The sequence below is a fragment of the Vicia villosa genome, linkage group LG6 (genome assembly GCF_029867415.1).
Source record: "Vicia villosa cultivar HV-30 ecotype Madison, WI linkage group LG6, Vvil1.0, whole genome shotgun sequence".
NCBI lineage: Eukaryota > Viridiplantae > Streptophyta > Magnoliopsida > Fabales > Fabaceae > Vicia > Vicia villosa.
In genome coordinates this window covers 68,514,535-68,586,623 of record NC_081185.1, presented here as the reverse complement: position 1 = coordinate 68,586,623, position 72,089 = coordinate 68,514,535, and positions in this window count along the sequence as shown.

The window sequence follows — 72,089 nt, the reverse complement described above, 5'->3', positions numbered from 1 at the left end:
ATATACATTCAGATATACTATAACATAATCCATGCCAAAGTAGTCACAAACTGTCACACATACATCCTAAATCTACCCATCAGTACCATTCAAAAGCCCTTCAGATAAAAGTCCCTGCAGAAAAACCATACACACAATTAAAATCCAAACCCCAACCTCACACTTCGATTTACTAACTTCAAGAACCATTCCTTATTGTCAAAACAAATACACATTCAATAGAAAACCAAATCAGTCAATCATAAGGTGCATAGTCTACCGGCGTCTGATTTCAAGTGAGTTAACGCACCGGTTCGGATGTGAAATCTTCAGCCTTGTATTAGTCAATTCCAACGCTGCATATAAGAAGGACCCTGCAGCAGTTCGAAGAAAAAGTCGGTTCAGAACTCAGCACACCTACATAACAGAACTAACCACCATGTTCTTATTTTTCTAACCACCAATCAATTCTCGAAACAATTCCCTGCATCACGAATAAACCAGCCCTGCACAAGTAGATACAAAAAGGAACAAACCTCATTTCAGTTAAACAACCTTTAACTAACTTTTAACAGTTACTAAACTTAACAGAATTCTAGCTACTTGTGACTCCACAGAATCCAAACACTCATCTCTAAACCAACTTGCAACTAACAAAAACAGAACTTCCCTAGCCATTCCCAACCAACATAACAGAACCTTCAACTTCATTCTAACTACTTATAACCACCTTCGACAACCTATAACAAACTTTTTTCAACCTCTAAACAACAACTAACAGTTTTTTAACAAACTTAACCACCTGCATAACAGATTCACAACACCCATAACCAACTTTCAGCTATAACAGAATCCATAACTAACTGAAACAGAAAAAACAGAATTGCAACTAACCAAAAATCAGTCTTAATCCTCACCATTCAATTCTCCAACCAAAACTTCAATCTAACGGCCCTCAATCCTTACTCTCTAACTGATTCTCAGAATCTCAATCTATATATTCTCTTTCCCCCCACAATTCAACTTCTTGAACCATCTTTTTCTTCACACGCCATTTTCACACACTCATCATCACCTTCACCTTTCTCAATCATCTTCTTCATCACCCTCACACTCATCTTCAATCTCACTCCACCTTCTCCACTCTCAGAACTCTCTCTCTCCCTCAATCCTCACCACTATACGCTCAGAACAAGAGACTCCATTGAAGCCTCTCATTGAGCTTCAATGGAGTAGAGCTTAGCCTCCTTCAATCTCGCAACCTTCCTCGGTTTAATCCTCATCCTCACTTTCTCTCAACTCAACGCAACAACAACAACAGAGCGGTACGAAACAAGACTCAGAAAACAGAAGAAAAAGAAGAAATGAATCGAGGGGAACGAACAATAAAAGAATTCGAAGCTATTACCTGATCGGAGTCGCATCTGGTATTTTCTTTTCTCTTTGAGCACCGCCGAGAATCTCCGTCACCGGTAAGCTTCCTTCACCTTCATGTTTGCGCGTTCTTGTTCATTCTTTGAGTCTATAATGTGCATTTCTTGGTGGTGGATAAGAACCCTAGGGTCTCGAGGTTGATGTCGCGTCCGCCGCCATTTATTATCGTTTTGCTAGAGTTAGGGTTTTGTTGTGGTTCAGATTAGGGAGCTTGAGAAGGAATCTGAGGATTTAGGGTTGAGAAAATGAAGAGAGGGAGCAGAGACGAGTGTTTTGGTACGTTTGATTTTGAGTTTGAGTGAGCTCCGCCGCCTCCGGCGCGGCGGAGCGATTTCCGGCCATGAGATAGAAGGAAAGAGGTCTGAGAACGAGAGAACGAGAGGAAGTTGAGGAGTCATTCGGTTTAGTCTAACACACAAAACGCACCGTTTTCCCTTTTCTTTTTCTTTTCTTTAATTGTTTTTTTCTTTTTTAAATCTAATAATAAAGCTAAACAATAAAATCACCAATAAGACCTGTGGGCCACACGAATTGCACCTCCCCTTGGCCCATGAACCTCCCTCATGAAAATCTGTAACAATAACAATGCTATGGGCCGAATTACTTCCATACCCCCTTTGGCCCGCAGCTTTTTTTTGGAAACTAAACAAAAGCAAATCCCTGGGCCTCTTGTGTTGGGCCTGCGCCCAGTATACTATCTGCACCCTTCATTTCAGTCCCCACCCCCCTGTGTGCATATTTTCATGTTAGATTTAAGTTCTTTCTTATATAGTTTTGTATGCTAATTTTAGGTGATACAAATCATAAAGTCAATATAATATTCGCCTTGTTTTCTAGATCATTTTAGGATTTAATTTTGGTCCTCGATTAATAGCATTTTACTTCATTTTACTATATTTCGACTTGTTACTCCATGTTTGTACCATATCTTTGCTTATAATTGTGACCTTATTTTCCGTATTCTTTTATTCCTAACCTTAGGTAGAGACCATGATAACATTAGGTAGAAATTCCCTTCATACTTAGGCTAGTTTCTTTTTCTTTTTGCAACATTAAAACATCTAAAAATACTTGAATAAATTCCCCATAAAAAATACAAAGAAAACACTTAAAACATTAATAAAAAAGTGAAAATCTTAAAAGGGAATGGAAGCTTGAACATCCCTTGCTTTAGGGAATGTTCGAGTGCTTGGATCTCCCTTGCTTTAGGGTCCCATTCAGGCGTAAGTTCCCAACTTCTAAAAAACACAAACCATAGAGTAACTCGAGTTTCCCTTGCTTTAGGGATTTCCTCGAAACGCTCAAACTCTTTCTCTTCTCTCTCCTTTCTTAAGGGCATCGTTATCTCCGCTCCATTGTATCCTAGGCTGTCCCCTTATGCAAGAGCGCGAGCGTTAACTCCGCCCAACTAAAAAACACAAAACAAACAGAAACTATGGAGCCGAACTACGGCGCTCTGATTCCTGAAAAGGATACGTAGGCATCAAGTCGCGGGGCTTGAACGAGCACACTTGTAAATATTCATTCTTTTCCCCGTATTTCTTTTGCATGCATTCGCATTTAGACATAGACATAGTACACACCCTTTAGATAGAAACAAACATAGGTGGATACCATCGAGTACGATGGGCGCGAGGGGTGCTAATACCTTCCCCTTGCGTAACCGACTCCCGTACCTAGATTCTCTGGTCGCAAGACCTTGTTCCTTTCTTTGTTAGGTTTTCTGATATTCCTTTCCCTTATGGGATAAATATATTGGTGGCGACTCTGTTCATTTTTCGCGAGCGTGCGACACTTATGAGCTTTGATCATATTATTCTTTTCCTGAACAAGTCTATCAATCTCTTGTTCCCATGAATGTATTTGATCTGGAGAGATAAAATCTTCGATCTTCCATTTGCGGGAGAAATAGTCAAGCATACCGTCTCGCTCTTTAGCATCAGCCACTAACACTGCTTTTTCAGCCTCAACCTCACTTAAGCGCTTTTCAAGATCAGCTTTTTCTTGCCTTAAGCAAGCAATGGTGGCAGCAAGGTCTTCGTCCGGAGCGGGTACATAAGGCTCCACTTCCACATGAATGACTGGAGGAGCAACCCTTGGAACTATAGGTGTGTCAGAGGGATATGGTATTCCAAACTCAACAACTCGGTCATAAATCCATCTAAAATATAGGTCTGAAGGAATATAGTTTCTTAATCCCAAATCTCTTATACCCACCTTTTTTACCTCGTACCAAGCTTTAATGAAACGACCCTTCTTTCCAGTTGTATCAGAGTCGTAGTCAAAATTTTCCGCACTAAGATATATGGAGCGTGGCTTATCTTTCAAAGCAAAACCAAACTGATATCGAGCAAGGACAGGATTGTAAATGATTCCCCCTCGGGTACCAAGAAGAGGCACATTAGGGAATTCTCCGCAACGATCAAATAACTGGGTCCCCTCAAACTCTTTTTGATGCCAAATGGTGTCACCATAAGAAAGCTTCATAATTCTCTGAATCCAAGTCAATCCTTCTTCATTTCTTATCACTGGTCGGGGTAAGTGCAAAATAAACCACTTATGCAGAAGAGGAATACATCCAAGAATGCAACCTTGTCTTTTCGATACTCGAGCGTGGATAGAATGCAACAAATCACCAAGTAGAGTGGGGACAGGATTCTTGCTAAGGAAGATCTTAATAGCAGCCTTATTGACAACTTTGTCACAACGGTGAAACAAAACTTGTCCATATATCAGCAGAGTTAGAACACTCTCCAAAGCATCCATGCTTAAAGCTTTAGAAAAAATCTTGGCCTTCTCGTATAAGAAGTCAACAGGTATCCCATAATAGTCCCTTCTATTAACCCAAACCTTATTAATTTATGCCCTTGGTAAGTGTAACGCGGCAACAATGTCTTCTAATTTAGGACCTCCTTCTTCATCTGTATAAGGTATCTGATCAGGTATGGGAATGTCTAGTAGGTGAGAAAACTCTTCCAATGTTGGTATCAGTTGGAAATCTCTATAAGTAAAACAGTGGAGGAGAGGATCCTAAAATTGCATCATAGAATTTAGGAGAGCTTCATCCACTTTGGTTCTTACCAAACTTATCAGTTTGCTAAGAGACTTGGTGAGAACGAGAGAACCAGAAATATCATCACATGGAATCTTTAATGCAGTAGGTACTTTCTTGAAATTGAGAAAGAAAGGTTTACGGACTAGGATTTCCATATTCAAGTGACCTACAAAAAAAAGCATGGTTAAAAAACCTTTACCTCCTTGAAATGGGTTAGTCATGTCATGAATGCATGTATGCATGATGCATCATAGAAAAACAAATCCACACAAATCACTCAATTTTTGGCTTAAGGCTTGCATGGAGTATGATCAGGTGCCTTTCCCAAAGGTACTTCTATGGATAAGATTGAATTTAGTAACAGGGTTCTACCAGTTACTCAGAATTGTCAGCCCTTCTAAAGCACCCTCGGACATGATTCATTTGCACCATGCAATGATACTTTAAGAGAGAACCTATCTGAATTGTAGTACCGGGTAGCGACTAGGCTCTCAATATTTGTCAAGAGTAGTCCCCCCACTACGTTCCTAAAGGCCAAGATGGGTTAAAGGTAACTAAAGGTCCTTGAGCTCCGGCGCACCCACAGGCACTTACATATACCTCCCTCATTTGAGAAAGGTGTGCATATAGCTATGGAGTCCTAACTCAAGCGTGAACTTCATATTGACTCATCTCCCACATATGTGATAGAGGTCGCCATGACTATGCCACTCCTATCTAAAGTGTACTTGAATCCGGGTATAGGATTCGTCCTTCATTTAATTCTCGAAACAGCCCTAAAAAATAAAGCAAACAAAAAAAACATTTAAGTGATGCTAAACTTTTAAGGTAAGCCCTCTTTTATTCGAAAAGTCCCCAGCAGAGTCGCCAGTTCTGTAATACAGTGAACTGACTTTTTGAAATGTCGCGGTAAGCAAGAGTCGCCACCGACTTTTATTTTATCCAATTTAATAGAAAGGCTAAAAGAACAGAAAAAAACCTTTAAAAGAAATTTTGAGTTCGGGGGGTAATTTATACAAAGGGAAGGTATAAGGCACCCTTTGCATCCATGGTTTTCCATGGGCTCTTAATTGCTTAGCTCACTTTTTGTTTGAAAATGTTTGCAGTGAATAAAGAAAAAGATTTAAAATAAGGACTTTAGCTTGTAAATAAGCGTAGCCTTTTTGAAGGTTTTTCAATAAAGGGTAAGAAAAAGATTTAAACTAGAGCAAGCAATTAGGAGGTAATTACCATTAAAGTTAAAGAGTTCTTTTAGCCTTTCAGGGCTATCCATACCATAAGATGGTAGGAAGTCCTTTTATTGGAGGTTGAAGGGTCGTCGAAATTATCGTTCGCCATAAGACTGTCCCTGCCATAGAGAGGGCAGGTAGTCTAAGGGAAGGATAGAACAATCATTTTAGGCAACCAAAGAGGACGCCTCAGCAATCGAAAGGGACTATCACGTCATATCGTGCACAATCATGTGATTAATTCAGATATGTTATCTTGTAAATTAGTTATTCTAATTCTGTTCAGAGTTGCACTCCCTAGAATTACTAACCACACAGTAATAATCAGTAATAAGGTAATAGCATCACAGTTTAAGTGCCTTAAAGGCCAAACAATACAAACCCTGAGCAGTTACAAAAAATATATCAACCATGGGGAGGGGGAAAATCAATTTATAAGATAAACCGGAGACTAATAGGTTAACCACAAGTAATAATATCAGGGTTAGAAATTAAATGAGAATAAGTTTAGGGTTACCAAAGGTTTGAGCTTTAATCGGTTAGTCAACCCTGAAAATTAATGAAGGAAAGATAAAAAGGGTGAGTGCATTACAAATTCATTAATGATTGAAGCAAACCCTATTTTAATTCAAAAGGCCAAAATAAAAAATAAAAAATAAAATGATGTAAAATTAAATAAAAAATCAGAAACTTAGCTTTTCGATCTGGTATGGCGCGTGGCTGAAGGATCTTGGTTAACCCTAAAAATTAGGCGCGAAGAAGAGAAATGTTAGTGCATTATTGATCTGTTGATTATTTACACAATCCCTAAGTTAAAACAAAACAGACAAAATTATTTTAAATAACTGTTTAGAAATTAAGAGAATCGAACGTGCGATTAAATATGATGTTTAGATGATGTAAAATATTAATTCAAATTAACTAATCAATTTAAAAACACCTATGAAAAAAAATACTTTTATTATAAAACAAACAATTATTTTTAATGTTGTGAGAAAAAATTGAATCTTCGATTAAAATAAAAATAAGCGATTATACAATTATTATGCAAAAAATAAAATGCTAAAATAAAATAAACTTGATAAAAGAAAGAAATAAATAAAAGAATGCATGTAATTAAAAAAAGAAAATTAAAAGAAGACTTAGCTCTGGATCTTGTGTGGCGTGCTCCTGAAGGACTATAATGGACTGGCAACCTCAGGTACGTTAGATCTGATTGGTGATAGATCTGATGGCTTAGGGTTGAGCGTGCATGGTGGGGCTCCATGGATGCTGCATACAGGATCAGGAAACAAATATTTCATAAAAATATAAGTGGGAGTGGGGTATCGAACCCACACCCCCTAACTCAAGTCACGTCCTTTCACCATTCCAACCAAGCATGCTTCTTTGATGATAAACGCGTTCGCATGATAATATATGGAAACAGTGACGTGGAATGAGAAACACGCACGCTGGCTGGATATTTGAATCGAGCCAATGAATTGGTGACACCGGATCATCTTCTTCATCTGCCCGTTGTTTTATATGCCATCTTCTACCTACGGACGGCTACTGTAGCGACAGGTCTTGGAACTCACAAAACTTACGATACACAATATAAATCAAATGTGAAACCATGGATCGATTGTAATTTATCCTCTGAGTTCAATGGCATCAGTTTCTACGCCTAATTTTTCCTATTTAACGAAGCCCTAAATCAAGGTTTGAAAACCTAACAATGGCACCGTGTCAAACCTGCACCCAAACTATAATCAAATAATCCAGAAACAACATTGACATCAAGACAAACTCAAATATGTAATTAAAACGTGCTAAGAATGTAAGAATCATGCAATTTGACTCATGCTTGAAGTGAACAAACCGTGGCGAATTACAAACAATTCTGAGCGTCTTAGCCTCAGATAACGATTGAAAATTCTTCAGTGATGTCTCAGGAATGTGTTTTGATCCTCTAAATGCCTTGAATCGAGCTACAAATGTCAAAACGATTTTGACTTTTTCTTGCACTTTTATGAACTCGGTTAAGGTTCCTTGAGGCAGAGAATCCGTCCCCTGATGGTCTGGCTTGGTTGTATATTTATAAGTGATGATTTTAGGTCAACAAAATAGAATCAAATCCTCCTTGAATCAAGATTGGAACTTTTGAGAAATTTGATTTGTGAAACTTTCTAATTATGGTCAATTCCAATCCAATCTTTCCAATACTTGATTTGCACGAATTTGTGTCAATTTGGAGTGTGATTGGTAATTAAATTTGATTCAAATTGCTTCTTAAATCAAATCCTTGATTTTCTACTTGATTTATTTGAGTTTAATTACCTTTTAAATGAATAAAAATTCATAATAAATCAAATAAATCATGCAATTTTGTGGAAATTGGTTTTGGGGACTTGGATATCATGAGGATGCAGATTGGGCCAAAAATAACTGGATTTGTTTGCAAAGAAATTCATTTTGAACCATTTTTACTTCACATTTTTCTTTCCAAATTGTCCAACTATGACAAGGCGTATCTCTCTCAATATTTAAGATATGGAGGAGTTCTAGGACTTTTTGGAAACCTCAAGATGTCTTATACAAGCCACTTTGGAAGCTTTTTTCGATTTGAGGATTTTAACTTGATTATATGGGCTTTGACAAAAAAACTGCTCTTGGTTGACTTTCAAAAAGGACCTATAATCGTTTGATCCATATCTCTCAAATGAAGCATTTTTGGACTTGGCTTGTGAGAGACAAATTTGTAGAGAATTCAATTTCCTTCAAAATGAGCTTTTGATGGAAAATTTATGATGTTCCATGTGAAAGTTATGGCTGGTCAAAGTTCAGTTGACTTTTAGTCCAAAAATCTCTAATTTAGAAACTTCTGGTTTTGTTGATTTCTGAACTTTCCTTGATGAATCATGATCAATCCTTTATCTAATGATGAATGATACTTCAAAATAACGACGTTGACAAAAAATCAGGAATTTTGACTGTACTTTGACCACAATTGACTTTTAGGCCAAACTAGTCGACTGTTGACTTTTTGAGCAATTGAGTGGTCAATCCTTGGAATTGAAACCTGAATTTTGTCATTGATATAGTTTGAAATATCATAGGCCACATGGGATGCATTGGAGACTTTGATTCATTGATTTTCTTTAGAGAATTTGAAACATTAGTTCATTGAGCCATTGTTTAGGAGGATGTGTCTTTGAGTCTTGAACTTTGGTATGAGCTTGAATAGGAGAAATGAGATGGGCAAATTTTGGTGTATGACAGCCATCCTCATATGAGAGACGCCCGAAGGAACGAAACCCATATATTTCACGAGAAAATATTTAAAAGGTCCCGAGCTCAGATATCAACAGATAGAAAAAGTAGCCCTGACCCTCATGAATGCGGCTAGAAGGTTGAGACACTACTTTCTCGCCCACACCATCGTAGTACGCACTGATCAACCGTAAAACAACTACTCGGACGACCAGACATGGCCAAACGCATGCTCAAGTGGTTTTTGGAACTTTCCGAATTCAAAATCAAATTCAAAAGTAGAAAAACCCTCAAAGTACAGGTTCTGCCCGACTTCATCGTCGAGATGACCCCACCAGCATCCCCGACCTAAGGGGTGCGCAGATGGACCATCTTCGTGGACGGTGCATCCATCTCAACGGGGTGTGGCGCGAGAATAATTCTTGAAAACAGGGAAGTCACACTCGTCGAGGTCTCCTTGTCGTTAACATTTCCAACATCCAATAATCAAGCGGAGTACAAAGCTTTCCTCGTCGGCCTCTGGCTGGTATAAGACAAGGGAGTGGAAGAAATCGAAATCTGTACCGACTCCCACCTGGTCGCCCTCTAAGTACGAAGAGAATATCAGGTCAAGAACGACAACCTATCCAAATACCTCACCCTGGTAAAGGAAAAAAATGTCGAAATTTGCATCCGTAGAAGTAAAGCACGTCCTCCGCGAACACAGCGTATGGGCAGACGTCCTTTCCAAGCTCTCCAGCACAAAGAATAAGGGAGGAAAAAAATCGGTCATCCAGGAAATCTTTCCTCGACCAAGCATTAAGAAGATTGTCGCCGCCCTCAACGTGTTTGTTGTTAGGAACAACAACTGCTGGATGACTGTGGTTTATAATTTCCTCGCGAATGAGGAATTGCCATCAAACCCAAAGAAAGCCACTATAGTCAAACGCATGGTATGTGTCATACCCCAAAATTTGCCCTCTCATTTTCAAAGACAAAAATCTTCAAGTGCAAAAATAATTGAAGAGGACATCCTAAGCTTCCCGACAAATTCAAAATTATTCCCAAATAATGAAAATTGAGAAAATTATGGCTGGTGAAAGTTGGGAAATTTTGAGTCGGTGCATAAAGTCCAAATTGAGCAAATTCATTATTGGGCCATAGTTTTAATCCAAGCATCCCTTAAATTGTTTTATTTTAGTTGTTTTGATTTATTCATTTAAATAATTCAAAATAAAGAATATAAAATAAATTTAGCTCTTAGTGAGGTCCAAGCCCATCTTCCTTTTAACCTAATGTTTTCTTATAAATAACTAACAACCCTTATTTTTAACCATTCATCTCTACCAAATTCTCCATTCCCATACACTAACAATCGACAACTCTCATGATTAAACACCCATCCATAAAAAACCCTTTACCGTCCTTTCTGACCATTACGAATAATCTTCTGTCACTCTAATTCCGGTTGCAGTAGAGTGATAAATTTTCCAGCCTATCAGCCGAATTCTGAAACTACTATTTCGATTTGCTCCGAATTTTTCCCAGAAGTTCAGAAAAAAATCGAGGAATAATACTCCTCTAGAATGAAATTCTAAAAGATTTTGACGCTCAAAATCGCAAATTCCTCGTTTTTCTATTTTATTTGATTTAATTTATATTTTCATATTTTCAAAAAAATCTCAAAAATTTTGTAGCTTCGTTATCTTATTTTATTTGATTTATGATCAAGTTTTTATATTTTTTGATTTTATTTTGATCATGAAGGATAGAAAAACACTTAGAAAGGGGGGGTTTGAATAAGTGTAGTCTTAAAAACTTGAACGATAAAAATAAATTGCACAGTTATTTTTATCCTGGTTCGTTGTTAACTAAACTACTCCAGTCCACCCCCACGGAGTGATTTACCTCACCTGAGGATTTAATCCACTAATCGCAACAGATTACAATGGTTTTCCACTTAGCCCACGACTAAGTCTTCTAGAGTATCCTGATCACAACCTGATCACTCTAGGAACAAATGCTTAGACACAAGCTAAGACTTTCTTAGAGTATCCTGACCACCACGTGATCACTCTAAATACAACTGCTTAGACACAAGCTAAGGCTTCCTAGAGTATCCTGATCAACACTTGATCACTCTAGTTACTTACAAATTAATGTAATCAAATAAGAGTTTTACAAATGCTTCTGAAAAGCTATAATCACAACAGTGATATTTCTCTTAACGTTTAAGCTTAATCTCACTAATATATTACAACAGCAATGTAGTGAGCTTTGATGAAGATGAAGTTTCTGAGCTTTGATTTGAACAGCGTTTCAGCAAGTTTTTCAGAATAAGTTCGTTCAGGATTGGTTAACCTTGCTTCTCATCAGAACTTCATATTTATAGGCACTTGAGAAGATGACCGTTGGGAGCATTTAATGTTTTGCGTATTCCGTACAACATTGCATTTAATGTTTCACGCTTTTGTCAACTACCTCGAGCCTTGTTCACGCTGTGTCTACTGACGTTGCCTTTAATAGCTTCCAACGTTCCTTTTGTCAGTCAGCGTAGCCTGCCACCTGTACTTTCTTCTGATCTGATGTTTATGTATACAACGTTTGAATATCATCAGAGTCAAACAGCTTGGTGCATAGCATCTTCTTGTCTTCTGACCTTGAAGTGCTTCTGAGCGTGATACCATGAGAACTTCAGTGCTTCTGCTTCTGATCTCAAGTTCTTCTGATGCTTCCATAGACCCATGTTCTGATTCTGCCTTGACCATCTTCTGATGTCTTGCCAGACCATGTTCTGATGTTGCATGCTGAACCTTCTGAGACAAAGCTTCTGAGCGCTGATTTGTGCATACTCTTTATATATTTCCTGAAAGGGAAATTGCAATGTATTAGAGTACCACATTATCTCACACAAAATTCATATCCTTGTTATCATCAAAACTAAGAATATTGATCAGAACAAATCTTGTTCTAACAATCTCCCCCTTTTTGATGATGACAAAAACATATATAAATGATATGAATTTGCGATCAGAAAGAGCAGACAGCTAAAGACAATTACACAGCTATAACATAAGCATGTGAATATGTCTCCCCCTGAGATTAACAATCTCCCCCTGAGATTAACAATCTCCCCCTGAAATTAATACTAGAAGAATTTTATAAATAAAAGACTTCCCTGAGTATTTTAGTAGAGACGTTCACAGTGCTTGATCTACAGAACATTCATGACTTTTGATTTCTGCTTCCATAGGACAGCTTCAGAACATTGAATTTCTTTAGATCCTCAGAACATTCACAGCTTCTGACTTCTGCTTCCATCGGACAGCTTCAGAACTTGAATTTCTTTGATCTTCAGAACATTCCCAGCTTCTGATTCTTGCTTCCATTGGGACAGCTTCAGAGCTTGAATTTCTTCTTACATCACTTCATGCTAGATTGTATCAGAACATTGTTGAATGTACCAGAGCATCTCTACATCCTGAAATGTTACAGAACAAAACTAAACGACAAAAGTCAGCATGAATGAGTCAGAACATAGAATATGTTTCAGAACACATAATATGTATCAGAGCCATATATAATGTATCAGAACAACTAGACATAATGTTTCAGATCATATTCTATCATCAGAATATCTGAACATTCTTCCTTCTTGCTTCTGATTCTGATTCTGAAGCTTCATAGCACTCAGCTTGCTTCAAGAATCCAAGAACTTGATTCATCTTGTTGCTTCTCATGTTGATCTTTAAAGAGAATTTTCATTTCCTGCAACAACACAACTTAAAGCATAGAACTTTGCAAGTTCTGTTAGTAATGTGGGGTCTTTTACCCGGTGACTGATAATATTAATCATATCATTTATCATATATTTTCTCCCCCTTTTTGTCATATCATCAAAAACATAAAAGATTCAGATAAAAACAAAAAGAAACACACGGAAGAAAAGGATGATTTTCATTGAAGTTCAAACAGACAAGTACAGAAGTACACGAGGAGAAGGAAGACCAGATGCACAAAAACAGATGCAGCAAAAGCAAAAACAAAACAACTAAGACTCAATCTAAGATGACCCTAGTCTCGACAAGATCTTGGCCAGCATCTCTTGAACCCCATTGTTGTGCTCATTCTGCTTTTCTATGAAGGCTCTAAACTCAGCATTGACTGAGCTTTGCTCATCCTGGTTCTTCTGAAGAACTTCCAGAGTCCTTGCAAGACGGGAAGGTTCATCAGAAGAAGCTTCACAGCTTCTATCCAACGAGATGGCATTGTGATCTGTAGCTTCCATTGATAGATCATTTGCAGGGATTTCCTCAACAGGAACTGATTCAGCAACATGATCTTCTACATCTGCTTCTTGCATAGAAGCATCTCCATACTCTGCAGCAGGAACTTCAGAATCTCCATTCTCAAGTGCCTGAAGAATGGCAGCTAGATTCCTGGGGGCAGAAGGACCTTCAACTTCTGGTGGGTCAACAACTTCTAGAATGACCAAGCTTGGGTCTTTCTTAGAAGGGTTTTCCCTCAAAAAGTCAAAAAGAGTCTTGAAATATCCGAGCAGAACAGGATATTGAGGTATCCAGACCACAATCTCCCTGCAAGGATTAGCTTCCAATGCAGCAGCCAGTCTTGCTTCTTCCAATTCATCCACAAACTGCTTCTCCTCAGCAGCAACACAATTTCTGAGAGGATGGTAGTATATACCATTATCACCCTCCAGAAGGTAACCAGGGTAACCAGGGGCGGCAGCCACTAGTCTTTTCTGTACTCCCATTGCTTCTACTTGAAAATCCTTGCGAAAGCTTTTCCAGAGATTTCTTGTAGAAACATCATCCAGACCATTTAGAAAGGCATCCTTCAGAAGGTCTAGACTGCTAATCACCTCATGTCTGAATAGTTCCAGGTAGGTATAGGGTTCAGGTTCAGGCGGATTGAAGGTGAATTTGTAGTCAGGGTAGAGAAGACAGTAGGGTTTGGATTTTCTGGTAGGTAAGGGATGGGATATAGAAGGTGGAGGTGCGGTGGATGAGAAAGAAGGGATATCAGAGAGAATGATTGATGAGGGTGGAATATCATAAAGGATAGATTGAGAAGAGGATGGAGTATTTGTAAAGGGAATTGGTGAGAAAGATTTATCAGAAGGAGTTAGTGGAAGAATACTTAGAGGTGTGGGGTTTAGAATGGGAGAGGAAAAAGATGATGGAGAAGGATTTGGTAAAGTGAAGTTTACTTTTGGTTCAGATGGAGGTGATTGGAGAGATGGTTTAGGGACATAAGGAGGTGGAGTAAAAACTTGCCTGGAGACGTGTTCAGAAGAAGTATGTGAAGATCTGGTTCTGTGAAAGGAGTCTCTGATCGTTTTCTCCCTTCGTTCTTCAGAGTCCACCTTGTCAGGATCATAGGTGACCCTCAACTTCTTGGCTTTCATAACCTCATCTTCTCGGGCCTTTCTTTTTAGCCTAGCCTTTTGTTCCTTCTGATCCTTCTTCAGAAGATCAGCTTTGGACGGAAGTACTCTGCCACGGATCCAAACAGAATTAATATCTGATTGCTTCCTAACACAATCTTCCAGGTAAAGCTTGACAACCTGATGCAGTTCTTTATGAAACAAAGAGGCAAAACCTTCAACAGCAACTCTTCTTGACAGGATGTCAGGAAAGCTTGTGCACACAGAAGGTACATTTTGAATGAGTTCCAGTCTGAACAAATCCACACCATTGAAGATGGGACCTTGAACTACTCCAAGAAAATGGGACGCATTGAGTTTTCTGATGGAGTCTAGCACTTTGCTTTCAATCAGAATGTCTGAAATCATTCTTCCGAAGGGAATAGTCTTTCTTGAAATATGAGGGTACTTCGCCCTTTCATCTTCTCTTGACTCACAAATAGAAGTCTTCAGATTCTCAAACAGAATATGAGAGATGTTGATCTCTATCTTTCTGCCAATGCAGAAAAGAGTATACTTGTGATCAGGACTGATGTAGGAGGAGGAGAGCATCTTCTTTCTATGGTGAAGAGAACCCAGAATAATCTCAGCCCATACTTGATAAAACGGCCTTAAGGTGCCCGTGTTATGAGAATCAATTCCAAAAGCCAGAGAGATTTGTTGTTCAACTTTAGACCAGTCAACTGTTGCATGTTGAAGACCAGACCAACCTTCTTCATCATTCAGATTGTATAGCTTCCTGATGAGCTTTTCAGTGATAACCATTTCATGCCCTAGCACGAATGAAATGATGGCAGTTGGGGTAACCGTTGCATGTACCCAGAAATCCTTCACAAGTTCAGGATAAATTGGACCAACCAATCTATCAAGATATTTAGACCATCCTTGCTCAAAGATTCTTGCATCACACTTAAAGCCATTTGCTTTTAGGTTGTTGATGTCCACAGCAGATTCACATAGAACTTCCAGTTCTTCTGTGGGAATTAAGCATGTTTTCAATGGAGCATACTCATATTTGCGTAGAAGGATCTGTGTAGAAGTGAGTCTTTCTTTTGGATTTGATGAACATGAAGATGAGTTCATGATGATTATGCTTTGAGATCAAATCAAAAACTAGGGCTTGAAAAGCAGATGCAACGAAAGGGATGCACAAAAGAGAGAGAGAGAGAGAAAAAGAAGGAATGAAGGTGAAGCGGGTTATTTAAAAGATTTGAAAATAAAGAAATCATTATGCATTTAATGAGAAATGACATTAGGAGAGAGAACATGGTAAATGAAATGATTTAACACAGTTACCTAGATCGGCGTCTTTTCAACTGCACGCTTTTTACTAACCGTACAGACACGCGTTCACCATCCGAAAATAGATGACAGTTGTATTTTACTGAAAGAGCTTTACGCCTTCTAATTCTGATCACTGCTTCTGATTGTCATTCTTTAGAAATGATCTTGTTCTGATAGGATCATCTTTCTTTCCAAGGATCACATCTCCTGAATGAGCTGATGCAAGTCTAGGTGATCTTCTGACTGTTGGCTCTTCAGAAATCCTGAGATTCTCTAAAGATGAAGCAACTTGATCTTCTGATCCATTGCTTCTGAGACTATCAGCTTCTGCAGCTTTGCTTCTTGGTTCTACTGCTTCTGATATATCAATATCAAAATCTGCAAAATTCTCAAACTGCTTTGGTTTTTCAAGACCAAGCTTATCATCAAACCTGATATTGATTGATTCTTCTACAATCAATGTTTCAGTATTGTATACTCTGTAGCCTTTAGAGCGTTCAGAATATCCAAGAAGGAAACACTTTTGTGCTTTAGAATCAAACTTACCAAGATGATCTTTAGTATTCAGAATAAAACATACACATCCAAAAGGATGGAAATATGAAATGTTGGGCTTTCTGTTCTTCCCCAATTCATAAGGAGTCTTATTTAGAATAGGTCTGATAGAGATTCTATTCTGAATATAACACGCAGTGTTTATTGCTTCTGCCCAGAAATGCTTAGCCATATTGGTTTCATTGATCATGGTTCTGGCCATTTCTTGTAGAGTCCTATTCTTTCGCTCTACAACTCCATTTTGCTGTGGAGTTCTAGGACAAGAGAAATCATGGGCAATACCATTTTCTTTGAAGAACACCTCAAAGAATATGTTCTCAAATTCGCCACCATGATCACTTCTGACCTTTATGATTTTGCACTCTTTCTCAGATTGGATCTGAGTGCAGAATTCAAAGAACACTGAATGAGACTCATCCTTGTGTTTCAAGAACTTTACCCATGTCCAGCGGCTATAATCATCTACAATGACTAATCCATATTTCTTCCCTCTGATAGATGTTGTTTTGACTGGGCCAAACAGATCAATGTGCAAGAGTTCTAACGGCCTTGAGGAAGAAACAACATTCTTAGACTTGAATGCAGGTCTGGAGAACTTGCCCTTCTGACATGCTTCACAAAGAGCATCTGATTTGTATTTCAGATTTGGGAGTCCTCTGACCAGATTTAGTTTGTTAATCTGAGAAATCTTTCTCAAACTAGCATGTCCTAATCTTCTGTGCCAGACCCATTGCTCTTCAGAAACAGACATAAGACAAGTCACCTTCTGATTCTTAAGATCCTGAAGATCTGTCTTATAAATGTTGTTCTTTCTCTTGCCTGTAAATAGGATTGAGCCATCCTTCTGACTTACAGCCTTGCAAGACTTTTGATTGAAGATTATATCATAACCATTGTCACTTAATTGACTTATGGACAATAAGTTATGCGTTAATCCTTCTACAAGAAGTACATTAGTTATGGAAGGAGAGTTACCAAGACTTATGGTTCTAGAACCAATGATTTTGCCCTTCTGATCTCCTCCAAACTTGACTTCTCCACCTGGCTTAAGCACCAGGTCTTGGAATGTAGACCTTCTTCCCGTCATGTGTCGCGAGCACCCAGAGTCCAGGTACCATGACATTTTGCTTTTTGTCCTCTTTGCCGCCAAGGATATCTGCAACAGAAATTATCTTCTCCTTAGGTACCCACAATTTCTTGGGTCCTTTCTTGTTAGTTCTCCTCAAGTTCTGATTGAACTTGGGTTTAGCAGAATATTTAACAGGAGGAACAGCATGATATTCTTTAGGTTTGTCAGCATGATATTTCTTAGGATGTGTCACAAGCTTCTTGGTGTGAACAGTGTTAAACTTCTGTGCATGTGAAGTGAGCCTAATATCATGTGCATGGCCATATTTGAACTGATCATACAATGGCTTGTATGTGATCTTCAGATCATCAACAGGTTCAAATTTATGTGAGGTATCACCCTCATAGCCAAAACCAAACCTTCTGTTTCCAGAAACACCATATATCATAGAAGCAAGATGACTTCTGCCAATACTTCTAGATAAGAACTTTCTGAAGCTCGAGTCATATTTTTTCAGAATATGATTCATGCTAGGAATGGATTTTTCTGTTTCAGAAGGAGATCCACTTTCTTTGGATAGATTTAAAACTTTTTCCTTCAGTTCAGAATTTTCCAATTCCAGCTTCTTAGTTTCAAATTCAAACTGCTTTTTCAGCTTTTTGTATTTGATACTAAGATGAGCCTTGAGTTCCAGAAGTTCTGTTAAACTGGAAACTATCTCTTCTCTAGATAGTTCAGAAAATACCTCTTCAGAATCTGATTCTGATGTAGATTCTGATCCATCATCTTCTGTAGCCATCAGCGCGAAGTTGGCTTGCTCTTCTTTAGAGTCTGATTCTGATTCCGATTCAGAATCATCCCATGTTTCCATAAGACCTTTCTTCTTATGAAACTTCTTCTTAGGATTCTCCTTCTGAAGTTTTGGACACTCGTTTTTGTAATGTCCAGGCTCATTGCACTCATAGCAGACATCCTTCTTCTTGTCAGATCTTCTGTCACCGGAAGATTCTCCTCGTTCAAATCTCTTTGAACTTCTGAAGCCTCTGAACTTCCTTTGCTTGCTCTTCCTTGGTTTACCCTTCTGGAGATCATGGACAGTTCATCTTCTTCTTCAGATTCTGATTCTTCAGGATCTTCTTCTCTAGCCTGAAAAGCGTTAGTGCATTTTTTAACATTAGATTTTAATGCAATAGACTTACCTTTCTTCTGAGGCTCGTTTGCATCCAGCTCTATTTCATGGCTTCTTAAGGCACTGATAAGCTCTTCCAACGAAACTTCATTCAGATTCTTGGCAATCTTGAATGCAGTCACCATTGGACCCCATCTTCTGGGTAAGCTTCTGACGATCTTCTTTACATGATCAGCCTTGGTGTAGCCCTTATCCAGAACTCTCAATCCAGCAGTTAGAGTTTGAAATCTTGAGAACATCTTCTCAATATCTTCATCATCCTCCATCTTGAAGGCTTCATATCTCTGGATTAGAGCAAGAGCTTTAGTCTCCTTGACTTGAGCATTTCCCTCATGGGTCATTTTCAATGACTCATATATATCATGGGCAGTTTCCCTGTTAGATATCTTCTCATAATCAGCATGAGAGATAGCATTCAGCAAAACAGTCCTACATTTATGATGATTCTTGAAAAGCTTCTTTTGATCATCATCCATTTCTTGCCTTGTAAGCCTTACGCCACTGGCTTTCACTGGATGTTTGTAACCATCCATCAGAAGATCCCATAGTTCACCATCTAGACCAAGAAAGTAACTTTCCAGTTTATCTTTCCAATATTCAAAGTTTTCACCATCAAATACTGGTGGTCTAGTATAACCATTGTTACCATTGTATTGCTCAGCAGAGCCAGATGTAGATGCAGGTGGGTCTGTTGGAATTTCACCAGCCATCTTTTACTGAAGCGTTTTTCTCTTCCTGAATCTTTTCTAAACACGGTTAAGTGCTTGCACCTTTGAACCGGTGCTCTGATGCCAATTGAAGGATAGAAAAACACTTAGAAAGGGGGGGTTTGAATAAGTGTAGTCTTAAAAACTTGAACGATAAAAACAAATTGCACAGTTATTTTTATCCTGGTTCGTTGTTAATTAAACTACTCCAGTCCACCCCCACGGAGTGATTTACCTCACCTGAGGATTTAATCCACTAATCGCAACAGATTACAATGGTTTTCCACTTAGCCCACGACTAAGTCTTCTAGAGTATCCTGATCACAACCTGATCACTCTAGGAACAAATGCTTAGACACAAGCTAAGACTTTCTTAGAGTATCCTGACCACCACGTGATCACTCTAAATACAACTGCTTAGACACAAGCTAAGACTTCCTAGAGTATCCTAATCAACACTTGATCACTCTAGTTACTTACAAATTAATGTAATCAAATAAGAGTTTTACAAATGCTTCTGAAAAGCTATAATCACAACAGTGATATTTCTCTTAACGTTTAAGCTTAATCTCACTAATATATTACAACAGCAATGTAGTGAGCTTTGATGAAGATGAAGTTTCTGAGCTTTGATTTGAACAGCGTTTCAGCAAGTTTTTCAGAATAAGTTCGTTCAGGATTGGTTAACCTTGCTTCTCATCAGAACTTCATATTTATAGGCACTTGAGAAGATGACCGTTGGGAGCATTTAATGCTTTGCGTATTCCGTACAGCATTGCATTTAATGTTTCACGCTTTTGTCAACTACCTCGAGCCTTGTTCACGCTGTGTCTAATGACGTTGCCTTTAATAGCTTCCAACATTCCTTTTGTCAGTCAGCGTAGCCTGCCACCTGTACTTTCTTCTGATATGATGTTTATGTATACAACGTTTGAATATCATCAGAGTCAAACAGCTTGGTGCATAGCATCTTCTTGTCTTCTGACCTTGAAGTGCTTCTGAGCGTGATACCATGAGAACTTCAGTGCTTCTGCTTCTGGTCTCAAGTTCTTCTGATGCTTCCATAGACCCATGTTCTGATTCTTCCTTGACCATCTTCTGATGTCTTGCCAGACCATGTTCTGATGTTGCATGTTGAACCTTCTGAGACAAAGCTTCTGAGCGCTGATTTGTGCATACTCTTTATATATTTCCTGAAAGGGAAATTGCAATGTATTAGAGTACCACATTATCTCACACAAAATTCATATCCTTGTTATCATCAAAACTAAGAATATTGATCAGAACAAATCTTGTTCTAACAGATCACTTTTCTATTTTTCCATTTGTTTTCTTAACCGTAACATTACATGGTTTATGAACAGGTTTCCTATGGATTGGCCAACTGGAAGGAGCTTTATCCCTTGACCTCTAGGAGGTTATTCGTATTTGGCCAAAAGCCTTTTGGCTTTTGGCCAAATCAAGGTTATTCCTATTTGGCCAAAAACCTTTTGGTATTTGGCTAAATCAGGTTATTTGTAATTTTGTCCATAATTTAATTTTTTAAACCCCAATTCTCTTCTTGTGTTATTATTAATATTATTATTATTATTATTATTATTATTATTATTATTATTATTATTATTATTATTATCTTCATTATTATTAACATTATTACTATCCTTTTTTGCAGGTACTTCCTTTGGCCATTAACCTTGTTTTGGCCAAACAACTTTGGTGGCCACTTTCCCATCATGCACCCTCAAGGCCTAGCCACATAGAATCCAGCCACACCATATCGGATCAAATCCTGATTTTTCTTTAATTCATTTTTTTTAATGACTGGTTTATTGTTTTATTATTTAAATTTTCAGTAAAACCTTAATCTTTTTTTCTCAAACCATAAAATTCATGTTATTTTCATAAATCACTCTAAAATCTTTTTTTATAAAATTAATTTGTTTTTTTAATTTAAATTAATAATTTAGATTAATATTTATTTTTAGGTTTAAATAATTAATTTTTTTTAATTTAGGTTAATCCAACAATAACATTTTTAGACTTAGGTTAATTTAATCAAATTAGAATTTTTAGGCTAATTTATTTTTAGGTTTTCTAACCCTGATTTTATTTTTTGGCTAACAATTTTTCATCATGACTGCTAATCATTGTTTTACCTAACCCTTTTAATTTTTGATTTGTTATGCGCGAATTCTCTTCTCACCCCATACTCTGTGATCGTCGCATGTGCCTTTATTTTAATTCTGTCTCGTTATTTATAATTTTGGGTTTTATTGTATTATTCGCATTACTATTGCTTGCTATTATTTTGCCTCTATTCCTCTGCAGATGTTTATTGTAATAGATTTAGGATTTTATTTTCTTGCCTTTATTTTCTGCCCTACAGGTGTTTATTGTAATAGCGTAGGACCATTAAACTGCTCTATTAACTGCTGTGGTTAGTATTCCTAGGGAGTGCAAGCCTGTTTAAAATGAATTAGCTCACTAATTACAAGATAAAATATCCGAACTGAGTCACTTGATTGTGCCACACACACACACCTTTGGCGTAACCTCTCTTGTTGCCTTGTTGCCTGATGCCTTTTAATTACGATTTTGAAATAGTCAAGTCCCTCGATTCTGAGGATACCTAAGCAAAACAAATGTTACTCTCAGTTCATCATCAAATGATTTTGTCCCTCAAAAAATGTTGCCTCGGAAATAAGATGATTGTCCCATTGCTAAGGTATCCTCGCCTGTTGCCTTAAAATGACTATTATATCTTTCCCTAAAGACTACCTACCCCCTATATGGTTGGGACAGTTTTATGGCGAAGGATATTTTTTCTCGATGACCCTTTTACATCCAATGAAAGGACTTCCTACCCTCTTATGGTATGGATAGCCTTTTCAAACCGAAAAGCTAAAAGAACAATTTTTCTAATTTAGGGTAGGTGCTCCTGATTGCTTACTCTTTTCAATTTCAAAATCTTTTCCCACTTCTTTTCAAAGAATCTTTTCAAAAAGACTACGCTTATTTACAAGCTAAAGTTCTTATTCAAACATTTTCTTATTCACACACTACACTTCAAACATTTTGAAAATAAAAGTGAGCTAAGCAATTAAGAGCCCATGGATAACCATGGATACAAAGGGTGCTTGCACCTTCCCTTTGTATAACTTACCCCCCGAACTCAAAATATTTTTAAAAGGTCTTTTCCTGTTCTTTTAGCCTTTCTATATATTGGATAAAATAAAAGTCGGTGACGACTCTTGCTTAACCGCGACATTTATAAAAGTCAGTTCTCCCACCGTATTACAGTATGCTTCTACGTCTTGGTCGAGGACAAACAATACAGACAAGGGTTCAACATCACCCTCCTCAAATGTATCGATGACGCGAAGGTCTCTCACGTCCTACGCAAAATCCATAAAGATATAAACGCCTAGCACCTCGGCATAATATCCTTATCCAGGAAAGCATTGTGAGCCGAATATTACTGGCCGACCATGAAACTCAGCGCCAAAGAGCATGTAAAGAAATGCGACAAGGCAACGACACGTGGACATGCACCATGTCCCACCCAACGAGTTCAAGACCCTATCGTCCCCATGGTCGTTCGCGTGGTGGGGCCTCGACATCCTCGGACCCTTTGTCGTAGGATCCAATCATAACAAATACCTCATCATCAAGGTGGCCTAATTCACCAAATGGATCGAGGCGGAAGCACTGGCCAAAATCACTGCCCAAAACATCCTACGATTCTACAAGGGCAACATCCTTACCCGTTTTGGCATTCCCTAGGCCATCTTCATCGAAAACGGGACATAATTCAAAGACAAAAATTTCTAGGAATTCGTAGCCAAACTCGGCACCACACAGCATATCGCATCCGTCGAGCACCCCTAAACAAACGGGCAGGCGGAGGCACCGAACAGAGTAATCATATGAGGCCTCAAACGAAGGCTCGACGAGATAAAAAGAGGTGGGATGAGGAACTCTACAGCGTGTTGTATGCTTACCGTACGAAACCCCACTCGACCACCGGGAAAACCTCGTTCCGACTAGCTTAAGGAACCGAGGCAATAATCCCCGTCGAAATACCCAAACCTTCCAAGAGGTAAGAAGCGCCCATGGAAACGGAAGATAATGACGAGGCCATCATGGAAAAACTCGACCTGGTCGAAGAGGTCCGGTCGGGAGCCTCCCTCCGAGAAGCCTCACTCAAACAAAGGATTGTTGTAAGGCACGACATCAAAGTCATCAGGAGAGACTTTGAGGTCGGTAGCCTCGTCCTAAAAAGGAAAACTCGCGGAAAACTGGGAAGGCTCATACCGAGTACGAGCAAAAATATAAAATGGAGCCTACTACCTAGAACGCTTAGAGTGCGAGGAACTCTCTCAACCATGGAATGCCGAAAAGCTTAAACAATACTACAGCTAAGGCCATGAACGATCAATTCGCTCAGCCAGAAGACTGCCTGATCAAGACTGACCAAATATGCACGCCCAAGTGTCACACCCTAATTTTTGACCCCCTCTGAGATGTCACATCTCAAATTATCTCATTAACTCAAAATAGATACCCATGGCAGTCACTTGTGCACCAAGTACTCAGATCAGGGTTTTGAAGGACATGAGGTCTAGATAAAGGGTCAATCAATGAATAGAGTGATCCTTAACACAATCATATGGATCAATATGTTTCATCCATCTATCTATGATATTTCAAAATCCCAGGCATTAGGTCTCAAACCTACCCAGGTCACCAGGTTAGGGTTTTAAGCCTATCAGGAACTAAAATCAGGGCTCACAATTGGGAATACTTTCAAGGCTTCAAAGCATGATCCAAAAGGTCCCATCATCTTTAAATGATCCTTATATCAATATCCAATGGAAGTTGTACTTCAATTCAATATCCACATGTTAGAACAAGATTGAGATCTATGTTCAGAATCTGGTTTTGATGATAACAAGCATATATTTTGTGAGTAACAATTTTATTACTAATGATTTCATTGAGTGTGCAAATGTTATGCTAAAAGGCCTTATACGACATTCATCAAAAATAAGCATAATGAGTATATCAGAAACAGGCTTAAAGACTGAGGAATGAAACAGATCAGAAAAAGTATCGGACAAGCTTAAAAGGATAAACCAAAAAAATCATATGCATGAAGTCTCAAAACAACAAGAATGTCTCAGAAATGAAACATCATTAAAGAATCAGATGTTCTAATTGAAAGTAAGTTCAAACAATTAAAGTCAGAAGATCATAAGTCATCAAAGAAACGAAAGCTCGATATCATAAAGAAGATAAGCTTGCTCAGAAGAACAAGTAATGCCAACAAAAGATGTTCTGACCTAATGATCAAAAACTTCTAAGAACATCGTAAATTATTCAAGTTAAGTCACATGCAAGAATTACCATACTCAAAGTAAAGACAAAATTATGACATCTATTTTGGTCTACATCTTGGAAGAGTGAAAGAAGAGATGCCACCAATAACGCCACCAATAGTAACTATCTTGGAAGAAGAAAATTGAAGAAGACATGTTATCAAACACCAATGATGAGATTCGTATTGGAAATATATATTTCCTGATTCAGTCTATACCAAGCATTAAATGCTATGTTCAAATATGATTCAACGGCTATGCTCCAACAGTAATATATCAAAAGTCTATATAAAGAGCAAAACCTTGAAAGTGAAAATAAGAGAGATTGTGAGTATAAGCTTAAGTGTGTAAGAAAAATAAGCTGCACCATCAGAGGCAACATACACGACGTATGATTACACAACATTAGCCTATGAAATTAAAATCTTAAGAGAGAAATAAAAAAGTCTGCATGTTATGCAGGATGCTGTAATGAAAATTTGAGAGATCTACTAATACATGATCTGCCCAAACAATCTTCACATTGAATGACTAGAGAAACTATAAACACTGAGTTGTTGCTCTATAGTGTTTCATGTGTGCTTGAATTCATAAATGTGCTTCTAGTTGTAAAAGGCTCCACGATCAGTATTGAAGAAGAAGATGAAGATCAATGCACTAGAAGCTATCAACTTGAAAAGCTGTTGCTCAACATATGCTTATTAAGAAGGAAGGAAGATGGTCTTACAAGAAGGAATTACATTCAAGATTTGAAGCTCTAATCTCATTGCTAAAAAAAAGAAAAAGAGAAGACCAAGTCAAAGAAGCAATTTGAAACAAGAGCTGTAGCTTTTAATCTGCTTTCAGAAGAAGAAGAAGATATCATCCAAAAGTTGAAGACTACAAGATATTTTTAATTCTTGTAATAATATGTAAAACACAAAAGTTATTGCTCGTATTGTTTTATTTCTTAAGAAACTTCTGATAGATTGTTTAGGCACCATAAGTGACTTCTAGCCAGCGTGTCATAAACAATACGAGCATTGGAGGTGTCTAGGTCAATGAATGTTATATCTTGCTGAGATCACTGAACGGTTCATTGTCCAGGGTTAGTCACTTGCGTGTAGCTTGTGCAGGAGTTTCTAGGTTGATGAACGTTATATCTTTCTAAGATCACTGAATGATTCGTCATCTAGAGTTAGTCACTCGCGGATAGCTTGTGCGGATGGTTAGTCACAAGAAGGTTGCTTGTGCAGTTGTAATCAATATTGATTATAGTGGATTAAATCCTCTATGGAGAGAGGCAAAATCACCTGAGGAGGGTGGACTGGAGGTAGCCTTATTGAGAAGGTGAACCAGGATAAAAATGAATGTGTTTTTTACTTTCTGAACCTTCTTTTAACTCATACTCTCTATGCAATTCCTATTCAGAAGTTTTGCTTAACTAAGTCAGATGTTCTGATAAAGAGATCTAACTAAATTAATGTGTGTCTAGTTGGTTATGAGATATCAGAAGAATGGAAAGCTTTATCAAAAAGGGAAATAAATATCGAAGAACACAATTCAAACCCCCCCTTCTTGTGTTTTTCTCCACCTTCACCACAATCATCAACTTCATCTGGTCCACAATTAGGTTTTTTTGACCTAATTCACCAGAACAATTGACTTTTGACCAGGACAAGATCCCTGTAGCGGGGAAAATCTGAGAATGAAGCCATAGGATTTACTTGACTCATCATTTCAGTGAAAGTCGCCACCGCGCTTTATTGTTTCTAGAGGAAAAGGGAAAAGAAAGAAGAAAACCCAAAATTTAAAACAAGAATGAGATCTTATATACGGGTGTTGATTATACAAGGGGAAGATTTTAAGCACCCCTCATATATGTGGTACTCCACATGAACCTTTTTGAAAATATATGTCGTGTGTGCAAAAAGAAAGGTTTGTTTAAAAACAAGCTGGGCAAGACATTACGTCTTGTGCCTACATACCTCCTCGGTGCAATGGAGAAGTCACAGCTAATGTAGTTCCACTTAAAAGGGAAAAAGGTTTTTAAAAGGAATAAACAATTTATCATCGTTAGAGAGAATACTCAGCCATTGATCTTGATCATGAGAACAAATGGATTCTTTGCATCACAAATGAAAGAAGGGCTCCAACTCGAATGAAAATCAACGAGTATGCCACTAGCTCTCTCACGTGGAATATATTCCATTATATCAATCATTCTCAAAATCATGGGGTATCACAACTCACTAAAAAAATTAATCGTGTCTAAACTTTGAAAGAAATGCCAACAAGGGCAAAAGATATTTTTAAAGAAAAGGTTTTAAAAGAGATTTCAAACATAAGAAGATTTTTGAAAAAGGGAGAAGATTTTGAAAATCTAAGAAGGGGAGGAGATGAAGAGGCTATCCTAGAGCATAAAATAAAAGCTAAGGAAAGGACAATCTAACCAAAAAGAAGCCAACACTTGACATTAAGAGTCAAGGTAGATTTCCCATCCTTTGGACCATCAACACTAGCCAACACATTACCAATTGGGGATCCAGATGAACTTATTATCTTTAGCACCATTTAGAATTAAGAACATTAAAATTCTGACGAAAATCGAGCAGAGTAACGGCTATTTTCGGGTAAAATCCTTATCACGACGCCTTTGAATTCACCATCAAGGGCTTTAGAGGAAATATCTGCATACACAAACAGACAACAATCCAATGCCAGACAGAATAACAGACAGAATAACAACAGAGTAACAGGGTCCTGAGGTATTAAGTCCAACAAGTCCAAGTCTCCAAAATGCTCGGATAGTAACCAATAGTCCATAGGGCATAAGTATTTTTTAGATTTTGAGTTGTTTATTAATGTTTTAGCACAAAAAAATAGAGTATGGTCCAAATGGACAAAAAGAAAATAGCAGAAATAAAACGTCCAAATGGACAATGAGAAAATAGCGGACACAAAAATAAAGTGTCCAAATGGACAAAGAGAAAATAGAGGAAACATAAACATACGTCCAAACGGACAAAAAGAAAATAGCGGAAACATAAACATGATGAATGATAAAATAAAGCATAAAGTGAAAAATATAAAGAACAATATAATAAAGTATGGAAATTAAAGTCAATTGTTAGTTGTTAAAGATGACCATCTTGAAACTTGTCAAGTATATCATCAAAATGTTAGTAATGAAGATTGATGGTGAGTGAAGGATGTTCTCGAATTTAAATTTAATGGGAATTTATCAGAAGCTTGATAAAATCATAGCGACTACACGATAAACTTCCATAAGTCTTAGATCAACCGCATATAATTCTCTTCCATGCTTGATCTTTTTATTCGGGACACAAAATGTTGCGCTATGTTAAGCAGATCGCCAAGTGATTTATGTAGAAATCACCCTACAACGAGGCCAGTCAACAATTTATATGCTAATGCATGCGAGAGAAGTGATATATAGATCACTCTCCAAAAACAATACCGCACGAATAGAAAATAGGTAGCGATATCGTCTTTACCATGAATCCATAAGAATTCTCAAGGTATCAAAGACTTTCATCGATAAAAAAATAAAAAAGAAGTAAAAGATGGAACCACATTCAAAAGCTCCTTCCATCTCTAAGTTCAATCACTTAATATTGCGAACTCAGATTTTCATCCTATCGACGCCCTAAGTCCACTGACATTAGAGAGGAATTAGGCCTCTAATTTGTGATTCAAAGAAAATACCAAAAGAATGAAGTAGGAGACGAATTAGAACCAAAAATAAGTTTAAAAGGAAAAAGGCAAAATGCTGCCAGGAAATTGATTTACCTTTGTAGGAAATCAATTTCTTGAGTGTGGAAATCGATTTACCTCTGTTGGAAATCGATTTCCTGAGTGCAGTTTTAAGATATGGCGCAAAAAGCAGTGGAAATCAATTTCCCTCTATAGGAAAATCGATTTCCTGCGTGCAGTTTTAAAAAAAAACAACAAATAGAAGCATGAAACCTTGTTTAAGCAAAACAAAAAACACCTTATGATCTCATATATCAATGTGCATGAATTTTCCCTCAATTCTTCACCAAATAGGACCAATTTAGCACCAATGGTGCATCACACACAAACAATAATAGATCACATCTTTGATTATGGAACGGATCAAGATAATTACCACTTCTTTCACAAACTTTGAGTTTACTTGAAGAACAATACCACAAAATGCTTTGATCTTCCACAATTGATGATGAACAACAAAAGAAAAGAGTGATATGATGAAGGTTTAGTTCAAAATTAGTACGATTCAAGGTGAATCTTACTAATTCTATAAAAATGAACTTTGGGTGAGAGGTTTGGAAAGGATGGAAAGTGAAAACGTAAGAGTTTCTTTGGCTCTCAAAGCTTGAGAAATGAAGAGGGGAAAGCCTCTATTTATAGGATTTAAGCTTGGGATTAATGGTGGTTTGGAGTTAGGATTGGAAAATAGATTTAGGTTTGGTAAATGAATTTGGAGCCAAAATTATGATCCAATGGTCTTGATGTCATCACATGAGGGTTTATGATAAAATGATGTAGGAAATCAATATAGGAACTAAGTCATGCTTCCCACACTTGCAAATGATGTCATCACCTTTAAAAGCTGAAAATTGCCCTCATTTTTCCAATTTCGCACTAGGGCAATCGATTGCTTCCTTATGCAAATTGATGGCACTGCCTGAATTTAGTGCAATCGATTGCAAAAACAGTTGATGCAATCGATTGCACTCTTATGTAAATCGATTGCACAAGAAACTGAATGCCAATCTAGTGCAAATCAAGTTGGTGCAATCGATTGCTCCATTATGAAAATCGATTGCATGCTGAAAGATGTTGAAAATTGCTTCTTTCGATGGATATTTTGACTTGGTACATACAAAACACAAGCATACAAAAGCAATGGGAAATACTTTTGGTATTTTGGTTAGTAAAACATATACAAATTAAAAAACATTGGTGCTCGATGATTCCGTTGTAGATGAATTGAGCACAACATCACAAACAAAGTTTTAAGTTGGAACTCTTGATGATGATTGATATGCGAATGATGTATGATCTTAGGGTCAAAAATTGGGGTATAACAGATGCCCCTATTTAAGTTTCTTCTATCTGGAGATACGAGGATTGGAAATCTTCGTGTCGGCGCGGTCGAAGAGACTTAAATATATAAAACATAATTTTTGATCTTAAGATAGAATGTAATGTTTAATGAATGCATCTAACATGAAGAGGAAACAAGACACCACTGGGGAAAACAAAAGTATCGTGGGAAGAACTCCACTAGGGAAACAAGACTTCGTTGGAGAGATGAGATTTTGCTGGGAATAGGAACTTCGCTGGGGAAAATATTTCACACCCGAGAGGTTTAAGCACCACCTTTCACTGGGGATGCGAAAATAAACCGACTTTCACAAAAGGTGGAGAAGGAATGCAGCCTCTTTCACTGGGGATGAGAAAATATATCATCTTTCACTGGGGAATCAAAAATACCAATCTTTCATTTGACAGTATAAAAGAAATACACCAACGTTCAACTGAAGGTAAGCTACCAACGTTCCACTGAAAGTAGAAAAGAAATACACCCACGTCCCACAGACGTTATGAATATAATAGAATACACCAACGTTCCACTGAAGGTGAGCTACCAACGTTCCACTGAAGGTAGAAAAGAGATACACCGACGTTCCACTGACGGTGAGGATATAACAAGATACACTAACGTTCCACTGAAGGTGAGCTACCAACATTCCACTGAAGGTAGAAAAGAGATACACCGAAGTTCCACTGAAGGTGAAGATATAACGGAATACATCAACGTTCCACTGAAGGTGAGCTACCAACGTTCCATTGAAGGTAGAAAAGAGATACACCGACGTTCCACTGACGATATGAATATAACAAAATACACCAACGTTCCACTGAAGGTGAGCTACCAATTTTCCACTAAAGGTAGAAAAGAAATACACCGACGTTCCACTGAAGGTGAAGATATAACGCAATACACCAACGTTCCACTGAAGGAGAGCTACCAACGTTCCATTGAAGGTAGAAAAGAGATACACCAATGTTCCACTGACGGTGAGGATATAACAATATACACCAACGTTCCACTGAAGGTGAGCTACCAATCTTTCACTGAAGGTAGAGGAGCAAGCATAAGTATACCAACAATATTTTTCTTTCTTCAAAGACTAAGGGTGCAAGCACAAGTGCATGATCTTAACAAGAATCATCCAGTGACCAAAATTCAATCCATGGCCAAATGGAAAGAAACTGTCAAATAAGACTGGATCAAGTGAGGGAGTAACTCACTGGATTTTTGTTCATAAATACTTTTGAATAGAATAACTGAAACACATTACCCACATAGAAACAATTTCAGCGGGGATTTCAATGAAAGTGAATATTTTCTGCCTAGAGATAATCTAAATGAAAGAGAATTCTGATAAAAGCAAACTTTTCATGATGGCAAATATGAATGTATGACTGTTTTTGATGCATGTTAATGATGCATATGTTGCCAAAACTAGCATAAGGATTAACTCAGCAGATAAAATACAAGAATATCATAGGCAAGCATGTCTCAAGCAGAACACTCGAGGTATCATCCACAAATACGAGCAAAGAGTTGCCACAACAAACTTTTGATGGCTTTAGAATAAATGCTACCCATCACTGGGGAGTCACCGAAGCTGAGATAACATGACAGCTGGGTCCTATGTCATCTTTGAACCAAGCCAAGGACACACCAAACTGGAATATGCTCCTTTTTTACACATGAATACATCACCATATCCATTCCTTGTAGTGTACTCATGAATCAAAATAAACCTTCTTTTATACTTTTCAAAAAGGATTTTGTTGAAATTTCAATTTTCTTTTTGTTTCAAAATTTACTATGAACAATAAATGAAATTTAAGAGATATGAAAGAAATAAGATTGCAAATAAAGGATAAAGGCTCAAACTTTATTAATAGAATGGTAGCCTGCAAATGGCAAGACTCCATGGATGATTACAAAGTTTGGAAAGTGGTAATTTTGTGGAAAAGGTACATTGAAATGTAATGACCCTATCCTCTCTCTCAACTTTGAATCCCCGAGTTAAGGCTTCCGTCAAAATGTGTTGAACTTCTCATGACAAACAAATGATTGCTGATGATCAAGTCTTGTCTGATGTAGTTACTTGCCATGACTCCCTAACTTTTGCCTGGACCGCCCTTTCAGGTTTTCAGTCCACCGGGTAATTTATTATGTTTATGTCTCTAATTTTTTCCTGGACCACCCTTTTGGGTTTTCAGTCCACCGGGTAATTTATTCTGTTTATGTCTCTAATTTTTGCCTGGACCGCCCTTTCAGATTCTTCAGTCCACCAAGACGCTCTTTTTTGCCTAAGCCTCCCTTTCGGGTTTTCAACTTAGCAAGTTGTTCTTTTATTATTTTTAGGCGAAGTATTTCTTGACTACATCAGCATTCACGGGACGTGGGAGCTCCTCTCTATCCATAGTTGTAAGAATTAATGCACTGCCAGAGAAGGCTTTCTTAACAACATATGGTCCTTCGAAATTAGGATTCCACTTGCCCCTTGAATCAGAGGTGACAGACAAGATCCTTTTGAGCACGAGGTCACCTTCTTTGAACACACGAGGTCGAACCTTTTTATCAAAATATTTCTTCATTCTTTTCTGGTACATCTTGAAATTTTGGTATGACATACTCAGATGTCATTCACGATGTCAAGACATCTGATCTGTTATTAATGTAGCAAAGGCAGAATAGAAAGATCCCCCAACTTTTAATTACCTCTAAACAGGAGTCAATGATACCTGGGATCACATATGTTCAGTTAAAATAACCAGATTGTAAAGTTTATATGGTTCTGTAAAGGAACAACTAACACTTCTGAACCTGATGTTATAAACGATGTCATAACATCCAAGACTGAACAAACAACACAAAGCAGAAGATAAATAACACAGTTAATTGCTAACACAGTTCAGTCTAACTACCTACTCTGGGGGTTACCAAGCCAGGAAGAAGATTTCACTATCAGTAATACTATTTTATGTAAACAACCTCACGTTTACAGATAAATAACCTCTGGTTTACCTAGTCACTACCCAATGCAACCTTTATCTCAGACATCCATCCAAGGCAAGAGAACCTCTACTCACTCCCTAGTGATACCTAACTGTTACAACCCTGCAACAACTATTTACACAATTAACAATGAAGAATAACTTGATCTTGCTTCACAGCTTCAATCAAGAATACAATACTCAACTCTTACCTACAGGTTTCAAGTGAGAATAATCACTTCTCTTACCTACAGGTTTCGAGAAGGACATGGCAGCCATCCCACAACCTGGGTGGTCTACCTATAGAAACCCTAATGTATACATCTTTTCTAAATAAGGTTTTCTATATAAAACTAGGTTACAAAGATTTCTATTTATAACCTATTCCCAATTGGACCTGGGCTTACAAATCGCAGCACTCCTTGCTGTTACAAATCTGCAGAAATCTTCTGCTACAATCAAGGTCTTTTTAATCATGAGTTTCCTAATTTATCTCCTAAATTAGAAACTGTTGAATCTTCAATCTTCTGATCTAATTCTTCCTGAATCTTCAATCTTCTGATCTGATTCTTCATTATTCTTTTGACCTTTAAATTTACGTCATATAGGATTACAAGTTATTCTACAAATATCCTGTATCTGTTGAGTAACAAACTGAATCTTCCTTCCAGTTCTGCAGGCGCGATGTCATGAGCTGATGTCATGACATTCCATATAACATCTTGCTTGTACCTGTTTTGTTCTTTTTATATTTGCGAGATTACACTTGTATTATGTTTTCTTGCTATTATGTTTTAGCCAAACATAGTGCCAATCAGCCAATAAAAGCACTAACAATCTCCCCCTTTGGCATATTTTGGCTAAAACTAAACATTCATTAAAACTGCAGCAAAACACAAATACTTCAAATTTTAAGACAACAAGGAAGAACAGAATTTTACATTCTTAGAATTGGGCTTTACCTTCTGTTCTTCAGGACTTGATCCACATCATAACATCTTCAGCCTGCTACAAAATCCTTTGTTTCTTTTTACAGTAGCAAAATAAGAAGATGATATTCTCTCGCCCTTTTTAGACATAATATGACAAAGAATAAACCGATGTCATAATATGAAGTGGAACACCTTCATGCAACGCCGATGAACACGAGGAAGACGATGGGAGAAGACCTTTGTCTTGTGTAGCAACCTGCCCTAAAAATAAAGATTTAGAGTCGCCACCTATTCTACCAGGGCGAATAAGAAACCCTACGCAGTTAAGAGATCGGGGTAAGATTATTATAATCAGGTCGAGGGAAGGTGTTAGGCATCCTCAACCTTTTCCTAAGGTTTTGTGTTTAAGGCAAAGGTTTATGGTTGAATGTTAAAGTTTAATAGCTAAGGAAATGAACAGGGGAAAAGTGAGATTTTGTGGAAGGGGACTCGCCTTGGTTATCCAAGTGCCTACGTACCTCCTTATGGAGGATCAGAGTCTACGTAGTTCGGGCACATGGTTGTACGCCTTTGAATTTGATATGATATGGTTTGAAGGCTTTTTGAATGGCCTATCGTAGTTTTGAATTTGTCTTTTGCAAGGCATTTTGAATTGCCTGATCAAAGGGATGAAAATCAGTAGTTTGATTTGAAGTGTTTTGAATGTTTTAGATTTGGGCGTACAACCCTGGTTTGATGTGTTTTCGTTAGGTGCGATGATCAATAGATTTGATCATGATAATTAACAAATTAGATAGGGTATCGCTGGTTATTCTGACCGATAGATTCGGTCGTCACGAGCAGCAAATTAATGTATTTTAATAATTTCAATTATTTATCATTATCCCCCATAATCAATAGGTTTGATTATTACACGATAACAAATTTCATTATTTATGTTTTATTATTGGATTTGATTAATTAAATTAATCGATTATTAACCATTGCGACTAATAGATTTAGTCGAAACGAATAATAAATTAAATCCTAATATCTTTGGCCAAATGGCCAGTGGGATTGAGCGAACCCTAATGCATGGACCATCTTTCTAGGTTTCGTGTGGGTTTTTTATAACAATAAAAATTAATTAAATCAATTAAGTCGAATAATCGACATAATCGAATAATCGGAAAAATCCTAAATCCTAATTTAATTTCCTAATCCTAATTATATTCTAATCTTAATTAAATAAGTTCATTGAATTAAACCTAATTAAAATAACAATTTAATCTAATAATAATAATTAAGTAAATAAATACATATATAGAAACCTGGCTTGGATCCTGTGTTACTGGCTTCTGGGTGTCCATGATACACCTCCAGTCTTGCATGCGTCAGATCTAAGATGATGAGGATCCAGTGGTGATGATTGAAGGCGCATGGTGGGTGTGGGAACGTTCGCGAATACCAGATCCTGTGGAAAGTCACTCCAAACAGAGAAGTAAAAATATTCGTTGGAGCCAAGGATTGAACCGGCGCTCTGCCGGTTTCCAAGGCATTTCGCTAGCCATCTGATCCATGGGCGTTTGTTGTACACTAAGTGAGAGCCACCGAGTCATATGCGAAAATAAAATCTCTGGACGGTAAGCGCGCGCAAGAAGGATTTTTTGAATTGGCCAATAAGCTGGTGTCACTGAGTCATCTTCTTCATCCTCTACACCCAGAACCGTCGTCTTAGCCCTAGCCCTTCACCTACGGTTTCTGTCTGCTGCCATGGCCCCTGTCAAATGCAAAAAACACCATACGCAATAGAAAATTCAATACAAAGCGACAATTCAACTCGGTTAAATCCCACGAACACAACAGTGGTCCTCGTTTGATCTAATTTCTTTCATATCAAGAACCCCTAATTCAAAGCTTGGGACCCTGTCAATGGCGGATTCCCTACCTTGCGATGAAACACCAAATTGTCAATCCAGAAACGTTCCTTACAATCATACAAACTCAAAGACATAATTAAAAACCATTAATGACATCTAATTTGGCATAATCGAATGTAACTTTTTCTTGACAAACTGTGACCTATATGCGATAACTTCGAGCCTGTTAGATGCCTCTAGAGGATGAGTCTGCTTCAGGGATACTCCAAGGACGTATTCTAATCCTCAAAACCAAGTGAATCGCCCTGCAACCATAAAAATCAAGTTTCAGTTTTCCTTCCTTTTCTTGAATTCGGCCATAGATTTTTGGAGGCCAAAAAACCCCTCCTCTGGGCATTAGGGTTCCAATACATATATATTGGATGAGTTTTAGGTTATTGCTTGGATCCAATTTCCATGTTTTAGGGGGATTGACACTTGATTGAAAATCACCATTTAAACTTTCCAAATTTTGGTCTAATTTCATTCTTTTCTCTCCAATCTCCCTTAATTACAAATTTTATCCTAATTATGTTGATATAGTCTTGATATCTTGATCACATAATATACTTTAAAACCAAATCTTTGATTTTTTTTCCCAATATTTATTTTAATTAAATTGAATTTAAAATGAATTAAATCAAGATAAATAAAATAAATAATAAAATGGCATGGGATTGGGCCAGGAGTCTTCTAACAAGATTAGAATCATGCTTGGATCCAAGAAATTTGGGCCCATTTGGAGAATTTTCAATTTTAGTCAATATCTTCTTCATGCGTTTCTCCGAAATTCGACCAACTTCTAAGCTTTGTATCTCCTTCAATTTTAATCACATGAATGCATTATAGGATTTTTTTAGAAAGCTCAAATAATCCTCTAAACGACCTTTTTGGTTTCATCTCAATTGGATCTTCCATGCTCAAGTTATGAGCTTTGACCTAAAAGGTGTCTTTGTGGACCTTTTTGGAGGACCTATAATCTTCTACACCATATCTCTCAAATGAAGCATTTCTGTACTTGGCTTGTGAGAGACAAAATTGTAGAAAATCCAATTTCCTTTAAAATAGGCTTTGAGTGAGAAATTTCTGATACTCCATGTGGAAGTAATGACCAGTCAAAGTTGAGATGACGTTTCCTATAAAAAACCCTAATTTGACCCTTTTGAATTTGTTCATTTCTATGTTTTTATTAATGGATCATGGTCAATCTTTGACCAAATGATGGATGTAACCTCACATATTTGATGTTGACCAAAAGTCTTAAAGTTCGTCTGTATTTTGACTATAGTTGACTTTTAGGTCAACATAGTCGACTATTGATCGTCTGAGCCATTGAGTGAGAAATCCTTGGGATTAAAGCTTGATAATTGACATGGAGATACCTTGAGACATATGAGACACCTTGAGATCCATTTGTGGCCTTAAAGATTCAAACTCCTTTGATAAATAGCAAACCCTAGATTTGAATAGGAGAGAGTGACTTGAGAAAACCCTTGAACCTTGAGTCATTGAAGATGAAAAGAAGAGGGCAAATTTTGGGGTATGACAGCTGCCCCTGTTCAATCTTCTTAAACCTGAAGAATCAGATAGGCACGTCTGCCTATCGTAATCTAAAGGTAGAAGATGATTGAACACTGAAATGCCCTGAAATTTGCGTGTGTCAGGAAAACGTTCCGGGGGAGATGGGCTTAAAGATGCCACCCAAGATAAATACCATCTTTCAGAATGTGAAGCAAATGTTTTTGGAGGGAACCACTGTGTTTTGATCGTAGCACGGCCTGAAAAGGCAACCTTGATCTTAAGCAATGTTATGATGCATGTAATGTATGATGCAGGGAGATTCTCAAAATAAATGAGAGCAATGTATGTATATGCACTATATATGAATGAGGTATGCAATTGAATGATGTATGATTGTTAGTTATGTTAGTTGAAGTATGTTAGTAACTTTGGAAAAGAAAAAAAAAACCTTTGTTTGTTATTGATGATGTTTGGAGAAGATCACTGCCGAGGGACTAACGTGATAAACCCAATTTGAGGAACCTTTGTAAAACCTTGTTGTAAAACCCTTTGTATTTTCGAAGAAGATCATTGCCGAGGGACTAACGTGATAAACCCGATTGAAGAACCCTTTATAATTTGTGAAACCCCACTTACTATAGTTCTAGTAAGTTCTCGTAGTTTGTGAACCCCAAAAAAGATCACTTGCTATAGTTCTAGCAAGTTCACCTGCACCAATAGGATCATTTGCCCTGATTCGGACAAATTTCACCTGCACCATTAGGATCACTTGCCCTGGTTCGGACGAGTTCACTTGCACCATTTGGATCATTTGCCCTGGTTCGGATGAGTTCACCTGCACCATTTGGATCATTTACCCTGATTCGGACAAATTTCACCTGCACCATTACGATCACTTGCCCTGGTTCGGACGAGTTCACTTGCACCATTTGGATCATTTTCCCTGATTCGGACAAATTTCACCTGCACCATTAGGATCACTTGCCCTGGTTCGGACGAGTTCACCCGCACCATTTGGATCATTTGCCCTGATTCAGACAAATTTCACCTGCACCATTAGGATCACTTGCCCTGGTTCGGACGAGTTCACCTGCACCATTTGGATCATTTGCCCTGATTCGGACAAATTTCACCTGCACCATTAGGATCACTTGCCCTAGTTCGGACGAGTTCATCAGCACCAATAGGATTACTTGTCATAGTTCTGACAAGCTCACCTGCACCAGTAGGAGTCAGTTGTCCTGGTTCGGACAAGTTTACCTGCACTAATAGGAGTCGCTTGTTCTGGTTCAGACAAGTTTACCTGCACCAATAGGAATTATTTGCTATAGTTCTAGCAAACTTACCTGCATGAAAAAGATTCACTTGCTATAGTGCTAGCAAGTTTATCCGCATAAAGTCCTTGACGGTATTTTGTAGATGTATGAAGATGATGCTCGCGACGTGAGGGTCGGAAGGAAAACGATATGTTTAGAAACTCACAACTCGAGGGTCGGACATTCACGACTCGAGGGTCGGAAAACAAACCAATCACAACACGAGGGTTGGAAACTCACGACTCGAGGGTCGAAAAACACACCTATCACAACACGAGGGTTGGAAACTCATGACTCGAGGGTCGGAAAATACACCTATCACAACACGAGGGTTGGAAACTCACGACTCGAGGGTCGGGAAATACGCCTATCTCAACACGAGGGTTGGAAACTCACGACTCGAGGGTCGGAAAAAACACCTATCATAACACGAGGGTTAGGAACTCACGACTCGAGGGTCGGAAAACTTTTGTAGTATGTGAATGCACTAGATGATATGCATATGTTAATGCGTATGTATGTATGCCGATGCTGATGTCAATCCCAAGATTTTATCTCCTTATTGAATTTGGTTAAACCATATTTGCACCTACACCACGACTATGCTTATGCCGGCTTGGTAATGCTCATGTATGTGGATAATGCTCATGCTTATGTATATGTTGATTGATATAACGAGTGGACCGAAGTAATGTCCTCTATAAGGCTACCTGAAAAAGGTTTCTGGAATGGATATGAACATTTGTCTTAAAGGAGACTACCTGAAAAGGTTTTTTTAGCAAAGGATAAGGAATTTCTTAAAGAAGACTACCTGGAAAGGCTGAAAGATGTTTTAAAAGGACTACCTAAAAAGGTTCTTGGAAATGACGATAATTGTCTTAGAGAAGACTGCCTAGAAAGGTTCTTAGAAAAAGAATGTCTTAAAGAAGACTACCTAAAAAGGGTGTGGTGTAATGTATCAACCAACGTATGTAATGCATGATTTATATGTATTTGCATGATGCTCCTAATGATAGATTGTTGATAACCAAAGCGTATATAGCTTATTGATGTTGTATAGTTGTCGGATGCTAGCGCGATTTCCCAATACCTGCTGTTGAACTTTGAAGATCGTATTTAGGAGAAAGATTTGTCGGATGTTGTAAAGTGTGAGAACGCCTTTTCCTATTGTTGTGCACCTTGCCCCGGTTTGATCCTTTGAGTTACTCCACGCCTTTGAGTTTTCAAATTCCTCCGTGTCTTTCACCTTTTGCAATTCGCACCTTTAACCTTTTTGAGGTTCTCCACACCTTTGACCTTCTACGGTTCTCCACACCTTTAACCTTTGGAGATTCTCCACACCTTATGGATTTGATATCCAATGCCCCAATGTTTAGTGGAAAAAGGTGCCTATGATTTCCAAGCCATGAAGGAAGCGCCCCGAGAAATAACCTTGTCATATGCATCGACGTTCAGGTTGAAGGGTATGCCCTTGATTTCCAGGATATGGAGGGTTATCCACGGTGTTCTATCCTTTTGAATTTATCCCATGTTTGACATGCCCTTGTTTGTTATTGCTTCGAGATGTGCCCCCAAGTCGATTGAACCTTAGGAAGACTGCCCCTAGTAAATAGGATGTTTGATTGCATGCCCCTGTGATCCTTGGAATTTTGCCCCTGTTTAGGAGAACCATCTAGATGTGGTTTCCCCTACTCCAGAGTCTTTGTTAGAAATGATCGCCTTTGGTTAAACCAAATTCGAGATCTCCTTGAGTGCTAAGTGTTTGTTCGTAGATGACGTTGTACCCTTTGAGAAGTAACTCCAATGCGATGCGCATGCAAGTTTTGGAATCGAAGTCCGTTATGAATTAGGAATGGATGATTAGTAACGAATGTTTGAAGAAGCGTAGTGATTTAGAAATAGTTTTAACAAACATAGGAGTCGGTATAACAAAACCCTGCTTAGTATGCTTTCGTAGTTAACCTCGCCTCAATTAGGACTTTTAAATGTTGTAATTTGGCCTGGTTCATGGTTTTAAGAAACAACGGATATAAGGCCCAAAATTTATTTAACCCACCCCTTTCTCCTTGATGTTCTCCAAATCCTAAGAGTTCGCTTAATCCAGTGAATGTGCTTTGTTTGTAAGAGAATCATTTCAGTTTTGATGTTGAGCAAAAGCCTTAGTAGAGATCCAAGCACTGATGAAAAAAAATATTGTAGAGATTCAAGCATTGATGAGAAGCTTCATTGATTTAGCAATCACAAGATTATCCTTGGTTGTTTCGCCTTTGTTTTTATCCCTTATTTTTGCATGAACCAATTCCTTTGAATTTGATCCGTCGGGATGCCCTAATTTTTGCCTAAGTCATTTTTGTTTTTGTGGAATTTTCCGTCGGCGCTTTTCTCCTCTTTTTTTTTTTTTTTTATTTTGAATGCTCTTTTTGAGGTTTGATCCTTAGATTTTGAATATTGTAACTGCCATGTTGACTTTGATTTGTAAGCTTCGACTTTGACACGTCCTCGATCTTGAATGATGTATTGAGGAAGAAGGTGTTGTGAATGTTATCTCTATTGCTTCCTCAATCTTGGATGAATGCGAGGAAGAAGATATGCTTGAACCTTTGCTTTGCTTGATCCTTTGCCTGAATCCTTGCTTGGATTGACTGATTCTCTTGACAACCAAAATACACCATTGAATTAATCAAAATCTACCCTGCCCCTAGTTGAAATCAAGGTTTATTTGGAAGGTAGAAACCAACTCCAACTCCTGGCTCGAGGGGATGACGAGGGATTAACATCCTTATATCTCCACTGTTTAGGAATTGAAATAATGTCTGTATATCGTCGGTTCGGTCTTACCTTGAAAGCATATGTTTAGCTGGACTTAGTTATTTGTATTCGTCATTCTCCCTTAAGTTTGTTAGTAATCCTAAATTTGAAATTGTAAATAAAAGCGCGCGAGTGGAAAGTCGTAATAGTGAGCGGATGAAGTGAATGAATTGATTCCAAAACCTGCATGGTCATCCCATTAGAATTGCTAATCCGAAGGTACAACTTTTATCCTGAGTAACACTTAGCGATCGTAGGGGTTGAATTTCTGAGCATGACAAAACCTATTGATCCTAGGGACAATCTTCTTTGTAAATTCGTTGACCTTGTTTTACTCCTTAGTTCATGGACTTGTAGAAGTAAAGGGTAACCTCGAATTTTCTTTAGGCACGTCAAACCTGTCGGGAATAAATTATTAGCGGTGGGTTTTCGTCGTATCGGAACTTCATGAGTTTCCTTTGACTGAGCCTCTTTTGCTTTTCCTAAGGATAGTATCACACCGTTTGCAACCTTCAGCGTTTGTAAATTGACAAAGAACACCTATGACCCTTTTTCCTTGGTGTGGGGTTCGCCTTTCCTCCATCGTGAATATGCATCTTTGTTCCGGGTATTGCCCCAGTTGGACTAATCCTTGCCCCTAGGTTATCGTAGAGTGTCCTTGTAAGTTTTACTATGTTCGTAGAAGAACCCCTTTATGACTAGATACCCCTTGAGTGTATCTATGAGGGAGCTTCTTTGTTGAACTAATCCTTGCTCGACGATAACCTTTGTTGTATTTACGATCCTGTTATGACAAGGCCTGGGCATGTGGCTGGCATGGTGAAAGGCATCTTCTTTTTTCTTTGAAAGACCAGGCTCATTCCCAATAATTTATCCTCCTTTCTCCATAGTTTAGGATCCTTTTGATTTTTTTTCGCGGGTCTCGGGAAATCGGCCAGCGCGGTAAGTGTGGATGCGGGCGAAGATGCAAATGTAAAAGTATGAATGCATGAAAATGCAAATGCATGCGTATGCGAGAGACTCCTTTTTTTTATAACTCCGTGTATGCAATGCAGACGTGTGACGTATAATCCTAGGGATAGCCTTAGAGGCGACTTTATACCCTTGTGAAATCCTTGCAAGATAGGTGTTATGACACGCCAATGGAAATCCCTTAAATTAGGGAGTATGCAGAAGGTAGCGGCTGGTGACCGTTCAAGACAGTCATCAAGTCTCATGGCCATCGAGAGGCCGTTCGACGTGTACCAATGAAGTTGTCCCTCGTGGGAAGGTTCTCTATACAGAACACAACCTATCTAAGGACGATATCAGACGAAGTGAAATCCCTACAGGTTAGGGATGAAAGATGTATAGATGAAAATCCAAAACCCTACAAGTTAGAGGGTGCGCGAGAATAAGCATGGGGTGACCGTTCAAGACAGTCACTAGATCTCATGGCCATCGAGAGGCCAATCGATGTGCATTAACGAAGATGTCGTTCGTGGGAAGGACACGTAGTTGTAAATATACAAAGATATTTGAAGAAACTCCCTACAGGCTAGGGAATGCGTAGATGCAGGCGCAGAGTGACCATTCATGACAGTCACTAAGTCTCATGGCCATCGAGAGGCCAATCGACGTGCATAAACGTAGATGTCCTTCGTGGGAAGGACATGGTCTTGGACATAGAATCCCTGCAGGCCAGGGAACACGTAGGAATACCTGCAAAAATTAAAATGCAATACATTCGTAGTATATAAATTGCACACGCATAATAAGCACATAAGCACATAAGCCCTAGGTTCATAGGTTCAACGTAACGGCTTAGGGTGCCTACCCTTCCCATTGGTATGTTCTAGAAGGTCTCATGGTGTCGTTCGTAGCCGCCGAGACTTTTTGTCTCTTTGGATTTTAGAACAACTCATTTTATCCATGAGGTTCAAATTTTAGGGGTTAGTTGTAACACCCCAAATCTACCCCGCAATCATAAGCGAAAATCAGAGTGCATTTAAAAATATTCATCAAAGATGGGATGTCACAATTCGACTTAAACCAAAAAACCATACTTATATTGCATTTAATAAAGATACATAGCATTCGGAACAAAACTTCATTCACCACTTACAACTTAAACTTATAAACATCTTTATTATTCAACTTAACACAAGTGTCATCATGGAATACAATAATCAAGTAATAATAACTAATCCCCCCCCCCCGAGTGCTACGTATCAGAGCAATGGACACCAACTCGACTTGCCATAAAGCAACATAAAGACTTCACATAAATAACCTCGGACCTCCACGACTAATCTTGAGTACCTGCCCATTTCCCATGGTAGGGGAAATATCAGCAAAGGGGTGAGATATCTTACAATATAAAGGAATGCATGATAAATAATATAGGAGATATAGATCATACATAATTTCACCACTTCGCATCACATAACATCTTACAAGAAGTTTCACCATAAAACAACTTATCAATATAATACAACTTTCAAAACGGAAACGATGTCATTAATCACATATTCAAATATACAAGTATGATATCAAATACATCACAACAAACATATCATTATCACGTCACAACAAACACCTCGTAATCTCAACAATCCAAACACAATTCAAATGCAATTCAAATGCGACTCGAATGTGACTCAAACTTATGCATATGCATGTGGTACCATTGGAGTAACACTCCCGTCTCAAACAGTTTGCCATTGGGCCGTCTCAAACATTTGCCACAAGGGCCGTCTCAAACATTTGCCACAAGGGCCATCTCAAACAATTGCCACAAGGGCCGTCTTAAACAATGCAATGGATGCGACTCAAATGATGCACATCCACAAACACAACTTAAACAACTTAATCAACTTAAACGACATAATAAACTTGAACAACATAATCAACTTAAACAACATAATCAACTTAAACAACATAATCAACTTAAACAACATAATCAACTTAAACAACATAACCACATCAACTAAACAACATCTACTCAATGCCAATGGTTCTATGGCAATAACCATATCATAGTAATTTACCACATCTCAATCATATCATCACATCATATCGACATACAACATCTATTCAACTTAATTCTTATCAACATAATACAACTTATCAATAATGACCATAGGGTCTACAACAACAACGACAAATTCATCATGTCATAGCAACAATAACAATTCAACATATTGCACAACAACAACAAACATCAACATGTTACAACAACAACAACAACAATTCATCATGTTACAATAACAACAACAACAATTCATCATGTTACAACAACAACAATTCATTCTATTGCACAACAACAACAACAAACATCAACATGTTACAACAATAACAACGATTCATCATGTTACAACAACAACAATTCATTATATTGCACAACAACATCAAACATCAACAAATTCTTCATATTCCTTAATTCAAGTAATCATCATAACACGTTTTATTCAACTTCCTAATAAAGACAATTATGTTCTTAATTCATCACATGGCATCATCGTCGACTCATACATATCAAATACGCACAATTAATTACCTATAGCATACAACATCTTTATCAATTATGCATATCATCACATATCTCATTATCTCATTATAAGGAAGTCACACATTATCATTTCAATAACATTGTATCGTCATAAGGAAAACATACATCAAGTTATACCGCAACATGGTTACATCGATTCATAGCAAAGAACATACTTCACATGTTAACACAACATAGTTCATCACTTAATCCTAATAAACATAATAGGAGAATCGATCCTATGAATCATTTTATTGCATCATGATATAGTTCATTGCGTTAGCTTTCCAACGCTTTGAACGGCGCCTAAAACGGAGTTACGGATCACAAGTTACATCATTTCAAAGTTTGGAAAAAGTTCTGCAAAACAGGGTTCGCGGCGCCAACAGGGTTCGCGGCGCGAACTGAGCGAAATCAAAAATTCCTAACTTTCTGCCAGACAGTTCGCGGCGCGAACTGGCGATTTTCAGAAAACCCCAAACACAGAAAACAGCATACAAAACCCATCCAAAAACCCCCAAACTCAACCCAATCAAGCTGAAAACACCAACCATCATGAACAACAATGGAATACATGCTATAAACACAAATACAACACATATTATGGATCTTCTAACATCATAACAATCATCAAACATCAATTAAAACACATTTCAAATCATGAATTTACACATTTGTTCATAAACCCTAACATCTCTACACACAACTTCCATGGAGAATAACATACAATCTAACCCACCATATACATCATCATGCCAACCCTTACAGAGTAAGAACCCCACCCTTACCTTAGCAAAAGCCTCACTTCCTTCAATGGAGATCTTCCTCTTCATGCCATAGCTTTCTTCTCTTCCTCTCTTCTTTCTCTTTTTTCTCTTCTTTCTCTTCTTTCTCTTCTTTTTCCACAAAATGAGTTATGAGGTTTAATCTCTAAAACCCTAACTCTTACTATCTTTCTTTTCTTTATTGGGCTTAACCCACAATCCAATCTCATATTCTATATAGGCCCAATTCATAATATTACTCTAATTACTTAATTAAGTCAAATAACACACATAATTGAATAATCACATATCATAACGAATATTATTCCCAATAATATTCCCCAACTATAATTGCTCCTTAACTTAATTAATACCAATTCGCAATTGTACTTCTCTGAGTAATCCGACTAATAAATCCGACCACAACTTAACTGCTCAAAATAACATATTAATCCAAATCACGCCTTTAGAATAATACCGATAAACCTCGACTTCAACTAATTCCAATGAATAAATCCTCGATCAATTTAATTAAATAATTAATTAAATTCGGGGATTACAACTCTCCCCCCACTTGGAATATTTTCGTCCTCGAAAATCCATCCGACATAACCGTCCTCAACTTCGCTTCCAACTCTCCGATCCTCAGTTGCATTTGACAACACTTTGACAACCAAAACAACTCAATCTGACTTAAATCCAGTGACAATTATTCGACATCTCAACGACATACTCGTTAAAAACGTACCAACCATCTCAGGAATCTCTCGACTCACCAATACTTATGGTAGCAACAACCTTAACTCGCTTATACATGGAGATACAATCTCACTTCATTAACTTAGCAACAGAGTCATTACTGCTCAATAATACCTTGACATATGATCCTTAAGGTAGTACCAACCATAACCTTCTCATACTTTAGTGTTCAACACCACACCATCATCGTAATAACATCATTCTCAACACCAGAACACACACGTACTTTCATTCCCTTAATTATACATGCCAATCTTTAACCAACACCAACAGCTCTATCTCCTCCTCGTCATATCACTCTTATAAGTTACATCAACATAGCCAGCATAATCAACTCAGTCATAGTACAAAATATCACTTCTTACTTACAGTGTCCAACAACAATATCGCGACAACAGAACCCAACTCCACCATCAACTAACAACTCTTGTATTGTCCTTATAAACTCTGCAAAAATACCATATTTCTGATATCTCGTTCTCATCTTAACATCCCACCAAATCATACATGCAGATACAAACATATCATTCCCCTAGGCTTCCGATACCTAGTTCTTTACCTCTAACAAACACACACGCATAGCAACTGCGCCACCTTACACATCCGCTGCGCAACTCTGATAATCCATCTTAAGTCACCGTCCATATTAAATCTTTCCGTCAATCATATGGTTCACAAGTCTTAATCTAGTTTAGACATCCTTAAACATCCATCACAAAACCGTTGTTCACTCGACATTCTCAATCCTTCACTTGCGATGCTATCTCGCCTATAAACTAGCTTCTCTGACCTGTTTGTTACTTCTTAATCATTCATGGATACTTTTCCGTGGATTCACACCAACCAGAGATCAACTATCTTCACGACATAACATTCATCCCTTTACGCACTTATCAAGCTAGCAAGATACGTCTATACCATCCAATCACGATTTCGTCTACTATCAACCAGAGATTAAGGGTGATCAAGTCCTCAACTTGTCAATAGATAGCTGACAACCATAATGGAGTATAAACCATCATTACCAACATTAATAATGTTCTTTTCCAACTTGTACTCAGATCACCAGAAGTAATATGATTCCGTAATTCACTAATCTTCAAAAATCATCCGAAAAAGCTAACACCGACGTCTTGCAGCTACTTCCTTAAGCACCTCTGACGATACATCAGAACAAAATTCATGTACACCATTATCCACACTTCTTATTATTGAAATCATACTGATCTCTTCGCATTACCAATTCTTACTCGCACTTCAGAAGGTTTCAACAACTTCAACGGCTTCTACTACTGTCTCAATCACTTGCATCACACTTACAGCAATACTTCTTTTAATCACTTATCCAACATCGACATCTTACGCAAGGTTGCTCAACCAACAACTTCATAGTCCATCAGCAGCACTGGAACATCGCACTTTCTAAATTCCATCTTCTAGAATTTATTCTCGTTACTTACAGTTACCTTCAGACACATCAGGAGCTTGCACCATACTCGCATATCAACAACCTCTACATAGCTCCTCATCCTTCGAGAACTGAACATCAAAAATTCCTGCTCATCCTCTTCCTCAAGATGCTCCACTTAATTAGCAACAAAAATCTTAAATCCAAGTCATCTTCGATTCAGGAAACAACAAACTCCAACAACACTTGTACTGTCGCCCTCAGCGGCATACTACATCCTACAACTGAAACATAATCGAGAAGCATAGCTTCTCCCCCACTTAGCTTCAAAACAACTCCTGCAGACAACTGATCAGATGAACAACAAGTACCGACAGTGTTTCACACACTCGTCGTGTACACGGGAACAACATCATTAGACAACATTGGCCGGACAGACCAACCAGACTCTGATACCACTATTGTAACACCCCAAATCTACCCCGCAGTCATAAGTGAAAATCAGAGTGCATTTAAAAATATTCATCAAATATGGGATGTCACAATTCGACTTAAACCAAAAAAACATACTTATATTGCATTTAATAAAGATACATAGCATTCGGAACAAAACTTCATTCACCACTTACAACTTAAACTTATAAACTTCTTTATTATTCAACTTAACACAAGTGTCATCATGGAATACAATAATCAAGTAATAATAACTAATCCCCCCCCGAGTGCTACGTATCAGAGCAATGGACACCAACTCGACTTGCCATAAAGCAACATAAAGCTTCACATAAATAACCTCGGACCTCCACGACTAATTTTGAGTACCTGCCCATTTCCCATGGTAGGGGAAATATCAGCAAAGGGGTGAGATATCTTACAATATAAAGGAATGCATGATAAATAATATAGGAGATATAGATCATACATAATTTCACCACTTCGCATCACATAACATCTTACAAGAAGTTTCACCATAAAACAACTTATCAATATAATACAACTTTCAAAACGGAAACGATGTCATTAATCACATATTCAAATATACAAGTATGATATCAAATACATCACAACAAACATATCATTATCACGTCACAACAAACACCTCGTCATCTCAACAATCCAAATACAATTCAAATGCAATTCAAATGCGACTCGAATGTGACTCAAACTTATGCATATGCATGTGGTACCATTGGAGTAAAACTCCCGTCTCAAACAGTTTGCCATTGGGCCGTCTCAAACATTTGCCACAAGGGCCGTCTCAAACATTTTCCACAAGGGCCGTCTCAAACAATTGCCACAAGGGCCGTCTTAAACAATGCAATGGATGCGACTCAAATGATGCACATCCACAAAGACAACTTAAACAACTTAACCAACTTAAACGACATAATAAACTTGAACAACATAATTAACTTAAACAACATAATCAACTTAAACAACATAATCAACTTAAACAACATAATCAACTTAAACAACATAACCACATCAACTAAACAACATCTACTCAATGCCAATGGTTCTATGGCAATAACCGTATCATAGTAATTTACCACATCTCAATCATATCATCACATCATATCGACATACAACATCTATTCAACTTAATTCTTATCAACATAATACAACTTATCAATAATGACCATAGGGTCTACAACAACAACGACAAATTCATCATGTCATAGCAACAATAACAATTCAACATATTGCACAACAACAACAAACATCAACATTTTACAACAACAACAACAATTCATCATGTTACAATAACAACAACAACAATTCATCATGTTACAACAACAACAATTCATTCTATTGCACAACAACAACAACAAACATCAACATGTTACAACAATAACAACGATTCATCATGTTACAACAACAACAATTCATTATATTGCACAACAACATCAAACATCAACAAATTCTTCATATTCCTTAATTCAAGTAATCATCATAACACGTTATATTCAACTTCCTAATAAAGACATATATGTTCTTAATTCATCACATGGCATCATCGTCGACTCATACATATCAAATACGCACAATTAATCACCTATAGCATACAACATCTTTATCAATTATGCATATCATCACATATCTCATTATCTCATTATAAGGAAGTCACACATTATCATTTCAATAACATTGTATCGTCATAAGGAAAACATACATCAAGTTATACCGCAACATGGTTACATTGATTCATAGAAAAGAACATACTTCACATGTTAACACAACATAGTTCATCACTTAATCCTAATAAACATAATGGGAGAATAGATCCTATGAATCATTTTATTGCATCATGATATAGTTCATTGCGTTAGCTTTCCAACGCTTCGAACGGCGCCTAAAACGGAGTTACGGATCACAAGTTACATCATTTCAAAGTTTGGAAAAAGTTCGGCAAAACAGGGTTCGCGGCGCGAACTGAGCGAATTCAAAAATTCCTAACTTTCTGCCAGACAGTTCACGGCGCGAACAGAGGTTCGCGGCGCGAACTGGCGATTTTCAGAAAACCCCAAACATAGAAAACAGCATACGAAACCCATCCAAAAACTCCCAAACTCAACCCAATCAAGCTGAAAACACCAACCATCATGAACAACAATGAAATACATGTTATAAACACAAATACAACACATATTATGGATCTTCTAACATCATAACAATCATCAAACATCAATTAAAACACATTTCAAATCATGAATTTACACATTTGTTCATAAATCCTAACATCTCTACACACAACTTCCATGGAGAATAACATACAATCTAACCCACCATATACATCATCATGCCAACCCTTACAGAGTAAGAACCCCACCCTTACCTTAGCAAAAGCCTCACTTCCTTCAATGGAGATCTTCCTCTTCATGCCATAGCTTTCTTCTCTTCCTCTCTTCTTTCTCTTCTTTCTCTTCTTTCTCTTCTTTCTCTTCTTTCTCTTCTTTTTCCACAAAATGAGTTATGAGGTTTAATCTCTAAAACCCTAACTCTTACTATCTTTCTTTTCTTTATTGGGCTTAACCCACAATCCAATCTCATATTCTATATAGGCCCAATTCATAATATTACTCTAATTACTTAATTAAGTCAAATAACACACATAATTGAATAATCACATATCATAACGAATATTATTCCCAATAATATTCCCCAACTATAATTGCTCCTTAACTTAATTAATACCAACTCGCAATTGTACTTCTCTGACTAATCCGACTAATAAATCCGACCACAACTTAACTGCTCAAAATAACATATTAATCCAAATTACGCCTTTAGAATAATACCGATAAACCTCGACTTCAACTAATTCCAATGAATAAATCCTCGATCAATTTAATTAAATAATTAATTAAATTCAGGGCGTTACATTAGTTCTCAGAGAGATCAGCCAAATACCAAGTCCAGCCCTCAACAAGGTCAAGCCTCGTATCAAACCTTTCCGGATATTCAACCCACTCTGAGTGGAATTATAATAAGACTCGTAGGCGATGTAATTCCCCTCTGGTCTTAAATATAATTCCCACGCTAAGGTTTAACACAATTTATAATATCCCAACAGAATACAATAAAACAACAAATATACAATTAATAGAAATATTTGATTAAATTGATGTAAATGAAGAAGATTGTAAATGAATAGATAAATTGCAAATAAATAAATAAATAAATAAAATTTAAATATTTAATTATAAAAATCTAAATCTTAGAAATTGTAAATAAATATATAAATGAAAATTTAAATATTTAAATATGAAAAACCTAAATCCAAGATATTGTAAATAAATAGATAAATAAAAATTTAATAATAAAAAAAGAAAAACCTAAATCCTAATCCAAACCCTAATTTAGGAAAATTAGCCAAACCCTAATAGCTAACCACAAACCTAAATAATTTGCCAAACCTAAACCTTGCCAAAACTTATAGGAGCATAATAATTCACAACGATGTCATGAGTTGATGTCATGACATTCCATATAACATCTTGCTTGTAACTGTTTTGTTCTTTTTATATTTGCGAGATTACACTTGTATTATGTTTTACTGCTATTATGTTTTAGCCAAACATAGTGCCAATCAGCCAATAAAAGCACTAACAATCTCCCCCTTTGGCATATTTTGGCTAAAACTAAACATTCATTAAAACTGCAGCAAAACACAAATACTTCAAATTTCAAGAAAACATGGAAGAACAGAATTTTACATTCTCAGAATTGGGCTTTACCTTCTGTTCTTCAGGACTTGATCCACATCATAACATCTTCAGTCTGCTACAAAATCCTTTGTTTCTTTTTACAGTAGCAAAATCAGAAGATGATATTCTCTCCCCCTTTTTAGACATAATATGACAAAGAATAAACCGATGTCATAATATGAAGTGGAACACCTTCATGCAACGCTGATGAACACGAGGAAGACGATGGGAAAAGACCTTTGTCTTGTGTAGCAACCTGCCCTAAAAATAAAGATTTAGAGTCGCCACCTATTCTATCAGGGCGAATAAGAAACCCTACGCAGTTAAGAGATTGGGGTAAGATTATTATAATCAGGTCGAGGGAAGGTGTTAGGCATCCTCAACCCTTTCCTAAGGTTTTGTGTTTAAGGCAAAGGTTTATGGCTAAATGTTAAGGTTTAATAGCTAAGGAAATGAATAGGGGAAAAGTGAGATTTTGGGGAAGGGGACTCGCCTTGGTTATCCAAGTGCCTACGTACCTCCTTATGGAGGATCAAAGTCTACGTAGTTCGGGCACAAGGTTGTACGCCTTTTAATTTGATATGATATGGTTTGAAGGCTTTTTGAATGGCCTATCGTAGTTTTGAATTTGTCTTTTGCAAGGCATTTTGAATTGCATGATCAAAGGGATGAAAATCCGTAGTTTGATTTGAAGTGTTTTGAATGTTTTAGATTTGGGCGTACAACCCTGGTTTGATGTGTTTTCGTTAGGTGCGATGATCAATAGATTTGATCATGATAATTAACGAATTAGATAGGGTATCGCTGGTTATTCTGACCGATAGATTCGGTCGTCACGAGCAGCAAATTAATGTATTTTAATAATTTCAATTATTTATCATTATCCCTCATAATCAATAGGTTTGATTATTACACGATAACAAATTTCATTATTTATGTTTTATTATTGGATTTGATTAATTAAATTAATCGATTATTAACCATTGCGACTAATAGATTTAGTCAGAACGAATAATAAATTAAATCCTAATATCTTTGGCCAAATGGCCAGTGGGATTGGGCGAACCCTAATGCATGGACCATCTTTCTAGGGTTCGTGTGGGTTTTTTATAACAATAAAAATTAATTAAATCAATTAAGTCGAATAATCGACATAATCGAATAATCGGAAAAATCCTAAATCCTAATTTAATTTCCTAATCCTAATTATATTCTAATCTTAATTAAATAAGTTCATTGAATTAAACCTAATTAAAATAACAATTTAATCTAATAATAATAATTAAGTAAATAAATACATATATAGAAACCTGGCTTTGATCCTGTGTTACTGGCTTCTGGGTGTCCATGATACACCTCCAGTCTTGCATGCGTCAGATCTAAGATGATGAGGATCCAGTGGTGATGATTTAAGGTGCATGGTGGGTGTGGGAACATTCGCGAATACCAGATCCTGTGGAAAGTCACTCCAAACAGAGAAGTAAAAATATTCGCTGGAGCCAAGGATCGAACCGGCGCTCCGCCAGTTTCCAAGGCATTTCGCTAGCCATCTGATCCACGTGCGTTTGTTGTACACTAAGTGAGAGCCACCGAGTCATATGCGAAAATAAAATCTCTGGACGGTAAGCGTGCGCAAGAAGGATTTTTTGAATTGGCCAATAAGCTGGTGCCACCGAGTCATCTTCTTCATCCTCTACACCCAGAACCGTCGTCTTAGCCCTAGCCCTTCACCTACGGTTTCTGTCTGCTGCCATAGCCCCTGTCAAATGCAAAAAACACCATACGCAACAGAAAATTCAATACAAAGCGACGATTCAACTCGGTTAAATCCCACGAACACAACAGTGGTCCTCGTTTGATCTAATTTCTTTCATATCAAGAATCCCTAATTCAAAGCTTGGGACCCTGTCAATGGCGGATTCCCTACCTTGTGATGAAACACCAAATTGTCAATCCTGAAACGTTCCTTACAATCATACAAACTCAAAGACATAATTAAAAACCATTCATGACATCTAATTTGGCATAATCGAATGTAACTTTTTCTTGACAAACCGTGACGTATATGCGATAACTTCGAGCCTGTTAGATGCCTCTAGAGGATGAGTCTACTTCAGGGATACTCCAAGGACGTATTCTAATCCTCAAAACCAAGTGAATCGCCCTGCAACCATAAAAATCAAGTTTCAGTTTTCCTTCCTTTTCTTGAATTCGGCCATAGATTTTTGGAGGCTAAAAAACCCCTCCTCTGGGCATTAGGGTTCCAATACGTATATATTGGATGAGTTTTAGGTTATTGCTTGGATCCAATTTCCATGTTTTAGGGGGATTGACACTTGATTGAAAATCACCATTTAAACTTTCCAAATTTTGGTCTAATTTCATTCTTTTCTCTCCAATCTCCCTTAATTACAAATTTTATCCTAATTATGTTGATATAGTCTTGATATCTTGATCACATAATAGACTTTAAAACCAAATCTTTGATTTTTTTTCCCAATATTTATTTTAATTAAATTGAATTTAAAATGAATTAAATCAAGATAAATAAAATAAATAATAAAATGGCATGGGATTGGGCCAGGAGTCTTCTAACAAGATTAGAATCATGCTTGGATCCAAGAAATTTGGGCCCATTTGGAGAATTTTCAATTTTAGTCAATATCTTCTTCATGCGTTTCTCCGAAATTCGACCAACTTCTAAGCTTTGTATCTCCTTCAATTTTAATCACATGAATGCATTATAGGATTTTTTTAGAAAGCTCAAATAATCCTCTAAACGACCTTTTTGGTTTCATCTCAATTGGATCTTCCATGCTCAAGTTATGAGCTTTGACCTAAAAGGTGTCTTTGTGGACCTTTTTGGAGGACCTATAATCTTCTACACCATATCTCTCAAATGAAGCATTTCTGTACTTGGCTTGTGAGAGACAAAATTGTAAAAAATCCAATTTCCTTCAAAATAGGCTTTGAGTGAGAAGTTTCTGATACTCCATGTGGAAGTTATGACCAGTCAAAGTTGAGTTGGCTTTTCCTATAAAAAACCCTAATTTGAACCTTTTGAATTTGTTCATTTCTGAGTTTTTATTAATGGATCATGGTCAATCTTTGACCAAATGATGGATTTAACCTCACATACTTGATGTCGACCAAAAGTCTTAAAGTTTGTCTGTATTTTGACTATAGTTGACTTTTAGGTCAACATAGTCGACTATTGATCGTCTGAGCCATTGAGTGAGAAATCCTTGGGATTAAAGCTTGATAATTGACATGGAGATACCTTGAGACATATGAGACACCTTGAGATCCATTTGAGGCCTTAAATATTCAAACTCCTTTGATAAATAACAAACCCTAGTTTTGAATAGGAGAGAGTGACTTGAGAAAACCCTTGAACCTTGAGTCATTGAAGATGAAAAGAGGAGGTCAAATTTTGGGGTATGACATCTTGGAGGACCAATGGTGGCATAAGAGACCCCTTCCTTTGTCTTGAACCAGAAACCAAATCCTAGCTTAGACCCTGAGAGACGAGTTGAGTGAAAACCGTCCACCGGTCCTAGTAACTCATAACACAAATCACAATTGTGTTCATAACTCAGATCACAAATCACAACGATAATAGTTCCTATACTGAAGGTTGTATATGGTGGAACACCATTGTTGTTATTGAAGAAAAACCCTGGTAGAGACCATCAACATCCCCAGCCAGTGTTTTTCTTTTTCTGAAGAGGTTTTGGTACAGCAACCCATCACAATACCAAACCCAGACACGACTCATAAGAACACATACGAACGACATCTTGAGAGAGTTTGATTTCTGTAATCCATGGAGATGCCATTATATAGCCATTGGAGATTATAGGAAATATCGATGGTCTTTGGTCTTGTTCAACGGTCAAACGGTTAATTAGGAAACAGTTCCAAAAGTAATTACTCTTTCCACAACAGTTTTTGACTGTTTTTCTGATAGGAGTTATCTTGAAATACCAGTGCATGCATAGTCATTGATTGTACTTTACACCGACCACTGATGTGTAGATAAACTTCAAGACATATTTCCTTGTTCGACTTAGAAGATTCAATATCTTTAGACATGTCATGACATCCTGTCATACATTGTCACTTTTCTTCCTTTTAAGAACATAGCTCAAGATTCTTTAAAAGATTAAGACAAAGCATCCTACGGACCAAGTAACAGACTCCCCACTTACTCACTAGGCATAGACATAGACTTTTGTTGTTCTGAACACCTTGAGACTGTTAGACATACAACTACCTCATTAATGTAGAGAAGGAATAGTGGTTTCCAGTTGCACATGGTTAGATTTAACCATTGACAAATAACTGACAAAAATGTCACATTTTCTTCATGATGTTAAAGTATTTTTAACCAAGAAACTTTTCTTGACAAAAGAAGTTACTCCCCCTATCTGAGATAGTCTGAGCTTCTTCAAGGAATAAGCTTGAAATGATGAATGGAAAATATAAGACGCATCTTCATATCTTCAAGAGCCGCACCCTCTGTTCAACTATCTTGCTGAACACGCTCACTATAGCAAAGTTGCTCCTTTACATTAAAAACTTACACCAGAAGTAAGATGTCATAACATTGTGTCTGACATTTGTACTACTAGTTTTTTTTCACAAGGTTCATCTCTTTCTTCAACATACCCTTGTCTACTAACTTATCTCCTCCAGAATTGATCAACTGATGACCTTTTGATACCAGAAGCACGCACAGAGAGGTTGCCACAATCTCAACATACAGAACTGCCACTTCTTGAACTTTGTTGAGCATAACCTTACCATGTTTGATTCAGATCATGGTCTGCTTAAGAAAATTCGAAATCCTTCTTGATATGGTGTTGTTCAATATAACACATTGATTAACATGCTCCTTGAACCGGAAGAATTCTCCTTTATCCTTAGCAGTGTTGATCAGATCATAGAACTTTTGTCTTCATTGTCATTTTCACTGAGTGATGTCTTCATCATGAAAGTAATTATGTATTGCTAGAACAAATTACTTACATCCAGATCAGAACCTGCCCATTCTAATCCACATTATGCCTGAACTGCCACTTTAGACAATAATGTCGCTTTTTCAAACTTCTAATGCATATTCCTTGTCCTTCTTCCAAGATAAATGCACTTTGTGATGTTGACATCACTCAAGACATAAGTTCGTCTGAACTCAAACAAACTCTGACTATCCATAGAGATAACACTTCTCTATAGAGGACTTGGAACACAAGAAGCAAATTGTGTTCACGACACAAAACAAGACTCTTATTCTTTACCACACAACTGTAAAGAATGACCTCAGACTTAACAATGTTTGAACACTACCCTTAAATCCTATGATTGTCACAATTAGACATTCATAACCTAGACTCTAGACATTTCTCATATTCGAAAGAAGAACATGAGGGACTCAACCAAGACTCAAACAAAATAAAAAGACTCCATAAACCTGAGCAATTTAAACAACATACCTGGACTTTAACTAAAGTCTCGATCAAGAGATGTTATTTGAAGACTGCACCAGGTGGACTTGTGCATATGTTGGATCATGCACTAGGTCAGAACAAGTGATACACACCTTCAATCCATGTCTTCGGATGATAATGCAAAGAATATTCTTTGCTGGTCTTTGAGAATAAACATGATTTGATTTATGTCCGGACATCTTGTGTGACTTTGTTCTTCTGGATTCAAGGTTAGTCTTTGAAGGACTTTACATTAGGATAGAAGTAGAATAACACTGTCTTTGCTGATCTTCATACTCTTTTACTCCCCCTGAGATATACAAATTTAGGACATTTTTGAAGTTCTTCCTTGAAGTTCCTTTCATTTGGAATTTGCCACAGTTTCCAAGTTTAGAGACCTCAGTTTGCTTGCTACACAAGATTCAGATTGCCACACTCTACAACTTGAAGTAGAAGAAACTATGATTGTATAACCATAAATTAATATTCATCATACACGTCTGAGTCATTTCATACAGACATTGTAAATATCCAGCTCCCATCAAGATATTTAACAGAATCACTATGCTACATCAGATACTCTTGCCATTCTTCCTTAATGTGTGAAGATAATTGAGAACACATAGCTTGAAGAACTTCTTCTCAGTCTACCATCCAGGTTCTAAACCCAATAAGTACTAAGTCTCCCGTCAAAGTACATACCAGCTTTTCAGTTAGAATTTGCTACTCACACTAGGTCATTCTGACTGATTACCTCTTCACATTTGTACTTTCTTCTCTTGGCAAATATACTACAAAGAAACTGAAGATCTTGAGATGATGTTGTGACATCAGATATGACATCATCCTTCATGGTTCTTGGTTAACACTCTTAATGTCAAATTGACAACTCTCGAGGTGAGAATAGAATAATCCAATTATCAGCAATACCCAGACACATCAAGTAATACAATAGCCAGCATCTCAATAAGCTTTTCTTCAGACATTTATTCTGATTTTGAGATGATGGATGCCATAGTCTGTACCTATAGAGGAGATTCCCTCATTTAGGTTTTTGGACCAGACTTGATTATACCATGACACTGAATTTGTCAGATTCATCTGACTTCCTTGATTCCAAACAACACTACCCTTTCTGGATAACAACTAGGGAAGTTCACATTCTTGACCATATTTCACTATGGTAGAGTCACAATATTCAGCTCCAACAACTGCTCTATGGTTATGAATGACAATACACATATCTGGTTCCATTGATCAGAGGAAAATACCAGATGTAAGCTCTTCTTAATTTAATCATAAAGGATCATAAAGGAATACCGTTATGATTTTTCTTAAGGCACTGAGCTTTTACTTCTAACTGAATTGGAGTAGAAGCCCATGTTAATCGTGTCCTGATTAACTTATAGTTAGACGTCTCCTCTTCTAGACCAGGAGTAGGTTCCAAACCAATGTTCTCACACTACATTAGTTTAGCACCAGAACATCTGTTCTTCATCTGGAAGCTGCATACCAGTACTAATGTCCCAACATCTGGTAGGACATCTGTTCCTCCTTCTAGGAACACTCCATCCTTAAAATTGTTCAAGGTTCACACTTGCAGATAATTATGAATATCATTGATCAGTTGACATTCATCAGCTCTAATAAACCATGTCATTATGAGTGGACTTGAGAGATTACTCAAGTATCTTTGACACTTTAATCCAAGCTATAAGGTTCTGGCAAACATTCTGTTGAATATACTTAACCCTATGATTTTTCTTATACACATGGGGTTGCACAGAGACTATGCAGCGGAAAATAGTCATACTTCAACAGAATTCCAAAAATGCTTACTTCAAGTGTTAGTTGTAAGCATGACAACTACATATTGATTGCAACTCAACCTTGCACAATACTTGCTTCTGCACCAAGCAACATACTAGACCTAACCAAAATCCTGACTTAATGAACTCACATATACACAGACATTACCTTATCAATATCTTCACTCTCGCATGAAGGTTTGATGTGATTCTTCTCTGTCCATAGATACCGGTCGAATTAGTTCTGAGATTCAATTTCTTCACTCCCGCATGAAGCCTTTGGATTTAGCTCTCCTTGTTCCAGCATCACAGCTATAGGTCATGTTGGTCTAATCTTCCACACATAGGTCCATCCTCCACTTCAAGGGACCATACAATTTGAACATTCCTTGTTCGCACAATCTTCTACCTTTAGCACAACCAGAATGTATCCCTCATGGATCTCATCCAGAAACAGACAGGATGCCTGCTCTGATACCAATTGAAATTTTGGTATGAGAGACTCGGATGTCATTCACGATGTTAAGACATCTGATCTATTATTAATGTAGTAGAGGCAGAATAGAAAGATCCCCCAACTTTTAATCACCCCTAAACAGGAGTCAATGATACCTGGGATCACATATGTTTAGTTAACATAACCAGATTGTAAAGTTTATAAGGTTCTGTAAAGGAACAACTAACACTTCTGAACCTGATGTTGTAAACGATGTCATAACATCCAAGACTTAACAAACAACACAATGCAGAAGACAAATAACACAGTTAATTGTTAACCCAGTTCGGTCTAACTACCTACTCCGGGGACTACCAAGCCAGGAAGAAGATTTCACTATCAGTAGTACTATTTTATGTAAACAACTCCAGGTTTACAGATAAACAACCTCTGGTTTACCTAGACACTACCCAATGCAACCTTTATCTCAGATATCCATCCAAGACAAGAGAACCTCTGCTCACTCCCTAGTGATACCTAACTGTTACAACCCTGCAACAGCTATTTACACAATTAACAATGAACAATAACTTGATCTTGCTTCACAACTTCAATCAAGAATACAATACTAGTCTCTTACCTATAGGTTTTGAATGAGAACAATCACTTCTCTAACCTACAGGTTTCGAGAAGGACATGGCAGCCATCCCATAACCTGGGTGTTCTACCTATAGAAACCCTAATGACTACATCTTTTATAAACAAGGTTTTCTATATAAAACTAGGTTACAAAGATTTCTATTTATAACCTATTCCCAATTGGACCTGGGCTTACAAATCGCAGCACTCCTTGCTGTTACAAATCTGCAGAAATCTTCTGCTACAATCAAGGTCTTTTTAATCATGAGTTTCCTAATTTATCTCCTAAATTAGAAACTGCTGAATCTTCAATCTTCTGATCTGATTATTCTTAAATCTTCAATCTTCTGATCTGATTCTTCAATATTCTTTTAACCTTTAAATTTGCGCCACATAGAATTACAAAATATTCTACGAATATCCTGTATCTGTTGAGTAACAAACTGAATCTTCCTTCCAGTTCTGCAGGCGCGATGTCATGAGTTGATGTCATGATATTCCATATAACATCTTGCTTGTACCTGTTTTGTTCTTTTTATATTTGCAAGATTACACTTGTATTATGTTTTACTACTATTATGTTTTAGCCAAACATAGATGCCAATCAGCCAATAAAAGCACTAACACATATGACCATGGTATAAAGCCGTCATTCTCTTTTCTTCTATCAAATTCAATTGATCAAACCTGCTCTGACACCATTCAGCCTCAGATAACTTGGTTTCCATTAAAACTCTCAATGATGGAATCTCAACCTCAACGAGGAGCACTGCTTCCATACCATAAACCAGAGAAAAGGGAGTTTCCCCTGTCGAAGTACGAACGGATATACGGTACCCATGTAAAGCAAAAGGGAGCATCTCATGCTAGTCCTTGTACGTAACAACCATCTTCCGAACAATCTTCTTGATATTCTTGTTAGACGCTTCTACCACTCCATTCATCTTTGGCCGATAGGGAGAAGAATTGTGATGTTCAATCTTAAAATACTCACATAGTTCCCTCATCATACTGATATTCAGATTTGAACCATTATTGGTAATTATCTTGCTAGGCACACCATATCTGCAGATGATGTTGTTCTTGATAAATCTGACCACAACCTGCCTAGTCACATTAGCATATGAAGCAGCTTCTACCCACTTGGTAAAATAATCAATTGCTACCAGAATGAATCGATGTCCATTCGAATCCTTGGGTTCAATCATCCAAATCATATCAATGCCCCACATAGATAAAGGCCATGGAGAAGAAATAACATTGAGAAGTGTCAGAGGCACACGAATCCTATCAACATACACTTGACACTTGTGACATTTCTTTACAAACTTATAGCAATCAGATTCCATTGTCAACCAATAGTAATCTGCTCGAAGCATCTTCTTAGCCATTGAATGTCCATTGACATGGGTAGCGAAAGAACCTTCACGAATTTCATGCATCAACATGTCTTCTTCGTGTCTATCCACGCATCTGAGCAAAACCATGTCATAATTTTTCTTATACAAAACATCTGCATTGTTGAAGAAACTATCATGAAATCTCCTCAGAGTCTTCTTATCCTTATTGGATGCCCCAAGTGGGTACTCTTGGGTCTGAAGAAAATGCTTAATATCATAATACTAAGGCTTTTCATCTGTTACTTCCTCAACTGCGAACACATGAGAAGGTATATCAAGACGCCTGATTGTAATCTGAGGTTCCTCATTATGGAAATTCACCTTGTACATGGAAGACGGTGTGGCCAAAGCTTCAGCCATCTAATTCTCATCTCGAGGGATGTGGTGGAATTCAACTTTGTTGAAAAATGTCAACAGCCTTCTGGCATAATCTTTGTAAGGGATCAAGCCAGGATGACGCGTTTCCCATTCTCCTTTAATCTGATTAATCACAAGCGCAGAATCTCCATAAACATCAAGAATCTTAATTCTCAAATCAATAGCTTCTTCAAGTCCCATGATGCAAGCTTCATATTCATCAATATTATTTGTATAATCAAAGCATATCCTTACAGTAAAGGGAATATGTGAACCTTGCAGAGTGATAATAACATCACCAATACCATGCCCATGAACATTAGAAGCTCCATCAAAAATTAAGCCCCATCGGGATCCAGGTTCTGGTCCTTCTTCTGGAAAAGGTTCATCACAATCTCGAGCTCTCAAATACATCACATCCTCATCCGGGAAATCCATTCTAATAGACTGATAATCCTTAATTGGTTGGTGAGCAAGGTACTCTACTAACACACTTCCTTTCACGGTTTTTTGAGCGCGGTATTCAATATCATATTCAGATAACATTTTCCAGCGAGCAATCCTTCCAGTTAATGCAGGATTTTAAAATATGTACTTAATATGATCCATTTTGGAAATCAATAGGGTGGTGTGAACCAACATATATTGTCTCAGTCGGCGAGCAGCCCACGCCAAAGTGCAACAAGTTTTCTCAAGCAGCGAGTATCTTGTTTCGCACTCGGTAAACTTTTTTCTAAGCTATTATATTACATACTCTTTTCGACCAGACTCATCATGTTGACCCAACACACATCTCATTGAATTCTCAAGCACTGTGAGGTACATAATCAGAGGTCTTCCTTCAACTAGAGGGAGCAAAACAGGAGTTCAAGCAGATATTCTTTGATATTGTCAAAAGCTTTTTGACAATCTTCATTCCACTCACATCCTTGATTTTTCTTTAACAACTTGAAAATTGGCATATGTAGCTGTCATATTGGCGATGAACCTAGAGATATAATTCAAACGTCCGAAGAAACCTCTTACTTGTTTCTCAGTTTTTAGTGCTGACATCTCTTGAATTGCTTTAACATTATCCTTTCTGACTGACAATGAAACCCAACACTTTTCCGGAACGGACACCAAAAGTGTATTTGTTTGGATTCAAGAGGAGACGATACTTCCTCAAACGCTGAAACAACTTTAAAAGATCCTCCACGTGCCCCTCCTCTGATCGAGACTTGGCATTCATGTCATCCACATAAACCTCAATTTATTTGTGCATCATATCATGGAAAAGAGTGGTCATGGCCCTTTGGTACGTCGCGCTAGCATTCTTCAACCCAAAAGGCATTACTCTGTAACAGAATGTTCCCCATGGTGTGATGAAAATTGTCTTTTCCATGTCCTCAGGTGCCATCTTAATCTGGTTATATCCTGAGAAACCATCCATAAAGGAGAAAATCTCAAACTTTGTCGTACTATCTACCAACATATCAATGTGAGGTAGAGGAAAATCATCTTTTGGACTGGCCTTATTCAAATCTCTATAATCCACGCACATACGAACTTTCCCGTCATTCAGAACAGGCACAATATTGGGAATCCATTGAGGATATACGGAAGTGACAAGGAAGCATGCATCTATCTGCTTCAAAACCTCATTCTTAATCTTCTCCGTCATATCAGGATGACTTCTCCTTAGCTTTTGCTTGATAGGAGGGCATTCAGGTTTCAACGACAAATGATGCTCCACAATATCTGTGTCCAACCGAGGGATATCTTGATAAGACCAAGCAAAAATGTCAACATACTCTTTAAGAAGCTCTACCATCCTCTTCTTAACATCTTGACCAAGTAGTGCCCCAATCTTGACTTCCTTCTTATACTTTTCAGAACCCAAGTTGATGACTTCTAACGGCTCTTTATATGGCTGAATGGTGTCTTCCTCGTGCTCAAGCAATCAGAAAATCTCGTCAAGAATACATTCTTCACTTTCTTCTTCCGCCTCATACACAGGACACTCGAAGTTGGGAGAGGGTGGAGGGTCATTACTTTCAACGGTTTCATTGATTAATCTGCACAAGTGATTATTATTTCAGGAAAAGGAAATAACATATGCAAACATGTAATCATGCAAATTATGACAAACATATTTTTAAGGGCGAAAAGCAGATTCTGGCTTCATCATAGACTTGTTTGAGGAAGAAAATCCCAAACCATCTCTATTCTTATTCTCTTGAAAACTCACTACTTGTCCCCATACTCCTGAGTGTCCTTTCTGAACCACTTGCTGAGCATCTTTGAAGGACACAATGGAGGCTTCATCTTTATTGAACTCATCATTATCATACAGGGCTTGGAACACAGTTCCAATGATAGCTTCATTAGCTTCAACAGTACGGTATGAAGAGAGATGACTAATCAACAAAGCTTGTTCTCCATTCATAACAACCATCTTTCCATCCTTCACAAATTTCAATTTCTGGTGAAGAGTAGAAGTAACTGCCCTAACTTCGTGGATCCATGGGCGTCCCAACAAACAGCTATACGCAGGAAAGATGTCCATCACTTGAAAGGTAATCTTGAAGACAAACAGGCCAACACAAATGGGCAAATCAACTTCCCCCACTACTGACTTCTTTGATCCATCAAAGGCCTTCACGATCACATTGCTATATCTCATTGGTGTGCCTCCATAAGAAAGTTTAGCAAGAGTAGATTTTGGCATAACATTCAACGATGAACCAGTATCAATCAACACATTTGACAGCAAATCCTCTTTACAACTAACAGAGATGTGTAAAGCCAAATTATGATTTCTTCCTTCCTCAGGCAAATCTTCATCAATGAGCTCAAATTGTTACACTCAGTAATGTTACTCACAACCCCATTAAACTGATCCAAGGTCACATCCTGATCCATGAAAGCTTGATCAAGCACTTTCATCAAAGAATCTCTATGAGCAGGAGAACTTGTCAACAATTCCATTATAGAGATCTTATAGGGAGTACGATGCAACTGATCCACAATCTTGTAATCACTCATCTTGATAAGCTTCAAAATCTCATCCATCTCTTTTCCTGAAGACGACCCATCATTCACTTTTGTCACATCACTAGTAGTCACAGACACTTGAGTGGGATTCTTCTGAATATCCACAACTACGTGGGGTTGAGTTAAGACTCGCCCACTTCTAGTCATTCTACTGACATTTTCTATATTCTCAACAGAAGATAAATGCTTAATCTCTACTTCTTTTCCACCTTCCAGCATAGTAGCATTGTACCTATATGGCACAACTCTGTCAGAATTATAGGGTACAGCTCCAGGCAAACATATCACAACTGGCTCTACAGCAGCTTTTCCATAATAACCAATTTCTACACTTTCTGGTATGTCAAAATACGACTCAATCACATTGACATCCTCAAGAGTTGACTGAACAAATTCTACAAGCATCATGAGAGCATACCAGAACGGACCAATCTCAAAACATCATTCTTTAGAGGCCAATAATTCTCTAAGTCATGCCCAGGGGCATTCTGATGGAAAGCACAAGTAGTGTCAACTTTGTACCACCAAGGGAGCTTCTCAAGAACAGGAGGTGGTGACCTTGTCTGAACCAAATTCTTACGAATCAGAGCAGGGTACAATTCTGTGTAAGTCATAGGAAAGGGATCAAAATTAATTCGAGGAGACGGATTTTGTCTTGCTGGCTGTTGATTAGCAGGAGCCAGAGGAGCTGAATTCATAATGGGAGTCACTGACGCCACTTGTTAAAGTTGACTTCTAGATCGACTATTCCTTCCATGAGAAACAGCATTAGCATCTGATTCCTTCTTCTTTTGGAAAGATGAACCATACTTCTTTGCATTACTAGACGGATTGTCATTCTGAACCACACGACCTTCTCTTACAGCTTCTTCAAGCCTGACACCCATACCCACCATTTCACTGAAGTCCACAGGAGCACTTGCAATCATCCTCTCATAGTAAAACGGACCAAGAGTCTTCAGGAAAATCTTAGTTATCTCTTTCTCTTCCATCAGAGGAATCACTTAGGCGACTACTTCACGCCATCTCTGAGCATATTCCTTAAAGGATTCCTTTTCTTTCTGTGTCACAACTCTCAACTGATCGCGATTAGGAGCCATGTCTACATTGTACTTGTATTGCTTAACAAATGCCTCAGCTAGGTCATTAAAAGTGCGAATATGGGTGCTATCAAGGCCCATATACCATTTAGAAGCAGCTCCAGTCAAACTGTCTTGGAAACAATGGATCAACAGACGCTGATTATTAGTGTGAATGGACATCTTTCTTACATTCATCAGTAGATGTACCTGAGGACAAGAATTTCCCTTATACTTCTCAAATTCCAGCAACTTTAACTTAGTATGTGCTTTCACATTGGGAACAAGACAAAGATCATGCACATTCTTTCCAAACAATTCTTTTCCTCGAAGGGATTTCATCTCTTTCTGCAATTCTTCAAACAGATCTTGGAAACCATCCATTCTGTCGTGAATACCTAAACCTTCACTTGGCGCAACATCATAAATGTGCTCTGGGACAAAAGGACCAGTATGAAAAATTGGAGGTGTAGTGACCATGACAGGAGTCAGAGGACGAGTCATCTCAGGAACAGAAAAATAACTTTTGAGCATACCCCAGGGATATCCATTAGGCATACGTTGTTGACTAACAGCAGCAAGATTTGCAGGAATTATTGCAGCAACCATCTTAGAGATCATAATGGTCTGACTTTGTGGCTGACCTTGAGTTTGAGCATTGGAAGGAAGAGGAACCTGATTCTGATTCTGAGCAGCCATCAATGTCTCGACTAGAGCAGTGAGACGCTCCACCCCAAATCTCAAAGTAACAACCTCTTCACGTAACTCACGGTTCTCTTGTTCAAGACGTTCCATCTTCTTTTTGCAGTTAGCTCGAGTGTTATACCGGTGAGACAACTTGATTATGTATGAAGAACGTTGAATAAGACCTCGGGAATACTCTCGAAAACAAGACCAAAATGCGGAATTATGCATGAAATGCAATGCAAATGATTTTTTTATTTTTGATTGGTTTTCACAGAACTTTAACACATTAATTGTAAAGATCATAAAAATACAACATATATAAAATACAACTAAAAAACAAACTTCTTTCATTAATAACGGAAAGGCTTACAAAATGTTCAAAATACAAGATTACAAAATAAAACTAAAAGCTAGAAGGAAACACTTCTGATGAAGATCCAACTCCTCTTTGCAGCTTCCCTGTGGAGCTTCTCCAATTCATCTTCATAAAAGGCCTTCATATGAGTCTTCTCGACCATCAGCTTATCTGCAACTTCCTTCCATGCAACTGAATCTTCCTGACTATCAGAGGAAAATAAATCCTCTTGTTGTCTCTTCTGCTTCTCGCCATGTTGCTGAAGTAGCTCTTCCTGACGACGAAATGAATCTGATCATGCTTTTCTATCAACCAACCATCCTGAAGATAAATCATATCATATTTTTCTTTCAATTGCTTCTTCAATTCTTTATTCTCGATCTCCGAAGCATAAAACTTCTTTTCCCAAGTATCCCTTTCCAATTTCATCCTAGCCATGAGCTCTCGATACTCTTCCCTACTCTCAATGGGAATAGTGGAAGATGATGATGGAGCAACAGGTACAGAGGGCTGCTCGAGTAAATAAGGCATCTGAAGAGTATGAGCTCTAGCTTGAACCCAATTAGTGTAGTCTTTAAGAGCAACACATTGATTCTTTCCCAAATGTCTCTTCCTATCAATATGGTGCCAAGCACGCACAAACCGATTTCTCATATCTGAATCTCCATCCTTATTGTGATAAAAGATTCCTGACACAAGAATACTAGCAGGTCACTCCTTCATGGGGTAACTAAATTGACGCCTCGCAAGAATATGGTTGTAGGTTATTCCCCCTTGTATACCAAGAAGAGGTACATTGGAGAATTCTCCAAAACTATCGATAATTTCACCAATGTCATAAGCAGGATTGTACCAATGAATATTACCATCAATAAGAGGCATAATCTTCTGAGACCATCGGAGACCATCATGATTGCTCAAGAAATTCCTAGTCTGAGGTAAGTGCGAAATAAGCCACTTATAGATCAAAGGAGTGCAACAGTTGATACTTCCCTCTTTCTTGTCAGTCCTATGGTAAATTGAATGATAAGTGTCTCCAAGCAAAGTAGGCACAGGATTCCCGATCATGAATATCCGAATAGCATTAACATCGACAAAGTTGTCAATGTTGGGAAAGGCCAGAAAGTCTCAAAAGCGATCATACTTCCTTTACTAGCCAACATAGAAGCTTTCCCAATCAAGAACTTAGAAGTCAACCCCCGAATTCCTCCTTTTTCAGTCATGTTTTCCTTTACATGAGATATCTTCAAATGAAGGAGTTTTGCTATCTCATCAATCTTTGGAGCTTTCTCTAGACCACTGAATGGTATCTCGTGTGTAACTGGCAAACCAACCCAATACGAATACTCCTCCAAAATGGGCATAAGCTGATAATCTGGAAAGGTGATGCAATGATAAACCGGGTCATAAAACTGCACAAGAGTCTAATGAATCCCCTTATCCACTTTGGTCTTCAGGATAGAGATCAATTTTCCATAACGGTTTCTGAAATTGTCAGGATTAGGAACCAAAGTCGCTAGCTCTTTCAACTCTTTCACCCTTGTATTCCTGAAGGTGTACTTCTTGATGCTTCTCTTTTGATCCATGGTACCTGTAATGTTTACAAAAAAGTCTCTAAGTTCCTTGAAAACCATTTGTGAAGGACATTTTTATGAACGCATCAATGCATGGCTTATGCATCAACCACAATCAAGAGCACCCAAGATCACGCCAAATCACACAATCAAGGTTCAAAGGTTTGACGTCACGAGCATGGAGCCATGAGTTTACCCATCCCAAAAGGTATGTTCTAAGCAATTCTGACCTTGTTTCTGCGCTACATCCTAAAAATGCTTAGATAGGTTAAAAAAGGTTCTACGCCATTCAGCTTTTACGGACGCTCACTATTGAAAGTAATAGCGTTCTTACGATGGTTCGTAACAAAATCTAATGCCTTCCATGAGGCCTCCACTGATGGGGGTTCCACCATATGATGCTCATGTTAAGGATTGCTCCTGACATACAACTATTGGTCTTACCACCTCCCATCTCAAGTTACTCACCAAAGTTCGGGTTAGGACTTTATCTCATCACAGAGGAACCATCGAGCACGAAAAAGAAAAAGAAAACAAAAAAAGCACACAATAATATATACAGATAAAAAGCACACAGATAAACAAAAATAGGCTTAACACACTTAAAACTGGATCCCAGTGAAGTCGCCATTTTTCTGTAGCGGGGAAAACCTGGTAACGAAGCCATAGGATTGACTTGATTCATCATTTTAGTGAAAGTCTCCACCGCGCTTTATTGTTTCCAAAGGAAAAGGGAAAAGAACGAAGAAAACCCAAAGTTTAAAACAAGAAAGAGATCTTAGGTACGGGTGTTGATTATACAAGGGGGAGGTTTTAAGCACCCCTCATATCTGTGGTACTCCACGGGAACCTTTTTGAAAATATGTGTCGTGTGTGCAAAAAGAAAGGATTGTTTAAAAGCAAGCTTGGCAAGACATTATCATCGTCGGAGAGAATACTCAGCCATTAATCTTGATCATAAGAACAAATGGATTCCTTGCATCACAAATGAAAGAAGGGCTCCAACTCGGATGAAAATCAATGCATATGCCACTAGCTCTCTCACGTGGAAAAGATTCCATTATATCAATCAATCTCAAAATCGTGGGGTATCGCAGCTCACTACAACAATTAATCGTATCTAAACTTTGAAAGAAATGCCAATAAGGGAAAAAGATATTTTTAAAGAAAAGGTTTTAAAAGAGATTACAAACATAAGAAGATTTTTGAAAAAGGGAGAAGATTTTGAAAATCTAAGAAGGGGAAGAGATGAAGAGGCTATCCTAGAGCATAAAATAAAAGCTAAGGAAAGGACAATCTAACCCAAAAGAAGCCAACACTTGACATTAAGAGTCAAGGTAGATTTCCGATCCTTTGGACCATCAACACTAAGCCAACACATTACCACTTGGGGATCTAGATGAACTTATTATCTTTAGCACCACTTTGCATTAAGCACATTAAAATACTGACGAAAACCAGGCAGAGTAACGGCTGTTTTCGGGTAAAATTCTTATCACGACGCCTTGGAATTAATCATCAAGGGTTTTAGAGGAAATACCTGCACACAGAAATAGACAACAATCCAATGCCAAACAGAATAACAGACAGAGTAACAGGGTCCAGAGGTACTAAGTCCAACAAGTCCAAGTCTCCAAAATGCTCGGGATAGTAACCAATAGTCCATAGGGTGATGTGTTGATGTGCATAAGGTATATCCTTATGCACAGTGCATAAATACTCAAATATTATTTATATTACTCAAATTATTATATTTATTACTCAAAATAATATACAAATTACTCAAAATAGTATAAATATTACTCAGAACAATGAATATATTACTCAAAATAGTTAAAATTCGATATTACTCAGAATGGTGTAAATATTACTCAAAATAGTGTACTCATTACTCACAATTAATAATTACTCATAATTAATAGATGTGTACAAATAATGCATATATTATTCATGGATTATGATATTATTACTCGTTTCTAACTAAAATGTTAATCATAATAATTTAAGTACTACTCATACGAGACATATGCATCGTGCATAAGGATATACCTTATGCACATCAACCTAACCCGTCCATAGGGTCTTAAGTATTTTTTAGATTTTGAATTGTTTATTAATGTTTTAGCACAAAAAATAGAGTATGGTCCGAATGGACAAAAAGAAAATAGCGGAAATAAAACGTCCAAATGGACAAAGAGAAAATAGCGGAAACATAAATAAAGCGTCCAAATGGACAAAGAGAAAATAGCGGAAACATAAACATATGTCCAAATGGACAAAAAGAAAATAGCAGAAACATAAACATGATGAATGATAAAATAAAGCATAAAGCAAGAAATATAAAGAAAAATATAATAAAGTTCGGAAATTAAAGTCAATTGATAGTTGTTAAAGATGACCATCTTGAAACTTGTCAAGTATATCATCAAAATGTTAGTAATGAAGATTAATGGTGAGTGAAGGATGTTCTCAGATTTAAATTTAATGGAAATTTATCAGAAGCTTGATACAATTATAGCGACTACACGACAAACTTCCATAAGTCTTAAATCAACCGCATACAATTCTCTTCCATGCTTGATCTTTTTATTCGGGACACAAAATGTTGCGCTATGTTAAGCAGATCGCCAAGTGATTTATGTAGAAATCACCCTACAACGAGGCCGGTTAATAATTTATGTGCTAATGCATGCGAGAGAAGTGGTATATAGATCACTCTCCGAAAGCAATACCGCACGAAAAGAAAATAGGTAGCGATCTCGTCTTTACCAAGAATCCATAAGAATTCTTAAGGTATCAAAGACTTTCATCGATCAAAAAAAGTAAAAAAGAGTAAAAGATGGAACCACATTCAAAAGCTCCTTCCATCTCTAAGTTCAATCACTTAATATTGCGGATTCAGATTTTCATCCTATCGACGCCCTAAGTCCATTGACATTAGAGAGGAATTAGGCCTCTAATCCGTGATTCAAAGAAAATATCAAAAGAATGGAGTAGGAGAAGAATTAGAACCAAAAACAAGTTTAAAAGGAAAAAGCAAAATGATGACAGAAAAAGCACATCTGAAGGGTGTTTCTTCTTAGGAAAAAATCTCATATCATGGTTTAGCAAGAAGCAAAACTGTGTCTGGTTATCAACTACTGAAGCAGAATACATAGAAGCTGGTAGTAGCTGTTCTCAACTGGTTTGGATGAAACAAATGCTGACTGAATACAATGTTTCATAGAATGTCATGACTTTGTATTGTGACAATCTCATTGCTATCAACATCTCCAAAAATTCAATTCAGCATAGGAGAACCAAACATATTGATATCAGACATCACTTTATTAGAGAACTTGTAGAAGATAAAATGATTTGCTTGGAACATGTTTCCACTGAACTTCAGATAGCTGACATGTTTACAAAAGCTCTTGATGCTACACAGTTTGAAAACTTGCGAAGCAAGTTAGGAGTC